The sequence below is a fragment of the Protopterus annectens genome, chromosome 1.part1 (genome assembly GCF_019279795.1).
Source record: "Protopterus annectens isolate FY-2018-M chromosome 1.part1, PAN1.0, whole genome shotgun sequence".
Lineage (NCBI taxonomy): Eukaryota > Metazoa > Chordata > Ceratodontiformes > Protopteridae > Protopterus > Protopterus annectens.
Window position 1 is genome coordinate 1,298,287,448 of NC_056726.1, and position 72,089 is coordinate 1,298,359,536.

The following is a 72,089-nucleotide window of genomic DNA, read 5'->3' on the forward strand; positions in this document are numbered from 1 at the left end:
GCTGTTAATGCCATTGCTTACCCTGTATCCATTCTTATCAACTGTTCAATGTCCAAAAATCTAGTCCCTGAGATCAGGACAATTTTTCACATTATTCCACTTCACAAAGGGGGTAATTCAAAAGAGTTAACCAACTATCGGCCTATAGCAATACTCCCACCACTGTCCAAAATACTGGAGAGGTGTATACACATGCAAATCATGCATTACCTCATCACCCACAATCTTCTCACAAACATTGAACATGACTTCAGGCTCTTTTACAGCACCACAACAGCCCTTATGTCATTCACTTATATTGTAAACAACAATAGAAATAATGGTAACTATGTCTCTGCTATCTTTCTTGACCTCTGTAAGGTGTTCGATATTGTTAACCACAACAAACTCAAATTCCTCTTAGAACTGAAATTTAGCAAACCACCATTACTTGGTTTCAACATTATTTAGCAAATAGACAACAAGCAGTACAGTGGAGGTATGAACTCTGTCTTTTATTACCAGTCACACTGTGTGTTTCCCAAGGCTCCATCCTTGGCCTTTTACTTTTTTCTGTCTTCATTAACAACCTCCATACTTCTAGTCTACATGATTCAGCCATCCAATATGCTGATGACTCAACACTAATCTGTTCCTCTCCTTCCCTCCAAGAGCTGCAATTAAAAACACAGGCCTCTTTTCTTCCTGTTGAAGAATGGCTTACCAGCTCTCAACTAATACTAAACCCCAATAAAACCAAAGTTATCATATTCCAGCTGACTAGTCATGCCACTCCCATATCCATGTTTACTATCATTTCTAACAATAAAACAAATAACTCTCCTGTCACTCACACCAAACTTCTAGGAGTTGAGATAGACTGTAATATAATATTTCCCTCACCATAAAGAAACTACATAAAAAATTAGGTGGACTATATAAAAATAAACAATTCCTCGCAAACAGCACCAGGGCTAAAATAGCACCTACACGTCTCATCTCTACACTTTTATATGCCTCCACTATCCTCACCAATGTTAGAAAATTGGATATAACTAAACTTGAAGCCTGCTATTACAAAATTGCAACGTTCGCCACCAATAGCCCACATCTAATACACTACTGCTCAGGCCTTAAACAACTCAACTGGCTTGAACTTCCCCATCTTCTCCTTTACAGTCAGCTTATACTAACCTATAAGATTCTTTGCTACCCCAAGAAAACCCCTGCATTATAAAACCTAATACATTCTTACTCCAGTACTAGGGTCCTACTCTTCAAAAATAAACCTCTCCTTCAAGTGACTAAAGCCAACAACTCTGCAGGATCCTCCCTCTATTCAAATTTTGTAGCAAAAAATGGAACACTTTGCCCACTAATATATAATCCACTACATCCTTAGCTCAGTTTAAAAAATCTCTAAAAACACACCTACAAGCCAACTGGATTTGTAACTGTGACTCCCCAGGCTAGTCTAGCTTCATCTTCTTCCTCCTCACCCAGGGTAAACACTCCTCCCTTATCTTCAGGCAGTAGACCTCTTTTTATCTTGCAAGTCTCAGTCCTCATACCTCTCTCTTCCTCTCAACAGTTTCTCCTTTTTCTAAGAATAGACACTCGGTGTATACTTTATATTATTATAATACTATATCATACTGGATGTTATTTTGATTGTACAGTCTAAGGTGTTCCATCTCTGTACCTGTATAGTGTACCATTTGTTATCCTACTTTCAGTTGTGTAAATTTTAAAGTTTTATTATTATAATTTGATTTGATGTAAAATGTACAGTATTATGCTTCTATATCTGGGAAATTGTACTTTATCTGCATTGTATGAAGAGCTTTTCTCCCTGGGCCTCCACTGAAAAAGGACTTGTGTCCAGTCTGACTTTCCTGGTAACCAAATGTAAAATAAAAAAATAATATAAAACATTTCATGATATAAATTGCATGTTATGTAGTAAATCATTTTCAGTTATTGATAAATGTAATAAAATACTAAAGTATACAATTACTTTTTTCTTTTTTTGGTTGTATGAAATGATGTAGGCATTTCAAAAAAAGGTAAAGAAAGGTTGGACAAAAGTACATTTAAGTTAATAGGATGCAACCTTGAGCTGTTGTGGTGGAGGGTTGGGTGTAAAGTGCATGGATTATAATAAATTTAGAGCTGAAATCTTTCTTTTTTTTTTTTTTATTGTTGCATATGTGAATGTCTGGTGGATTATTGAGTTTGGCTTAATCTTATACCAAGTTGTTTGTATAAGCAAACTTTTAATTAAATGATACCCCACAATGTAATGAATAATTTTCCTTTAGCAAATAAATGTTCAGTTTCAGCTGAGAAATACATTTTCCTCTTATGTTTCCATGGAAACAAGTTAGCCAAAGGTGAGGGCAATAAATCGAGAGGTCTGGACATTGTTTACTGACATAAATGTAAAATTAAAAGGGATAGTAGCTTAATAAAAAAAAGTTTGAAGTTATTGGAATTGAATAAAAGCAGGTTTTCTGGTAATTAAATACCTTAATGCATTTACTAGAAGAGTGTATGATTTAGTTTTATTTAACGATAGCCAGTCCACTTATTTTAAGGCTAAAACATAATGTTTTCTGTAAGCATACAAGATATTTTTCCCATCTGGGAGGGGAATAAAGGTAAGAAAAGAACAGACAGCAATTAGTATAAGTAAGAGCACAGGCTATAACATGCACTTCATCATGGATAACCTTAATCTTAGTTAGTTGATGCCTGTGCGTACATCTGTTGATATGGAACAAGTGTTCCTATCAGGAGGGTTAAACTTCATTATATGGAGATGCACATAGTTTTGTGTGTTTGTTTTAAGTTAATAGGGTATGGGGCTGTCCTGGGTTTCTGTGTTTGGTTTTGTGTTTGAAGGTTTTCATTAAAACAAAAAGTCTTGTAAAATATTGTAAAAAAGGGCACTACTTATACTAATTGGTAGAGGAGCTCCAGTTGTTATAGAAGAGGGAAAATAAAGACAGCAATTGTAGATTTGTGGCAGTAAAGGACTACTGGCAATTCAGGAGGATTACACTTGCATGTATTTATATTCTACCTAAAACTACTATTATGGAGCTTAAAAAATTGGGAGAAGTAATCAGCTTTCAGCAAGGAATATTATTTATAGATGGGGAATGGAACTTGATTTGCAACAGTGAGGATTTATCTGGGGGCTTAGAAGGGAAATATAACAAAAGAAGGTTGATTGCTAAAGAAATTCATGAAAATATTTGGTCTGGAAGATATGAATTCAGTAGTAGGAACTCTGTGAGAGTCTAGATATTATTCCAGAAGGTGTAATAACTGGTTTAGGCTAGATAGAAATTACATTTCACAGGAACATGTGCATTTAATTTAAAGCTTTGACATACCCAATAAGTATTTCAGATCGTGCACCATTAACAACCAAGATACAAATGCAGGATAATGAAGTAAAAATGATAAACTGGTAGTTTCCCTTCTACCTGTTAAAAAGGGAGGAATCTAAGGAATGAGTAGTGGAAATTATTCAAGAGTTATTAGGGAAGGCAGAAATTTCTTCAGATGTATAGCCAGTGAGTGGGATAAAATGAACGTGGAGTTAAAGATATATGGTTAGGAAGTAACAATAATTATTTAGAGGGGATGAAAAAGGCTAAAGTATTGCAGAATGAAGGGAATCTCACAGAATAAGAAGAAATGCACATGCAGAGTGCTAAAGAGAAAATAAGGGAGTATCTGGATAATATGCATGAGTTTAGAGAGATTGATGTTAAGCAACTATTTTTGATAATAACTGCAGAGCACAATGACTTAGGCAACAGAAAGTAGAAAGGGGTTTTGCCAAACCCAGGGGGCCTCTAACAAAAAAGAAAAAAGTGATAAAGATTTGAAAGGTTTTGATTAACAGTATTTTAAAAGGAGGGCAATCGCCAACATCCTGGAAGGAAGCTGTGATGGCTGAAATACTTAAAGATGGTAAAAATCCATCAGACCCAGCTTCATATAGGCCCATTTTACTTTTAAACAATCATTATAAAGTGTTTATGTCTATAATAGATAAAAAGAATGGCAAAGGTGTCACCAAAATTGATAGATATGAATCAATGTGTTTTTGTTGAGGGTAGACAAATACTTGACAACATTAATAGAACAATGATGATCCAGAGGGAAGCAGAATGTAAGAAACTGCTGCTGTTGCTGGAGGGACTTGATACAGAGAAAACACTTAACAGTAAGCTGAGATTTTATGGGTATGGACATAGAAGCATTTGCATTCTCTGATACTATAATAAGGTTAATTAGAAGGCAAAAATTAAAGTGGGAGGGTTCCTTTCTAATAAGTTGGGTCTGAACAGAGGAAACAGGCAGGGGTCTCCTCTTTCCCTTTGTTATTTGCATTATATTTAGAGCCATTGACAAAGAAAATAAGGGACTTGGGAACTCAAGGATATAATTGGTATGCTAATTAAGAAAACTGGCTTTAAAAGTTGGCTTTATTTGCAGACAATATTATTTTGTACCTGATGAAACCAGAAAAGGACATGTCGGTGTTGTGGAATATGCTGGGACAACTTCAAGTATTTTCAGGATATAAATATTAATGAAGACAAAACAAAGGCTATAGCTATAAACTATGTACCCACAAATGAATTGGTTCAACAATACCCATATTTGGAATAAAATTAATAACCCCAATCCCACCATATCCACCAATCTATGTAATTATACACAAATTACTAACTGTATCACCAGGCCCAATAAAACAAACCCCCCACATACCACACTAGATTGGATCCTAGCTTCCCATCCCAATAAAATCTTAAACTCTGGCATCACACCCGACCCTATAGTAGACCACTTGCCAACATTTATCTACCGAGCTACCTACTCTTCTCCTCACCTACTACAAGTCATAAACACACACATAACTTCACAAACTTTGATCCAACTACCTTCTCCAACTCCCTGAAACAAACAAATTGGAACTCACTAAAAACCCTTCCACTAGATAATGCCATAGAATTTTTCAACTCCTCCTTCTTAAACATCCCAACTCCCTAGCGCCACCAAGAACAAAAAGAGTAAAAACCAAATCCGCCCCTTGGCTAACCAAATATACCAAAAAATGTATGCTAGAAAGAGACAAATCCTGGAAAACATACCATCAAAACAAGCAGCCTGAAACTTTTCTTAAATATAAACAACTCCACAAGCTTGCTAAAAAACAAATCATCAGAGACAAAAAGTCCTACCATATTAAACTACAATCTTACCAATATAAAAGCTGAAAACAATTCTGGAACTCCATTAATTCTCTTCTCAACCCAGGTACCAAAAGCAACCCTTGCCCTGACACCAGCAAATCTGACCCTGAAATAGCCTCTCTATTCAACTCCTTCTTCACTAACTCCATAGCTGAACTGACCAAAACCTTCCCTAACAATAACCCCTACCCTCAATCTACCCTTTTGTCATCACCACCTGCAACACCCTCTGCATATATTCAACCTTAAACCCATCTCAACATCCTATATAAAAAATTACTCTCCAAATTAAAACCTTGCTCCCATGCCCCTGACAATATCCCATCCTCCTTCCTCAAAATAGCCGCAGATGGTATTGCACTTCCTATTAGCATCCTGATCAATAGATCCATGCTAGAATCTTATGTTCCCAAACTATGGTGCACTGCCTTCATTCTACCTCTCCATAAAGGAGGCAAAAACAAAAGCATCTCCAACTTCTGTCCCATAGCCATCCTCTCCCCAATTTCCAAACTACTAGAAAAATACATTCACGTTCAGCTCATGCCATTCTTAGCCAATAACCAACTAATCACTCCAACCCAACACGGCTTTCGTCCAGGCCATAGTACAACCACTGCACTTCTCTCCTTCCTAGAGACAATAAATCTTGCCCGGGACTCTGGAAAAATAGTTTCTACTGTTCTTCTAGATCTGTCCAAGGCATTCGATACCATCTCCCACACCCATCTCCTAAACCATCTCTCCGACCTTAATCTCTCCCAGAATACCTTATCCTGGTTCTCTAGCTACCTCTCCAATAGATCTCAAGCTGGAAAATGAGGGATAGGCACCTCAACCTTCATTTCCACCCCCACTGGGGTTCCCCAGGGATCCATACTCAGTTCAATGCTGTTTAACATCTTTATCAACAATTTCCACAAAGCCATACCCAATACCAAAATTGTACAATATGCAGATGATTCCATATTAATCTGCAGTGCCACCAGCCTCCCAGAGCTTCAGACACTGACCCAAGCTGCTTTCTCCACCACTAAAAATTGGATGATTCAGAATCACCTCTCACTAAATGCCAATAAATCCAAAATACTATTATTCTCTCCCTCAAAAGCTTCCCCTCTTGATAAAAACTCATTCCAAATCATTAGCCAAAACAACTCCACTATAGAGGTTGTTCCCTTTGCCAAACTACTTGGGGTCACTATTGATGAACACCTGAAATTCGACATTCACATACAGCAAAACATTAAGAAAACCCATATAAAACTTGGTATGCTATACAGGAACATCCAATTTCTCTCTCCTTCCACCAGACAAACGCTTGCCACTCCCTATCTACTCCCATCACTAATGTAAGGCGCTCCTCTATTAACTAACTTATCTGCCACACTCACTTCAAAAGTGGAAGTCTGTTATAATAAGATTTCTAGATTTGTCACCAAAGCCAAATACTCCTCCCATCACAGTATTGCCTTTAATTTGTTACACTGGCTTGAACTTTCAACCATCTAGACTATCTTCAGATTACCATAGCCCACAAACTAATCTTTCAACCCTCTAAGTGCCCTGCTCTATGCAACATCCTTCTCCCCTACACCACTCGGAGAACGGTCAGATCTACTCACCAAAACCTAATCTGTGTCCGAAAACCCAGTTGCCCTGCTGGTCAACTCATGCTATCCTTTTCCTTAGCAAAAAAAATGGAATTCTCTTCCTTCCTCTCTAAGGACCTGTGCAAACTTTGAAAACTTTAAATGTCAGTTACATTCCTACTTTTACTCTAACAGAAAATGCAACTGCATTCTCCCCACCTAGTCCTATAATTCTCTCTCCACCTATGATTACTAGACTCTCTAGCTATGATCTATAGGCTACTACACACATGTACATATTGTAAATATCAAATTTGTACCATGTACCTTAGAATTTACACCTGGTCTTTAACATGAAATATAACTGTAAATTGTTCATTAATAATATTGTGTCTGTATCTAAAGGTAACATGTATCTAAGAAATTACACTTGCTCTCTAGCACAAAACATAATTGTAAATTGTTCCTCTTTTCTATACTGTATCTGTATCTAAACTTTGTAACATGGAGCTTTTCTCCCTGGGCCTCCACTGAAAATGGGCTCCCTGAACCCAGTGGACATTCCCGGTCATCAAACTGGAAATAAATAAAATAAATAAATAATATTTATGGGGACATAATAAAATGAAGTATTTAGGAGTACAGGTTAAAAGAGATTCTGTTATGGCAGTTAAGGACATGTGGGAAGAGACTAAACAAAAGATAACATAAAAACTAAGAAACTGGAAGCTCTTGTTTATGGATATAGATAGCAAGATACAAGCAATGAAAATGTTTTAGTCCCTTTAGTTTTATATACAGGTCAGGCACATTTTTATCAACCAAAGAAGTTGTAGATAGTAATTAATAAAGAGTTGAAGGATTTTACCTGGGAGGGGGAGGAGAAGAGGGCAATGGTCAAGTGGGATAAGTTGATCCTTCCAATACAACAAGTTTGTTTAGGATTACCTGATTTGAAGGGAGTTACACAATTAAGGCTCACATACATAACTAAAGCAGAAAGCTATAATTCAAAGTGGAAAGGGATGATGATGAAGTCGGGGGGAATTCAAGAAATAAGGAGAGAGTGCTATTTTGGATGCAGATCCTTAAGCAAAATAGCAGCCATACATAATATTTATAATTGTAAAGTAGCAGAAAGTATTCTAAGAACTAAGGCAACACAACAATGGAGAAAGGAGATTCTGCCACTATGGATGACTGCAATTAGAGGTACAGGGAATAAGCAAGAGGGAAGTGAAATTTACTGGAGAAAACTGGTAAAGAACCAAAGTACTGGGAGAAAATAACTAGTGATGGAAGGGTAATAGAAATGGTAGAGGCCTAGAAGACATTTGGACTGCAGGCTAGAGACTGCCTTCCCTATCAGGGATTGATATCAGAATTTATAGGCAAAAAGAAAGGGATAGGGAATTCTAATTGAAAGACCTGCTCTGGTAGAGGTTTTAGTTGAATTTAGAGCAGACACTGTTGTTAAAAAAGGGATAATTAGTAGGGCATATAAAGTACTGCACAATAACCATAGGAATCAATAAGAGGAGGTTAGAAAAGACTGGGAAGAAAGATAGGATAACAATCCAAGAGAAAACAAATGGAGGACATATGCATGGCTTCCATATATGCAACAAAGCCTAGATGATTTAGGATTTTTTCTTGGAAGTGTTTGCACAGGTATTTTTATACCCTAAACAGACTCCAAAGAATTTTTCCTACGGTAGATGGCAAATAGTGGGGGTGTGATAGGGAGGGAAGAGGTAACTAGAAACATATGTTTTGGAGATGCAATGAATTGGCAGACTTTAAAAATTACATACAGGGTACTCTGTCAGAAATAACAGTTGAGCAAATAGGTGTAATTGAGAAAATTATTTTTTGAGTTGGGATATAGGATCATATGAGGTTACTAGGCTATTGGCTCTGAGGCCTTATAAGCTAGCCAAGAGTTTAGCCTATGTTTAGACAAGTCAGCACCCAAAGCCACTGGCCAGCAGGGACACAGGTGGAATCCCAGGGTGTATTTTCTGTTTCCCATCCAGATATCCAGGTTATGGTACTCTGCTTGATGTGGAGAGGCAGTCTATTCTACAGATGTGGAAGTCTCTGGGACACAATTCTGTCCCGCCAACAAGTCCTATTGATATCACAGACCAGGATGAGGTTGCGCATACCAATTGCTCGAGTGGAGGTTGACTTACGGATGTGCAGCAGTCCCATCAATGGAGGGTCTGAGATTGCTTTGTATTCCAGGCAGAGGTCAGCTCTGTGGAATCTGTATGAAACTGAGTAGAGGGACAGCGCTTTTAGCCTGTGTAGGGTAGATGTTGCATGCCCTGGATTCTCCTGGTGAGGAACCTCTTTGGTCTCTCCAGCTGCTGCATGTGCTTTACGAGCTACATGCTGAAGGGGGCATTGTACTCAATAATTGGCCTTATAAGGGAAGAATACAGGGATGCTATGACTTCTTTGTCCTTGGATGAGATACCCTTACTTATGAGTGGGCCATGTAGAAAGCTTTCTGTACAACGGAAACAGCATGGTGGTCAAAAGTCAGGTTGCTATCAACCTGGATGCCCAAATCCCTCATGACTGATTGTGTACTTAGGACATTGTTATTAATGTGATAATAGGTGGGAACGTCACCCTTCCCAAAGGGAATGATGATGCATTGTTTTGGCATTCAGCTTGATGTGATAGGCTGTAAATTGCCTAGACATAATTACTAGAAAATGGAAAACAAAGTCTAAACCAACTGTATCTGAAGTATTGAATATTGTAACAGAGATAAAAGAAGTGAAAGTGGGATGTCAAAATAAAAAATGTGGTGGGGTCTAACTGTAATAAGCTGATAATTTACAATGTAGTAATTGGCTTATTACACTTAAGTGATTTTTTTTTCTTTTTTCTATTTGCTCTTCACTTGAAGAGCTGAAGGGGGGGGGGGGCACTGGTTCATAGTACTTGCCCAGGCTGCTGTTGAACTAGCTGCTCTTCTTCCCCAGGAAATAACTTAGTTACTGCTGGAGAACTTCTCTCTTGGGTATCAAGCAACATCTCAGTTGAGACAATCATTTTAGCAGACCTGAATATTCTAATGTCATTACTCTGTGGTTTCATTCATTGTATTTGAACTGTCAAAAGGTACAACAACCACTCTAGTAGAGCATCTACCTTAGACGGGATTATTTCTAGTGACCCTGATAAAATCCCCTCAACAGATGACTTACCTGATACCTTAAGTGATCACCTACCCATCTTTCCAGTAAGATATTATAAGCCTAACCAGAAACAAAAACAGTACACCCTTGCTCATAACCTCATCTGAAAACCCATCCACTTGATGAAGCTGTAGCTCTGTTCATTTCAGTTCTCCTTAACATATTAAATGAACTAGCCTCAGTAAGAACCACAATAATTAAATTAAATCCAGCACTCTGGCTCTCAAAAAGTACTATATTGCTCATGAAAGGGAGAGACATAGCCTGAAAGAAATGGAAGCAAGTTAAACCCATAGCTGCCCATCAATACTATACATTTCTCAGAACTCCACTAAAAGTCAAATCAAAACTAATAAAAAGACTACTGCATTAATATACAGGCAGCAAGTTATCAACCCCAAAACTTTTTGGATTACAATGAATCAGCTGTTAAATCCTGGTACACCAACACGACCTACACCTGATTCATCTAACAAAACTGACAGCATAGCCAGCAAAGTCAATACCAACATCATCCAAACAGTAACCTCTCTTATTAAATCCTCAGCAAAGGCAGACACAGTACCAACATCATCCAAACAGTAACCTCTCTTATTAAACCCTCAGCAAAGGCAGACACAGGTATCAACGTCATCCAAACAGTAACCTCTCTTATTAAACCCTTAGCAAAGGCAGACACAGGTTCCTCTCCTCCTTGCTAGCCTCTAAACATTTGCACTCAAACAACACTCAATTTCTACAATTAAAAAACTATTACTAACTTTAAAACATATCTTAATTGCACCTGATACCATGCCATCTGAGTACTTAAAAATTGCTGCTGATGCCATAGCTTTTCCTTTCTCTATCCTAATCAACCATTCCATGACCAAAAGCTATGCCCAAGTTATAAGGAAAAGGTACTACATTCTTCCTCTCCATAAAGGTGGAAATGAACTCACACTCTCCAGGCCTATAGCTGTACCTTCTCCACTCTCTAAAATTCTGGAGAAATGTATCCAGTCTTAATCTGACTCAGCTTTCTGACTGATGACTGCCTCGCTTCCCTACACAACATGGTTTCCATCCTTTTCATAGTACACGTACACCTATCCTTAGTTTTATAACATCTGTTAAGTAATATTGAAATTCTGGGAACTTAGACTCAGCACTTTTGCTAGATTTTCCAAAGCTTCTAACATGGTATCTCACCAGAAATTGCTTCAGAAACTAACTTGCTTCATGAAAGTTCAATATCATGTTTCTCTAGCTACCTCTCAAATAGGCAACAGGCAGTAAAATGGCAAAATGACATCTCCTCTTTCCTTCATATTACAGTGAATGTCCCTCAGGAATCCATTTAGGTCTCCTGTTGTTCATTATATTCATTAATGATCTTCACTTAGCTTCTGAACAAGCAATTATCATAAAGTATGCATAAAACTCAACAATCATTTGTTCTACTAAAAGCATTGATATATTAAAACAACTCACTTAAGAGTCTTTCTCAGCCATAAAGACTTGGCTGTCAAATACATAGATGCTCCTTAACCCTTAAAAAGCAAAACTGATTCTGTTTACCCCAAAACATTCAACTGACTAGAAAAAATATTTTCAACATCACTTAATCCAACTATACCAATATAGAACTAAGACGTCAAACTAAGCTTGTAGGTGTCACTATTGGTGAAAGCTTAAAATTTGTTCACTACATAAAGCAAGCAGTAAAAATCACCCACCAAGAGCTTTGTGTGCCCTAAAGAGTCAAACAGTATATCTCACAGATACTGCCAAAGTACAGTTCAATCCCTTTTTATCCCTACACTACTTTATTCTGCTCCCATCTTGATTAACTTACAATCCACTCAATGTTCACCTAGGAAGGGTGCAATAATAAGGTGGTGAAATCTGCCAACAGTCATCATTGTAAGACCTATCACTGTCTGGCCTTAAAACAACTTCAATGGATTAGAGCTATGGTGTTACCTTGCACTTTTGCACTTTTCCAACTATTTTCTTCTTACAAACTCATGTATTGTCCAGAAAAATTTTCTAGCTTGAAAAATATTCTTCAACTTTATAAATCATGTACAGCTAAGATCCACTGACAAAATGTTATTAACTGTTACAAAAGTTACAGTTGATTACTGTTTGCACTCTTCTTTCCTGGCCAAAATTTGAAACTCCCTTCCTCTCACTTTAAGAAACACAGTAAACACCAACTTATTTAAAACACAGACAACAGAATATCTAAAAAATACCTGGCTCTGTATATCCACAATTCATGGATGATAAATGCTTTGCCCCTTATTTTCTCCTATTCTGTCCAAGCACTACATAAATTCATAGGTTCATAGATTAGTACTAGGCTAATTGTCCTTGTGGGCTATTTTAAGCCTAGCCAGTTACCCCATGTGAGAATCAAACCCTGCACCTTGTGTCTGCAAGGTAAACACTTTAACCATTATGCCAACGTCCCAACCCTGACCAGATCCTCAGTTATTGGTCCAAAATCTCCTCCTTGCCCCCTACCTCTCCTGTTCTTCCTTTTACCCATCCTAAAATATTATCTCTGACCTCTTAATATTAATCCTCAGTTTCTTCCTTTTCTCTTCTTCTACTAAATTGATTTCCAAACATGTCTGATAGCTGTTTACATGATACCGCTGTTAATTAATTAATGATGCTCTGTTTAAATTGTGTATATTTGTTGATTAGTTGTAGACCTCTGTTTACTATGTTCTTAATGTAATGCTGCAGTTTTTTTCTAGAGTATTTCTCACCATACCTCCTCTGAAAAGGGGTAGCTTTCAGCCCATTTGGCCTATCCCAGTAAACAAACGCAATAATGAAAGAAATGTTTCCCTGTGTGTATATATATATATATATATATATATATGAGACATCCTCTTACTTTAAAAGAAAGACTATATGCTACCAGAAGTGTATATACATTAATTCAAAATACTACAGTATGACTACTCATGCACTGTATAAATTACATAGACATATTTCATAGAAAAACAATTAGATTTTTCAAAACACATATATTTCAGTACAATGTTTACATTATGTGCAGTCACTTTGAATGGTTTCTGCATCACTTGTCCAAACCTAGAGTATTTATAAATCTTATTGTTGTTATAACTATCACTTTTTGACAGTAATTGTCACTTTTAGCAAGACGTGTTAGAACTGGTTGATATGTACCAGTGTTTTCCTTAGAAATGTTTAGTGTCATCAGGATTAGTATAAGACTCAAATGCAGAGTCAGGCACCTTAGTATTCATCATTTAAGCAGTCTTTCTCTAAAATGATAATACTATCTTCTCATACCTTAGAGAAAATAACACTACACACATCTGAGTCATTTACACAATTGTGGTATTGTCTAAGTTGAAGAGGTTAATGAGTTGGAGAGCATCTTGAATATAGGCCATGAGTACAGATTTGGCTATACAAGATTAGAATTATGAAATTGTAGCAATGGCTGATAATAGATAAAGGTGTAGACCTGTGGGTTGAAGGAAAGGGAAACATCAAGAGATATACTTAGCTATTTATATGGTTGGTTGATGAAATAATGCCAACCAAAGATCAGAAAAATTAACTGGAGGGTTGGCAGACAGTTTTTGTTGAGTACCTAAATGCATGGTTTGTGGGGTTTTTTTGGGCACTGCGGATAAGGTTCTGATTATGTAAATGATATATCAGATCAATTAGATGATTGAAGATTGAATTTGATTGCATTATTATTTTGAACCTCTTTGAGTAAAATGAGATCAGGGAGGTTACTGATGAGTAGAAAAAAAGAAGGTGGACAAGGATGGAACCTTGGAGTAATTTCAGAACAGGTGGAACCAAAGTTGACATAGGTTCATAGGTTCATAGGTAGGTACTAGGCTATTGGCCCTAGGGCCTATACAAGCCTAGCAAAAAGGTACCCTGGCTTTCACCAGCCAAGAAAATTATTTTCCTGTGCCACTGTCGAGCAGAGCCACATAAGTAATCCCCGGGGTGAATTTCCTATCTCCCATCCAATCATCAAGATTTTTCTTGAAGAGTGCTAATGAGGAGCTTTGTTTGCTATAGATAGGTAGTTTGTTACAGAGTATGTGAAGTCTCTGGGATAGGAATCTATCCCTCCAGCATATTCTGTTTATTGTGGTGACAAGGTTTAGGTCCCTAGAGCGTGTAGCTCGTAGGGATTGGGATTTCTTTAAGTGGAACATGTCTAAAAGCTCTGGGTTTGACATAGCTTTGTGTGTTAGACAGAGGTCACCTCTGAGTAGGCGATATGTGACAGAGTAAAGCTGCAGTTCTTTTAGACGGTCTGCGTAGGGCATCTGTTTGAGGCCGGTAATCCTCTTTGTGAGGTATTTCTGTGGCCTTTCCAGTTGTTGTAGATGTCTTGTGAGGTACATACAAAAAGGGGCATTGTACTCTATAATGGGTCTAATAAGTGATGAGTAGAGGGAAACAATTACCTCTTTTTTTCCTGGATGAGAAACCTTTTGTGATGAGGTGTGCCACGTAGAAGGATTTCCTGACTACTGTGGCAATGTGATTATCAAAGGAGAGACTACTGTCCACCTGTGTCCCAAGGTCTCTTATCACACTTTCAGTGTTAAGTAGACTACCTCCTATGTGGTAGTTCATGGGTACAGAGTTTTTACCAAAGGGGAAGACAATGCACTTTTTGGCATTGAGCTTGAGGCCATGGCTTTGACACCAGGCATCTGTCTCAGTGAGGCCCTTTTGTAGGATGCCCACATCTTTTGGAGTTTTGATTATGGCTCCTAGTTTGCAGTCATCTGCGAACTTCGTTGTATGTTGTATGTGTATGTATGAGTGGTTGTGTGTGCACATATATATATATATATATATATATATATATATATATATATATATATATATATATTACTGTCTCACTAATTTACCTTATGTAACTGCGATTGTAATGTTAATGAAAATGCACACAACACCCTGCTTGTTCACACTTTACTATTGGAATGGAACTGTTGTTAATTTAAATGGCCTGCTAGAACTAATGTATATAAAGGAAGTGAAAATGGTTGCTCATACTTATGAAACATATTTTTCTGAAGAAGTCTTGATAATAAATAAGACGAAAGCGCTAAAGTTCTACAAGAGTTGTTGGTGTGATTTACTATTTTTTTGAATGCTTTTATTGTCATGAAGTTCAGCTCTTAATATGTATATATATATATATATATATATATATATATATATATATATACATAGATGTATGTGTGTATGTATGTATGAGTGTATGTATTTATGTATCTATGTATATGTAATCATATGGGGGTATCTATATATGTTTGTATGTACATGTACATTTATATCGATACACTGTATTAAATGAAACTTGTTTAAAAAAAGGGGGAGGAAGGGGGAGGGAGGGGAAGGAAAAAAGGAAAGAAGGATTTAAATGAAAAAAACACTTTTTATCAACATTTTGGCATGTACATGTGTATATAATATTATTACTGCATTGTACAAGCAATAATCACACTGACATTGTAACACAATGCAAATTTTGTAAAAAATGTTGACCTCATATTGAATACGCATTTAGTTCGATTACTGCATGCACCTTCAGTTATAGCTGTATTTTTCTCTTACATGTAGTATGAAAAACAAAACTGTAAATATTTTTACCATTAGATGGTAGACAGCAAAGGCAATTAACCTCCTTACACACTGTTAGTAGAAATTGGCATCTAGTGAACTTATTACATAAAGTTTCTAATGAGATGCAATGTTGTCACAATATATATTTACTTCTAAGTGATCTTTAGTTAACATTTTTTCTTGCATATTGAAATAACAATATATCCATTGTAGAAGTGTATATAGTGAAAATAAGTTAATTTACAGAGTAAAGAATGTATCTGTTTTTTATCTCTCTCTCTCTCTCTCTCTATATATATATATATATATATATATATATATTCATAAGCCTAGATAGTCTGTACCTAATCTAATATCATTAATAGGGAAATTGTTTAAACAATACATGATTTTTAATGACAAATACATCATATAGACTACCCTTTAACATTATAAAAGAGTCATTTTACAGACAGATATCATTCTTCTTTGAAGTATACTATTAGATTTGTTTTTCTTTTCATTATTTTATAGTTATTACCTATGAGAAACACTCATCATTAATTTAAATCTTTATGGATAAGTTACATATAATGTACTAAACCTGTAGTATGTTATAACAATATGGTTTAAAACTTCAGCTATATAAAGTGATGAGCTTTTTATTTTAGTAATTATAGTATTCCTAGTTACAAGTAAAGATTGACAGTAGCTTGAGTACTGTTGCTATTGGAAAGGACGATAATTTGAGTGGTTATGCTACTCAAATTAGGGGTTTTCAACTCCAGAATGGGGAGGGTTAGTTATGTTATATTAAAGCTATGTTTTAATGATTTGATACAATCTTTTCTGATGTTCACAATAACATGTTGTAATATCTCACAGTATAATATTGAGTTATTACTAAGGTTTTCTAGCATTTATTATCAACAAGATGACAAATTATTGAATAACTATGTACACAACAAACATAAATACAAATGTTTCTTTTAAAAGGCATTTCAATTAATATCAATGGTCTAAATAATACCTTGTATTTTTACAAGAAACATACTTGGTATCTTCAGATATTGATAATTTACACTCCAAACATTTTTCAATTCTAGCTAGCTCAGAACATAATGAAAAAAAGAGGGGTAGCTATTTTATGGAGTAATTCCCTTCCTGTACCTAAAATATTGGAAGTATACAAAGACAATAAAGGGATGTTTTGTTCAGTCACAATAGAATTATATAAGACAATATATACTCTAATAAACATATATTGGATACCAGGTATAGGATCAAATACAGTAAAACAGCATTTAAACAAGATTGTAAGCTTAGCTAAAGGTAGCATTGTAATTGCAGGTGATTTTAATTGTATTTTGAATGATACAGATACTAACACTACAGTTACAAGGGAAACTTCCACCTCTGCAAAATTATTAAAAGACTTTGCAGATTTATTTTTATTAAAGGACATAAACATGTTTACAGAACCAGACTCACTCCCATATACCCATTATTCTTATAGACACAAAACAAATTCAAGAATTGACAGAGTTTTGATCTCAAATGAGTTATCAGATGATCTTGTAAAAGTAAAAGTCATCTCATGTTCCATATCTGATCACAACTCGATTACCTTTGAACTATTAAGTAAGAAAATACACAATATTACAATCAGAAGGATACCAGCTTACATAACAAAAATAAAAGTATTTAAGGAATTTCTATTATTAGAGATACAAGACTTTATTTCTCTAAATAATACTGGAGAAACTTCAGAAATATATATATATATATATGGGATGCTTTAAAAGCATACTTATATGGAAGAGTACTTACATGGTACAATAATAAAAGAAAATCCTGGGATAAAGATTTATTAGACATACAATGTAAACTGGACAAGTTAAAACTTAACACTGAGAGAAATAACGAAGGAAAAAATAAAGAAAAAGAAATAAATGGACTAAATAATAAATATTTGGAGATTTTAAACCACAAAACAATGATTAACATAGCGAAATTTAAATTTATAAACTTTTCAACTAATCCTAGATCTCTAAATATCTTAGCAAACAAAACCAAAAGACTTTAAAAATTCAATCATATCAAAAAGACTTATTCTCCAAAAAAGCGAAAACTAGTTTCAGAACTACAAAATATCTTATCTGAATTCAAAGATTTTATTTATAAAGTTAATCAGAAATCCCAAAATGTAAACCCTAAAGACTATGTTAAGTCTTTCATATCTAAATACATTAAACATAGATTATCACATGAACAATCGATTAATATAGATAAGCCAATATCTTTTAAAGATGTACAAAATCAAATAACAAAACTTAAATCAAACAAAGCACCTGGAAATTATGGTATTATACCAGAAATATATAAGATTCTTCCAAAATTGGCACTAAACTTATTACACAAAGTTTTTAATTTATCCCAAAATAACACAATTATTCCCCCATCATGGAAATATACTTTTATTACTCCAATAATTAAAACAAAGATCCCACCAAATGTTCTTCATATAGACTAATCTCTTTATTAAATGCTGACTACAAAATGTTCATGTCCATATATGCGGAAAGGATTAAGAATTTTTTATCATCCCTAGTTAATGAAGACCAAACTGGTTTTATAGTTAACAGAAATACTTATGATAACATTAAAAGAACAATTACCCTAATAAGCTTAGACATAAACTGTGCCTTTGATTCAGTTAATTGGGGTTACCTATTCATACTCTTAAAAGATGTGAATTTCTCGAATAATTTTACAAACCTTATATTCAATTTATATAAAGATAGTCAAGCTTATATTAAAATTGGTACTACCATTTCTGAGAAAATACCTTTTATAAAGGGAACTAAACAAGGATGTCCCTTGTCACCACTATTATTTACACTAGTTATGGAACCATGGGCCAACTTAATAGGAGATGATGAAAGAATTGAAGGTTTCAAGTTGAATTCTACTACTTCTTCTAAACTACAACTATTTGCTGATGACATTTTAATAACTTTGGAAGAAAATAATAAATCTATCCCAGCAGTATTTGACAATATTCAAAAAATAGCAGGTCTAACTTTTAACAATAATAAAACCAAGATTCTTCTTGGTAATATAGAAGGAATTACAATTCCTCAGAAATACAAAAAATACCCAGAACAATCAAATAACATATTTAGAAATAGTAATTACAAATAATATCAAAGATATTGCTCAAGTTAACTGTAGTAACTGTCTAACTAGAATAGAAGATTTAATAAATAAATGGAATAGACTATTATTTACTATGGAAGAAAGACTGTCAAGCATCAATATGATTATCCTCCCTAAAATACTTTACATAATTCAATTGTTGTCTTTATTTCCTTACAAAATTATAATAAAAAATTCAATACATTAATGATTAAATTATTTTTGCATCCTAATAAGCCTAGAATTGCTTTAAATTACCACATGTATGACTGGACAAAAGGAGGTATACGTTTTCCAAATTTGGAATTATATACAATGTCCTCGATTATTAAAACTATTTCCCTCTTAATTAACAACAACTATTTTTCTACATGGAAATTATACTTAACTTTATTATGTTGGGATTCTACTATCTCGCTAAACAATCAAAAAACATTAATAATAAAGAACTCTATCCTATGGATGATAAAAGATTTTTTTATAACACAATCAATTAAATCATATAAATCAAACTCTATGCTAACTCTTTTTAAGACATTTAGAAATTATATCTTTAAGTTTACAAATTATAAAGTTTGGTTCTTACTTCTTTATCCAATATCCTTCACTCAAGGCCTTATACTCTCAACAGATCTCACAAAAATGTTAATTTTCAAAGAGAGAGGTTTAATTTATTGGTCTCAACTAATGAGAAAGGACATAATTAAGTCTTTAGAAGACCAGAAAAATTAATTTAAAATAAAAAACATATATTGGTTAAATTTACAAGAATGTAGACAACATTTATTAAATGCTTTAGACTTAATGCCCCGAGATTTTATACAATATATACCAAAAATAATATCATTTCTAATTACAAGCACTCAAAATGCAAATATTGCTAATATTACATTATCACATATTTGTAAAATATTAAGAGATGAAACAAATCAGCATCCTCAAAAATATTGGGACTACTTTAATACAATTAATTCTCATCTTCCCAACAATCTAGATAAACTTAATATTTTAGAATCAGCTTATAAAACTACATCTTCTTTAAAGTGGAGAATTTATACTTGGAAATTTATGCATAGATCCTTCATTACACCACATATCATTAACAAATTCAACAAGAACATAAACATGTGTTGGAGATGTAAAAAGATATTGAAATCTGACTGGTCAGATATGTTCTAAGATTGCATACTATTAACAAAATATTGGGAAGATATAAATTGTTTCTTACAAGGCTTGTTTACAGATAACTTTATGTTAACTAAGTCTTTAATATTATTTAACACTCCAATGCATCAAAGTGTTAATAAAATTAAACATCCAATAATATGGACCGTACTGTCTGTAGCAAGGAAAATAATAACACTCAATTGGAAATCTGTTTCTCCTCCATCATTTCGAGATTTTATAATACTTCTCACTAAAGTCTGCAATCTAGAGCTATTGACTATCAAGTCAAGAACAAATAAAAACATAAACAAAATAAGTTTGTGGAAAAAATTATTTGATTTGCTAGAAAAATATTAACTGTGAAAAACATATTTATTAAAATCTGATATACATGTGAGCATCATTGTAAATAGTTATGTTCCTTTGTTAGTTATAAATTGTTTAACTTTTGTATTGAATATACTTGAGCATCTTTTGTATTTAGTTCTTTTATTAAAAATTCAATAAAGTTGTTTAAAAAAAAAAAAAAAGAAAAATCTTGATGAGTGGATGGGAAATAGGAAATACACCCCTGGGATCACTTCTAACTTTCTTGGGTGGCATAGGCCAGGGAACCTTGTTGGCTAGGCTTACGTAGGCCCTTGGACCGATAGCCTAGTACCTACCTATGAACCTATGAACCTATTAGAAAGCATATAGAGAGGAGGAAGAGGTAGAGTACTTGCCCAGTTTAATGGCTTATTTCAGATCTACAAAGGCAGACCCGGTTAGTAGACCTTTGTCCATACCAGTGGCCATAAGCAGTGCAGTTTTGAATTTAAATGATAGCTATTTCTAAGGAGATAAAAGAAAGGATATATTTGCGAAGATGTTTATATGCTAGTTTTGCTGTATTTTTGTTAAGTGAAGCAGAATGGGAGCAAAGGGGTGTCCAGTCAACAGTGCAGATGTAAAATGTATCAATGTTTTCCTTAAATTGTGGATAAGGGTAGTATTGTGAGAATGTTCCATTTCTGAAGGAGAGGACACTAAGACAGGTACTGTGGCAGGTTTCAGGAAGAATTATGTTTTCTATGATGTGGTTGAAAATGAAAGCTGTCAGATATATAATATTTGTGGAGGCCTTTTACATAAATTTTGGGTGAATGGTGTTGGAGATATGGTGACTGTTGATAAACTTCCAAAATGATTCAAGAGAAGGGTCTGAGATGAAAGAGGTGGATGGAATCAAGAATGTTGCTAGGGGCTGCTGTGGGAAGAAAAAAAGGAGGATATGAGACACAAGGTAAGTTTCTATATATGTATGTATCAAGAGCTGAGGGGGGAGATGAGAGGCAGGAGGAGGTAAAAAAGTCTTTAAGTGTATAATCAGTAATGGTGATAGAGTGAGACAGATTTGTTGGGGCCTTGTTTGAAACAATTGATATATTTTAATTCTTTCCAAATATGTTTTGGGTATAGAGAAAGCATTCTTTATTTGGTTTTAAAGTCAAGAGCTTCTTGCCTTAAATGTATTGCACATTTCATATTTGAAATATAGACTGTGGCTCTGATAGGTGGGATTGTTAGTAGCTTTCCAAAGATGCCACATTCTGTGACATACATTCATGAGCTGTTGGAGCTCATAACTGAGCCAGAAACAATGGTCACCAAAATACTGTCTAGCAGTGATTGAATTAAGGGTATTTTGTGTAATTAAGAGTAAGTTGTTAAACAGATTGATAGCATCATTGGGGTCAGACAGGGTGTAAAGGGATAACAAATATAACACCACACAAAGAGCAAAGCCACAGCACCAAATTGCTTCACCACAAACGAAAAAAAACAGGAATCCAAGCAGTCAAAGAATTTATTATCTCTAGCGCCTCGGCCACAGTTAGCCTTCAAGGAGTAACAGCTCACACATTTTACACAATATATATACACAGTTAAATACCAATTAAAGGACAATCAATCAATTAAACTACTTAAAATTTAAAGACATACATTAAATTACAGGATACTTTTCCAACAAAATTCTACATTCAAACCTTTGGGAATCAAAGTTCTATATTTCAAAATAAAAATAGCTTCGTTTTTAAAAGCATACTTTTAACTCTTTCTATCAAAATGATTCTTTGGAAAATGTTCCAAAATAGTCATTTTTAAGCCCACTGAACTACTATTATGACATTCCTTAAAATGTTGGGCCACCGGACTCTCTTTTTTGTTTATGCAAATATCCCTCAAGTGTTCCAACATTCCCACTTTAAACATTCTTTTCGTTTGCCCAATGTAAAATTTATTGCACACACACTTCATAGCATAAACAACCCCCTCTATTCTACAGTCATAAACACCATTAGGTATAAAACGAATGTCATTAATAAAAGAAAAAGAACTCACTGTGTAAGAACATACACATTTCCCACAAGGCTTCATACCTTTAACATAAATTTGTAATGGGAAAGTAACATCAGGTCTAACAAATTTAGTATGAACCAGCATGTCTTTGATGTTCCTACCCCTTTTATAAGAGAAAGTTAATTTTTTATTGCTTAAACCTATCAAATCCCCAAAATTTTTCAAAAATTCCCAAAGATATAAAATACATTGTCTAATATCCTCACTAAGTATATTATATGTAGAAACTATAAAAAAACATTTGTTTTATACCTAAAGGAACTCTGACCTCTTATAACTGGTATTAAAATCCTGTTTGTCCACCCATTCATCCAATTCATTTTGAAAAGTTCTAAACTGTTAAAGTTACTAACCCAAAAAGGAAGATGATTCAACATATATATATATATATATATATATATATATATATATATATATATATATATATATGAAATTTTTGATCTTGCCCTATTATAATTTGTGGAAAACCTTAGATTTTTATGACTTAAGGTTTTATTGCTATTATAAATATCTTGATTCAGTAAAGGCCTAATTTAATCCCCTTTTATGGTCCTAAATGCATTTATCAATTTCCCTGTATGATTCATAGGTTGGTACTAGGGCTATCGGCCCTAGGGCCTATGCAAGCCTAGCCATAACAATTCCCTGGCTATTTCTTTCCACAGTATTTGCTTCCCTGGACTCCTGTCTAGCAGGGCAACTAACGTGGTCCCCGGGGTGAATTTCCTATCTCCCATCCAATCATCAAGGTTCCTTTTGAAGAGGGCAAAAGAGGTGCTCTGCTTGACATGTATGGGCAGTCTATTCCAGAGTCTGGGGAGTCTCTGGGTCAGGAACCTATACCTCTAGCATGTTTTGTTCATTGTGATGACAAGGTTTAGATCCCCGGAACATATGTCTCTGAGGGATTGGGATTTCTTTAAGTGTGGCATTTCCAACAGCTCTGGGTTTGACATGGCCTTGTATGTTAAGCAGAGATCGCCTCTAAGTAGACGATATGCAACAGAGTATAGGTGGAGTTTTTTTAGACGGTCACCATAGGGCATCTGCTTTAGACCTGTGATTCTTTTAGTGAGGTATTTCTGTGGCCTTTCCAGTTGTTGCAGATATCTTGAGAGGTACATACCAAATGGGGCATTGTATTCTATAATGGGTCTAATGAGGGATGAGTACAGTGGGACAATGACCTCCTTTTTTCTGGATGAAAAGCCCTTAGTGATGAGGTGTGCCACATAGAAGGAGTTCCTGACTGTTGTGGCAATGTGGTTATCGAAGGTGAGACCACTGTCCACCTGTGTCCCTAAGTCTCTTACCATACTTTCGGTGTTTTGTGTACTGCCACCTATGTGGTAATTCACGGATACATGTTTTTTCCCATAATACATTTCTTGGCATTGAGCTTGAGCCCATGGCTCTAGCACCAAGCATCTGTTTCTGTAAGACCCATTTGTAGAATAGCCACATCATTTGGGGATTCAATAATGGCTCCCAGTTTGCAGTCATCTGCAAACTTTGTTAGCCAGAGTCCCTTAGTGTTGGTCTATAGTATCTATAAAGGAGTGAATAAAGGTTTGCTTATTGACAGTTTTCTTCATGATCTAGAGTAGACAAGGAGTTAATCCTTTTCATAAATTTTCTTTGAACTGATTCCAACCTTTTCAACTATCTGGCTGTATAAATGCAGGATGAGCTATTACACTCCAGTGTAGGTCTAATGAATAATCTGTACAAGTTAATCATACTACAAACATTTCGGTTGGAAACATTCTTTAACATAGCTCCTGTCTTAGAGCTTTATTAATAATTCTATTTAGATGTTTTATAAAGGGTAAACTATTAGTAATTGTTATACCTAGGTCTTTGTACTCAGAAACCCTTCTAATAGTGGACCACCAAGGTAAATATTTTTTCCTTTGGAGACATTTTGCCAAAATACATAATTTTGCATTTATTTGTACTAACAGAGATACCAGTATCAGATGCCCATTTTGTAACCTTACTCAGATATAAATTTCCATCCTAATAATCTATACTACTAACTATAATAAAACCAGTCTTGCAGTCACCCACATATTTATTCAATCAAAATGAATTCTATCTAGGAATAGATGAAAAAACAAGGTTATATGATAATTATCCCAGAAAAGAATCACGTAGAACTTTTCTGTGTACATCTAAAGTATTTAACCATCATCCATGGATGACAACTGATTGTGATCTACTGGCATGTCAACTCATTATTCAACGAATGATATATATACATTATATCCTAAATTATCCAATGATCTAAAGATTGAATCATAAGTAAGTGAATTGAATGTTTTGGTGAGATCTAGAAAAATAGCTCCACAAGAGAATCTGAAATCAGTGGTTAAGGTCACCTCAGCAAAAAATTCAATTTCAGCTAAGTTAGTTAGGGTAGATCATCCCCTTATGTATCCACGTTGATGTAAATAAGTAACTTCTATACTGTTGTTGTTTTGTAGTAACAAATCAATTATACAATTAAATGGTGATTAGTATTCAAAAGCATACACACTGAGTGGACATGTAATCAGCATGTCCATTGTAAATTGAGCATATCCCAGTAGAAAGAAGCTTGTTTGCTCAAGTCTAATGACTAGCTTTCCATTAGAACATGCTATCTTACTTTAGCAATGAAACCTTTTATGTGGGAAAGGACAAAAATATAAGGAATTTAAGAGAAATTCTGCAAAAGCTGAGACTTATCATTGGTAATGTAGCTAGGACAGGGCAAGAGGGGCAACTGCCTGGGGAACAATGTTTAGGAGGCATGACTGGCCAGCCGTCATCTTGATTGCTCTTTAGTAAGCCAGTATTGCATTTGTGGTCAAACCTGACCACTGTAGTGCTCCATGTGTGATCTCAACTGTAGCAAGTAGCAAACAGTTTGCTACACTTTAAAAGAAAACAAGATTTTTTTTTAAACTAAAAACCTGAGTGCTGTAGCATTCCCTGCAGGGAATACACGGTAGCAACTGCTTGCTATATTTGTAGCAAGCAGTTTGCTACCATTTAAAAGAAAATATATTTTTTAACTAAAAACCTGAGTACTACAGAGTTCCATGCAGGGTATACACTGTAGTAACTGCATGCTACATTTGTAGCAAGCAGTTTGCTACAGTTTAAAAGAAAATAAGATTTTTCTGACTAGAAAACAAAGCACTCTAATGCTCTGTATAGGGTATACACTGGAAAAACTGTTTGCTACATTTGTAGCAAATAGCTACAGTTTAAAAGAAGAATAAATTATTATTTTTTTGCTTAATTTTTTACTGAAGTGTGAGGAAGGAGGGGTGGGGGCATGGCACAGAAACATGATCTGCATCTGTCTACATGGTTTGTGTACCAGTAGAAGAAATGTATTTTTTTGCTCTTCATTGGGGTGGGGTGGGTGGCATGCTATGCTTCTACTTTCAGTTACTGATGATATGATCGATCAGTACAGCCAGCAGTAACCATACCTCTAAACCACCCAGACTTTTACTGAATGCCCCTGATTGTTCTCACATTATTTCCCTGCCCAAGGGTGCCTGCAGGCAGGTGCAAGGGGGTGCATTTGCACCCCCTGGAACTGGCTGGCCGGCAGATTATATTTTCTTTAAATTAAAAAAAAAAGTTTCTTTTTAACCTTTGCGTCCAGTCGCACCAACGCAACAGGTCAGTGGTGTAGCTAGCAGGGGGTGAGAGAGGCGGTCTGCCATTGGCGGCACTTTTGGGACTTTTAATAGTTTAATAACTAACTGTTTTTTAAGGTCGTCCTTTAAGAGCAGTCACATAGCATGCTGTACTTCTGATCCAATCACCCACATCACATCTATGCGTGCGTTGTGGATGTCCTGTCCACCATGGAATTTAAAATACAGTTTCCTTCACCTGTTCCAAGGAGTTTTGCTGCTTTGCATTATTCACCAAGTAAGGGGAGTTTTCTTAGTATGTGCCAACCAATCAAAGTAAGGGGAAGTTAGTTTTGCTTGCCATTCATTCAAGTAAGGTAGGCAGGTCTGTAATCATTCATATACAACTTTGAAGTAACTTAAAACAAAGATTTGACATAAATGATAAAATATGTATGTGGAAGAAAGGCTTTTTTTATTGCCAGGGTCTTGCAGCAGTTAACTTAAGTTATATTCTTGCAAAATTTTCTGGCTATATGCAAATGCACTTAATCTCTTGATATAGTCCAGTGTCATATTAGTCAATACTGATAATATAAGATTCCCAAAAATAATTTGTAATTTATATTTTGACATGATATCTGACTCTGATCAATATACTGTACTTAGTTTAAAGTCAATTTGAGCATTAATTTTTTTCCATAGATAGTCTGGCTAATTTTATATATATATATATATATATATATATATATATATATATATATATATATATATGTGTGTGTGTGTGTGTGGAGATTTGCATCTAAATGATTTTATGCTAATAAATGTGTTCATGCTAGGGTCATCTGGTTTCTTATCCAAGTATGACTTACACAGATAGTTCTCAGTCATATAGTATTGTGGTGACATCAATAGAAGACAAGAAAATGTTTAATTTTTACCAGTAATAGTTATTCCTCATTTTGGGTGGCCACGGTGGTGCAGTGGTTAGCATTGCCGCCTCACAGCAAGAGGTTCTCTGGTTCGATCTGTGGCTGGGGTGCCTTCTGTGTGGAGTCTGCATGTCCTCCCTGTGGTCTGGGTGCTCTGGTTTCCTCCCACATCCTAAAAGCATGCTGTAGGTGGATTGGACACTCTAAATTGGCCCTAGGTGTGAGTGCGTGCATGTGTGTGCCTTCTGTGGAAGGTTGGGCACCGGGCTGGCAACTCAACACTGTAAAACTCCACTGCCAATCATGAGCAGACAGGTGACCCGCTGTGGTGACCCCTAACCAGGAAAAGCCAGAAGAAGAAGAAGAATAGTTATTCCTCATTTTACTATAACACGTTTTCATCTAAGCATTTTCACTGTACTCTGCTGAAGTATTATCTAACCTCTAAGGCTGGTACTTTAAAAGCATTGATGGCAGCCTTAATTTTATTTTTATTTACTAACCTACTAAGCCCACTGACAATACAGACTTAAAAATAATTAATTGAGGCATAAATGATTAGTTGACTTGATCAGACTAAAAAGTACTTACAAAAAAGGACAGTGCATGCCAAGTCCACCAAGACATGTTCAGAATTACTTATCTGCATCTAACCACTACAACTTTTGTGTCATACTGCTATATGCCCAGCTTTTGTATTTTTGGAAAGTTAAAATTATTATATCCTTTACTGAGACATTAGCATGCAGCATACTTCTGGCAGAATCTTAGCTACACTTACTCTTGAAGGCATATGAAAGGGCTGAGAGAAGGTTATATGATGTAGTGATTGGTCACTTCATTCAGGCATGTCAGTCTTAAACTTTTAGCATGAATTGGAATTGAGAGGCTGTTTGCTCTGAAGCCTATTTAACAGCATATCACCTCTTTCCAGGAATGAGTCATATTATAGGATCATAGGAGGTTATTAGGCTAATGGCCCTTGGGCCCTTACAAGCCTAGCCAAGAGTTTATCTCCAAAAAGAAACCTCAGTCTGCACCTGTTGTCCCTGTCATTGAGGGACACAGGTGGAACCCCTGGGACAAATATGTGACTTCCCATCCACTAATCAAGGTTGAGCATGAAGAGGGTCAGTGAGGTATTCTGTTTGACGTGTATGGGAAGTCTATTCCAGAGTCAGAGCAGCCTCTGGGATACAAACCTATCTCACCAGCAGGTTTTGTTGATGTCACATATTAGATTCAGGCCTTTCGAGTGGGTAATGAGCAAGGAGTTAGACTTATGGATATTGAGCATCTCTAGTAGGGCAGGGTCTGCCTTGTAGGTGAGACACAGATCACCTCTATGCAATGTGATTGATACCAAGTAGACTGACAATGATTTGGGCCTGTCCGCATAGGACAGGTGTTGGAGGCCATGGATTCTCTTTGTGAGGTAATTCTGTGGGTTTTCCATTTGGTGCAGATGTTTAGAGAGGTACATACCAAATGAGGCATTATACTCAATTATTGGTCTAATGAGTGAGGATTACAGGAGGTAATAACCTCCTTTTTTCTGAAAGCAATCCCTTTACTTATGAGATGAAACAAGTAAAAGGCTTTTCTGACATCTGCCGCTACATGTTCATCAAATGTAAGATTGTTGTCAACCTGCGTACCCAGGTCTCTCATCACAGGTTGTGTGCTTAGGGGTTGCTGTTGATGTGGTAATCAGTAGGGGCCGTGTTTTGCTGAATGGTATGATGATACTTTTTTTGAGTTTAGCTTGAGGCCAAGACTTTGGCACCAGTCATTAGTTGCTGTGAGACCCTTTTGCAGTATGTCAATATCATTTGGGGAGTCAACGACAGAACCTAACTTACAGTCATCTGCAAACTTGGCCAGCCACAGGCCTTTTGTCTTTGCCTGGACCTCTGAGAAGTAGATGCCGAACAGTAGGGGCCCCAGGACAGATCCCTGGGAAACTCTACTAGAGACAGGTCTGCTATCAGAGGTGGAGGCACCAATTTTGACCTTGACGATCCTGTTGGTGAGCCAGTTGACCATCCACATGATGAGATAGGGATTTACGCTAAGTTGTGTTAGCTTTTCAAAGTGGGGGATTTTGTCAAGGGCCTTGGCCAAGTGAAGGTAAGCTGTATGTACTGACTTTCCCTCATCCAGGGCCTTGGTGACAGTCTCAAAGAGGTCAACCAGGTTCAACAGGAAAGATCTGCCCTTGATGAATCCGAACTGGGTGGGGTCAAGTGCTTGGAGACTGCCTATGTCCTTGTTTATGAGAGCCATAATAATGTGCTTCATGGCTTTACAGATCAGACTTGTAAAGCTAATTGGGTGATAGTTTCCAGGGTCAGTAGTGGCACCACCTTTGTGCAAGGGGATGACAATGTCAGTTCTCCACTCTGCTGGAATGAAGCCTGTACTTTGGTTGTGGTTGAATAGGGTACTCAATGGTGAAGCTATTTCTTGCTGGAGATGGTGCTGTATCAGGTCCCATGGAAGCTGTGTTCTTTGCCTTGGATAGGGCCTTTAACTCTTGATCTATGGAGATGTGAGGTGTGGGATAAGCATCGGGATGTCAAAAGGGTTGGCTAAGTTAACAAGATCAGTGTGAGTGATGCTGGTAAGTATTAATTTGGAACAAACCTGGGCTTTGCCATTGAGGTTCCTGATGTAACTCAAGAAGGCTTTGTGGTTACCCTTTGTTTTGGAGGCTAGTTTTGATTCATAATTGGCTTTGGAGGTTTTCACTAGTGATCTAATTTGCTTGTTGAGGCTAAAGAGGGAGTATTTCCAAGTTGGAATTTGTTCCTTTTTAACCTTGGACAACAGTTTCTTCCTTTTGTTTTAAAGGCTGTTGATAGAGGATGTCCACCAGCCAGTTTTCTGTTTCCTTGAGCAGGTTTTAGTTCTGTTGGGTATGGCTGAGTCCATGCAGTTATGCAGGTGCTTGTATACTGCACTGGTGTGCTGTTCAGCATAGTTGTCTGCATTCTCTGATGGAGGCGGTGGTGTGAAGCTACTGATACCCTCCCTTAGGAGGTTGTAGTCAGCTTTTGAGAAGTTTTTTAGGTTGATTATGACTGGGGAGCGGTTGGGTGGGATAGAAACTTCAAATGAGACAGACCAATGATATGACCAGGGAAGAACATACTATGAGAGTGGTGCAGCGGTCGCCCATGTTGGTAAGAACCAAGTCCAGAATGTTATCTCCCCTTGTGGAGATGAGACAAGTTGGTCTAGTACTTTAGAAATGATGAAGTCAAGGAATCGTTGGGCGAGTGCCAAGTGCATTAGTGCAGGAATAGTTAACCCAGTCTATGGTGGGGACTCCAAGGATTTTTACTGCTCTGCATTATTTATCAAGTAAGGGGAGTTTTCTTGGTGTGGCTGACCAATCAAGTAAGAGGAAGTTAGTACTGTGTTGTAATTTAATGGGGGTGGATGCTGCAGTCCTAAGAATGTCCTCCTTTGGATGAGATACCTAGTAACTATGAATCTGTTATCAGTTTGCCATCCATTCCTTATTGAAATATTACTAGCTTATCATTTTTTAATGTAACACAGGCAATTTATTCTTCAAGGGCAAAAGGGACTTTATTTGTAGATGAAACAATGAAACAAAGTTGTTTGCTAGCAGCAACTTCTTCATTAGTTACATATGTTTAATGTGGAATTATTTAGATGACTTTTACTTCTGCAGAGATTGTGTATATTTACTGATATTGGTGGATGTAATGACAGAAGTTTGAGTAGACTTTTATGATGGACAGGTTCTGAACTGGGGCATTTTTCTCATTATTGGTTCATACATTTTGTTTCATTGCTTACTGGAAAAATGTTCAAAACAATAAATTTAAAACACACTGTAATAAGTATGTTGTATTATACAAGGAATATAATTTAATACAGTCAGGAAGGTGAATAAAATATGTGTTCAAGGGGCCTATGATTTGAAAACAGTTCAAAGGTAAACTTTATCTGCCACTGGCCAGATGCATTTTCTTTGAATGTTGGTTTCAATGCTGTTTCAATGAATGTGAGTTTCAAGGGCAGAGAAGTTTTAATGCTAAGTCTGTTTTCATTTTGAGACTGTACTGCTTCATTTAGCAGGAGTCTATCAGTGTTTGTGCTATAAAATTTAAAATAAAAGTTTTAAATGAAATCCAAATCATCATTGTAGAAGTAAAGCAAAAAGCAGTATGCACACTAGTGTTTATGGTAAATGGGAGAAATAGCCAAGTAATGGGAACACAGGAATGGCAGCAGGGGGAAGGGCTGCATATGGGGGAAGCCCCATTTGACCATGATTTTGTGAAGGTGGAGGGGCGGCAAACTCAAAGACAGTCCTGGGTGGCACAAACTCTAGCTATGCCTCTGCAACAGGTGTTTGCGACCTGTTTTTGTCTTCTTCATCTGTGTAACCAATGGTTTATGTCTTCATCGCCTGCACAGAATTTGAATTCCAGAAGACATTTGGACTGCAGATGAATGTACAAGTGAGAGGTAGGTGTGTGTGTATCTAAGTGTTTAAGAGATATGTGTGTGTGTGCAAGTAAGGGAGAGGTAGGAGTATGTCTAAAGGAGAAGTTCATACCTCGCAATTTTCCAGATTTTTTGCCTCATATTTTCGGTTTGTTTCTCATAAAATTGTGTTTTTCCGGCAAATCATTGAGGACTCATGTCAGAAAATAATGGCAGACATTTGAGCTTTAGATTTCATATCCTTCAGAAAATGTATACTAATGCAAAATTTGTCGTTCTATCCACTTTCTAAGGAGGTAGGGGGTGTATGTGTGTGTCATACCTGTCAACTGTACAGATTTTCATAGAATGTCCATATTTTTGCCCTATATTTTTGATCTGTTCCTCATAAAAATTCTGTTTTTGACAAATCACTGGGATGAGCTAAGGATTATAGTTACTAAATAAATGACATGTATTTGAGTTTCAGACTTGATATCCTTCAGAAAATATATTCTAAAACAAATCCTGTTATTCTAGCAACTTTCTAAATGTGTCCCTAGTTTGGGACGTGTGTATGTGTGTGTGTGTGTGTGTGTGTGTGTGTGTGTGTGTGTGTGTGTGTGTGTGTGTATAAAAGGGAGGAAGCATACCCCTCAGCTGTCCAGGTTTTTGCAGAATGTCCAGATTTTTGACCCATATTCCTCCTAAAAAGGATTGAAGTTGCTAAATAATTTTAAACATCATATCCTTTAGAAAACTGCATTCCAACACAAATCCTGTTATTCTAGCAATTTTATAAGTTCATGAACGCAATATTTATAATCTGTCCCTGTTTATTTTAGGCTTTGTCCAGATTTCCTGCACTAAGAAGTTGAGGTGTGTGTGTGTGTGTGTGTGTGTGTGTGTGTGTGTGTGTGTGTGTGTGTGTGTGTGAGAGAGAGAGAGAGAGAGAGAGAGAGAGAGAAAAATGCTCTAGTTAGACCTAGCAGGTGGAATTTATTTTCAAGTACATTTTCAAGGAAGTGTGAGCTTCAAGGGAAACAAAGGTTACTGCTGCTCATGCTAAGTCTGCATAAAATGTGCAACTGTTTCGTTTAGCAAATTGTATCATTATTGTGGTATAGAATTTTAAAGCAGTGTTAGCACAGCAGGTAGCATTCCTGCATCTTGATGCAAAGGTCTGTAGGTTCTATTCCTACAGCATGTAAATTTGTATTGTAAGGGGGTATGGTACTGCAGCACTTAGTATGTCCTCCTTTGGATGAGATACCTAATAACTATGAACCTGTTTTTCAGCTTGCCACCCATTCCCTAATGCAATATAGCAGCTTGTCATTTCTTTTAATGCAACATAGGCAATTTATTCTTCAAGGGCAACAGGCACTGAATTTGTAAATGAAACACTGAAATATAAAGTTGTTTTCTAGCAACGACTTCTTCATTGGTTTCAGATCTCTTTAATGTGGAATTATTCAGATGACTTTTACTTCTGCAGAGGTTCTGCTTATTGATTGATATTGGTGGATTGTATGACAGAAGTTTGAGTGGCCCTTTAGGGTTGAAAGGTTTTGAATTGGGCAGGTTGTCATTATTGATTCATATGATTTGTTTAATTGCTTAAAGGAAAAAATGTTCAGAACTATAAATGTAAAACACACTCTAACAAGTGGTGCTGTATTATACAAGGGATATAATCCAATTATTATATAGTATAATTAATACAGTCAGGAAGGTGAATCAAAGAACTTTTGCATGGTTCTAAAAATGTGTGCAAGGAGCCTATGATTTGAAAATAGCCCAAAGGTAAACTTACCCTGCCACTGGCCAGATGCATTTTCTTTGAATGTGGGTTTCAATGCTGTTTCAGTAAATGTGGGTTTCAAAGGTAGAGAAGATTTAATGCTAAGTCTGTTTTCACTGTAAGACTACTGTTTTGTTTAGGTTGAGTAAATGTCTAGCAGTGTTTGTGCTATAAAATTTGAAATAAAAGTTGTAAATGAAATCCAAATATCTGTAATCATTGTAGAAGTAAAGCATAAAACAGTATGCACACTGAGAGATTTGAACAGTCTATGACAAATGGGGAGAAATATCTAAGTAATGGGACACTGGAATGGCTGTGTGGGTGGAGGAGGTGGGGCTGCATGGGTGGGGCTCTGGGTTTGCAGCCTCCCCTGCAAAAAATCCCTTGTCCCTGCCCCATGTAAAATTTTGAGTTTCTGGTAAATCACTGGTAATTTTTTGTCAGTCAATAATGTTAGGCATTAGAATTTAAAAAAAAAAAAACGTTTAGTGAGAGAGAAAGAGAGACAGACAAGTTGCTCTCTTCTCACTCATATTTTTACTTGCACTGCACTGATGTGCTGTGTAAACGTATTGATGTAGGTATGCTTGTGCAGTACATCATTATGCAAACCAGGAAGTGGAGTCCTGTTATACAATGACATTATTTAAGAAAGGTAAGACATTTCTTTATTGAATAATGTTATTGTACAATAGCAATAATCCACTCCTGGGTGTGGGTATCAGAGGATTTATTCACACCCAGTCATGGATTATTGTTTAATTAGTACATGTTAATATGTACAAGTACTAAATTGCCATATGTGGCACAGGAACAATCTGGCTCCTATTGCAAATCACTAAAGCTTCAACTTGTTAATGAGCTGCTCCCTGTGCCAAGGATACTGAGCTTGAATCTTTCCACCTTCAATTGTCTATTGGGTGACCTTGAGCATGTCACTTAACTAGGAAGTGTTTTGGGGCACATGTCATTTCTTACTAACTCTTCTATCCAACGTACTGCTACTATTTTGGCTTGACTCCTTAATGGTCTTCTGGTCTGCATGCTTAGTAACTATCTATGAACTTAATAGGGGAGTATAGGGTAGTGGTCTGTAAGTGATATTAGGAGGGTTTTGTGGGAGCTCCAGAAACTGGAAGTTTTTGTAAAAAAGATGTTGAAGAGTTAAGGTGTTTGCCTCACAGACACAAGGTACGGGGTTTGATTCTTACCTTATGGGAAACTGGCTATGCTTAAAAGAGCATGCTTACCTTCTGAATGTACATACCTACATATATATCTAGTGTTGCATTTTTATATATGAGTTTTCTTCTTGGACCTTCCCAGTTGGACTTTCATGATTAGTAAATGTAAATAAATTATTAAATCCATTAACAAAGATATTGTTCAAAACATGCAGATTTGTACTCAAAAATGCAGATTTTAGAATATTTCAGTTGGCTACCAGCCACAAGTACAGCTACTCTACTTCTTGGCACCCTGATTTTCAAAATACTTCAGCTTGGTTGCTATCCTCTCTCTTACTTGCCTTACTAGCCAGACCAAAATTTAATGATACTGTGGGAGAAACATCCTTTCCTGATCTAGGACCTATTCTGTGAAATCGCCTTCCAGATGATGTTAAAGACAATTTTACACGACCTGTCAACTTAAAAAAAAAAAAAAACAACTTTGAAAGAATTCCTACAAAACTAGTGAACTTAGGGTATTGGTTAATGAATTTTCCCATACAATACTGTAACACACTGTAAACACTATTAAACATTGTAACTATAGTATAATATGTAATTCTAATGCCTCATTTCAATTCTTTCTTTAATTATTTTATAAATGTGTTCATGCTCAGCATTTTATGCATATAACAATTTGAAATACTTTATTTTGACTTTTATGCATGTTTCTTATTTATTGCTTAGCTGTCTGTACCTGGACCAAGACTAAACATTTATTTCCTTTTTATTTGTTTACATTTTATTGATGGGCTTAATCCTACTAGGCCAATGGCTTCTTTTCAGGGGAGACCCAAGGTGGTATGCATGCTGAGTAGGGTAATTTGGCCAGGACACTGAGGAACTTCCCTCACTCTTTTCAAGTATTGGTCATGGAATTTTTTTACATCTACATGAGCTATAACCAGCAAAGGCAGATGGGGCCTTGTTTTAATGTCTCAGCCAAGGGGGTCAGTAGGACTGCTCACGTACCTTGTAAACAAATTGTAAAATGCATACATACCTAAAATAACTAACTAACTAACTAAATGAATGACTGAATAAAGAAAAAATACTGACTGAAGATAATTACACTAAAGAATGAAAAGGGGCTGGCATATTCTAACTTTGCGAATAGTCCATTTGTAAAACTTTAGAATGAGCTACTGATCATTTGCTTCCAGAATAAGCCAGTCACTAGAGAAATGAGACAAACTGTGTCCACACCCATAGCTACAGATGAAAGAAGGATTAACTAAACATAAGCTACCACACTTTACCATGTAGGGAAATTAGAATATTATACTTTTCAGGATCATTTGAATTTTCTAATTTGATTCTCCTCTTGAAACACTGTATGTAGTTTTAAAATACCAACTTAGAATCATGACTGATAACTAATGACCATCTAGAGTAGAGAATCACAACTGATAACTAATGACCCTCTAGAGTAGATCATTAAAATAATTAATGGCCTGCCAAGAATGTTTTACAAAAATGTACAGCCTGTTAGGCTAGAAGCAAAAAGACATGAATATGTTGGGGAAGGTATGAATGCTCATTTTAATTATTTTTTGCTGTGACCATGTGACTGTGGTGGTTATGAGCTGGCAGAACCCCAATACATGAACTAAAATGACTCCCTGTTGAAATGTTGGCACTCAAAATGCCAAGGGCTTAAAAGCCAAAAAAAAAAAGACACAAAACTCAGAGAAGATCAGCTCTTAAAAAATCATTCTTCTTCTTAAAACTTATTTTTTGCAGGGGGAGCAAGCCCCCCCTGCACCCCCACACCCTCCAAATTTCCAAGATTGCCATATGTTGGAGAAAAGGGAATATTCCAAGAAATGGCATCTTGGACTTAGGATATATCTGTCTGTTCTTTTGTCCATTCAGTTTCTACATTTCCGGATTCGGTCTAACCAGTGCCAGCATTTCAAATGATTACTGCTAAAACATCGCTAAAGCAAAAATAAGTACATATATTTGTTTTTTTTCCATTAAACCCCTACCACTTCATGCTGCTGTGTTTTGGTGGTATTTTAGTAGCAGATTTTCAGCCACAAACCTGGACCTAGACGAGGTTTTCTGCAGCACAGGTACTCCACTACCTAGATGAGTTTTCTGCAAAATGCAACAGTGTGTGCGGAAGGAGTTAAGTATACCATGCCTGTTGACAAACCAAACCCCTTCCTTTCTTGTCTTCGTTCCGATGTGACTACAACAGTACATCGTGTACTGCACATCCTCAGCTTTCCGACGCGCAAGTCACATCTCCTCTACAGTCACTTGACAGCAACAGAAAAACTTTCTCATATATCTCTACACTTTCAACAGCCACAAAGCACTAAAGATTTTATTTCCACATGTTTCAGCACTGCTGTGATTCACCACTGACACACTTAAAGAAGGTTGTGTTAGTCCTTTCACCTAATATACATCTCATACAACAACCGGCTTCTCGGGATTAATCACACTTTCATCACGATTCATACATAGCAAAGTCACACAAATGACTTACAAAACATTGCACTTTGTTCAATTCTCTCCAGACCTTCTTAAGCTTTAAAACTGGGGTTAGTGATCCAAGGTGAAGAGAGGGTTCTGGTCCGAAGGACCAATCTGTGAAAGGAAAAACTACAAAGACCAATTCACATTAGGTTCAAGCAAGGCACCCTTTATTACTTGCAGTAAGGAGACAAAGCATGTAGGCACAGGATTTGTCTGAATCATTAATGATTAGTATGTTATACTTATACAGTTCTCTTCCTGTCACACAGAAAATGTTACCATTCTATTGCTGACGTAGTTAGACACAGCTTTCTGTATGTTCTACAGAAAATGTTGCTAGACTTATTGCTGACCAAGTTAAATTATCTGCTGTTCTGCAAAACATTTTGAGAAAAACAACCTGGCCTTGGGCTTATTTCAGTCCATTTCAACCTTTCAATTCTTCTATTGTACTGTTCTAATTTTGTCTAGATTCAAGGTACATTTCTAGCTTTAGTATAAGTAATGCTGACTACAGTTTAAACTTTCAAGCATCTATTGTTTTCTTTATCAATAGCTTCTAGCAGCTGCATATTTTCTCATGGCATAAGCAGAAATGAATATCCCTTTGTTAAGTTTCATGATATTAGCAGAAATTAATTACTTCTTGTTATTTTCATGACATTAGCAGAAATAGAATGCTTCTTGTTAAGTTTCTAATAGCTGTGCAGATTCATGCAGTATGAACAGAATAAATGTATTAACCCTTTTAAAACTCAAATGCACTAAGCATGCATATTACTATTACATATTTTTCTAACATTTCCCCCCTTTTAATACTTTTATTCTACTTTCAAGATAAGCATAAACAGTTTTTTCTTCCCCTAACCTCTTCCTACTCAGGATTTGCAGTTAAGATAGTCATTCAGTTTAAACATATGAAAGCATTTTCAGTTTTTTAGCAATTCTTTAAGTTCAGCACCTTGGTATAAGGTTTCTGAAACTGACATGTCTATAAAGTCTTTAATCAGTCTTTTCATGCAGGGGATGCAGCAGCACACACATACCACCAGTAGGATCATTCCTACACAGACGGCAATCAGGATGTTCATCAGAATACTGCCCCACCCCCCAAACAATCTCTGGAAAAAGTCCGTTAATGGATTTGGTCCTGGTTTGGTCATGGCTAACACCTGCTGAATTACCTCAAGATGATTGTCTAACTCGTGTTTGTGGTCAGGAATATACAAACAGCACTCCTCCTGGATTAAAGCGCACGTACCTCCTCTCACCGCTAGGGTGAAGTCAAGAGCCATGCGGTTTTGAAGCACTACTGTTCTCATGGCAGTCAGTTCATCAGTCACCAATTCTAGGGCAGAAAAGGTTGCATTGCTCATTATTTAGAGAAGTTTAGACAATTTTCTTAGTTCCCAGATTGATTTTGTTACTCCATATGCTGGCAGTACACCTGCCCACGAGATGATGGTATCACCCAAGTCCATATGTGACAGTCCATTTTTCCCTAAGCCCACAGCATAATGGTTTTTCCAGCCTGCATTGATTTGCCCCACTGGATTGACAGGCTTCTTGATTTCTCGTCGAACATTCTGAATTTTCCCTTGAGGTAATACTGCTGTGTGTCGTATGGCCGGAACCAGGTACCCCAAATAACAACTGCCGGACCAATTCTCAGGTAACCACTTATATGCTTTCCTACCACATACAAAGTAACAGTCTTATACTTTGGTAGTAACTTTACTATGTCCTGGCTCTGGATGAAACATTTTTTTTGTCTATCATAGACAGTTGTCTATAAAGGTCAGCATTATGTTTTACTTCATCAGTTGTCCTATGCATCAGTTCAACAAATGAATCATAGCTCGTATTGCAATAGGATCCTGTGTTATCAGTTTTATTGTAGCATCTATAGGGAACAGTCACATTGCAATTGCTCCAACCCACCTGAACTGTATCATTTTTGTAAAAACACACATTCCCCTTCTGTCAAACAGACAAGTGCAATGCTACTTTATCTTGTGATGTGACATCGGATGTATCATAGACTAGGTTTTCCCAGGTCTTGTTGGCTCCTAGGGGGACTGAAGTTAACAATAACCCCCCATATGCTGTTGGCAAAGCTGTGCAAATCCAGCAATTCGAAACATTGAAGGTCTCAGCATACACATATTTGATTGCCTGGTAAGTGTTGAAGTTTAGGTGCCACTCTTGTTCAGTCCAGTTTGTGTGGCTGAGAAAAGGAATGGCCACAACAAAAAGATTATTGTCACTAGTACAGTCAACAGGATGGTTATGCAATACTTCTGAGGAAACGGTTGGTATGCATTCCTGTTTTCTCTGACTCTTCCGAATAGGTGCATTTGGATCTTACTGGATTCTGTCATCTTTATTTCAGACATGTGTTCTTACTCTCTGCCCTAATAGGACCTTCAGCACCGTCGGTTTCTTCACTGAGGTTGAGACGGATCAGTCCTATTGATCTGACCCCCCCTTTGTAGCCAGACTTTGTGCTGAGGGCCCCGATGGAGAGGTAAGATTTTTGTCCAGTTCAAAGTTCTTAACTAGTTTGCAGTGCGTCAGGTGGATTCACGAAGCTTGCTCTGCTATCTTGACTGCAGTGGGTGTCGAAAGAAGCACCTGGTAGGGACCTTCCCACCTTGGCAACGACCAATTCTTCTTCTTTATAACTTTTATGCACACCCAGTCTCCGGGTGTCACTGCCACTTCTGATGTCTCGGTTTTTCTATCTGAAACAGAATTTAACTGCAACAGATGTTTAAAATTCATTAATTTCCTCATATATTCAGCAAGTGTAAAATCAGCTTCCTGGTCTGATGACATGAGAAGGTTCCACTGGGGTGTATAGTAAGCCCTTCCAAATAACTTTTCAAAAGGAGTCAATCATTTTGCTGTAGGGACAATTCTCATGCTCAACAGTGCCAGGGGTAAACAGTATAACCAGTTCTTTCCTGTCTCAGATATCAATTTTCTCAATTTGTTTTTTAATATACCATTATGCCTTTCAACTAGCCCTGCAGATTGTGGATGGTATGCACAATGATTTTTTAAAGAAATACCAAAATGCTTACTTAACTGCTGTATGGTTTGATTTACAAAGCGTGTACCATTGTCACTGTAGATCCTTTCCGGAATGCCAAATCTAGGAATGATTTCCCTGACAAGTACTTTTGCCACCGTAGCTGCATCTGGATTTTTGGTTGTAAAGGCTTCCACCCACCTAGAAAACATATCTACAATGACAAAACAATACTTCTTATTTTCACATTTGTTCAATTCTATGAAATCCATACAGATAGTGTGAAACGGATATGGTGGTGTAGGGAAACTCCCTTGCTTGGGCTTTAATGCCCCCCGTGCATGATGTTTGTTGCAAATCTGACACGTCAAACAAAAATTTTTTAGAGTAGTTTGTAAATCCATACATTGTGAACACCTGGTTCACCAGCTGTACCATCCCCCCTGTTGAGACATGGTACTGCCCATGGCTCAACAAAGCTGCTTATCTAAACAAATTAGATGGTAGTATCGGTTTCCCTTCTCTAGAGATGTACAGCCCCTTTTCGAGAATTGCTCCTCGTTTTATCCATCATTGTTTTTCAGCTTGCGTAGTGAGTGTCTGCATTGTTTTTAACATTTCTAAGTCTAAAATCTCAGAGGGTTGTAATTCCTCATTTAAAAGAAATACTTTTGTAGCTGCTTGTTTTGCAGCTGTATCAGCTCTCGCATTACCTTTTGAAATCCTATCTTGTTGCTTGGTGTGAGCTGTGCATTTACAAATGGCTACTTTCTGAGGTAACTGAATAGATTCTAAAAGATCTAAAATAAACTGTGCATGGTTTATAGGTTTGCCAGTAGATGCTATCATTCCTTGTTTTTTCCACTGTTGCGCAAAAACATGTACAGTAGAAAAAGCGTACTGGCTGTCAGTAAAAATATTTACACATTTACCATTTGCTAAGGTACATGCCCGTGTCAGGGCGATCATTTCTGCTGCCTATGCAAATAAGTTGTGCGGTAAAGGTTTTGCTTCTATAATCTCAGTATCAGAAATTACTGCATATCCTACTAGGTTCTGTCCTGCAGGATCCCTTTTGCACGAGCCATCCACGTAGTATGTCACCTCGGCATCATCCAAGGGGGCATCCATGAGATCTTTTCTAGGTAGTGTGTTTTGCTCATTTACCTGTAGGCAGCGGTGTGGTGTGCCGTCTGCAGGGGCCGGGAGCAGAGTAGAAGGGTTTAAAGTCATGCATCATTCAATTGTCATATGAGGTTGGCTCAACAATATAGTCATACAGGAAAGATGCCTAGCAGAGGAAAGATATGCCACCTTTTCTTGTAGTAAAATAATCGCAACTGCATGAGGTACTCTCAAAGTGAGAGGGTGGAATAAGACTACTGAGGCTGAAGCCTGTACTGCCATTGCAGCTGCAACTACTGCTTGTACACAGTGGGATAAGGATCGTGCCACTGGGTCTAGTTGTGATGAATAGTAAGCAATGGGGCGTTGCTTATCCCCATGCTGCTGTGTTAGTACTGATGTCATGTTACCTTGCTTACAATCTACAGTTTTGAAAAAAATGTCTATGATAGTTTGGCAATCCCAGAACTAATGAGGACACTATTAACTGTTTCAGTGTGCGGAAAGCAGATTCCGCTTCTGGTGTCCATTGTAACAAATCCTGCGCTGCCATAGGCTTCTTATATATAAGGTCAGTCAGAGGTGCAGATTCCAAAGCATTGTTTTTAATCCAGCTCCGGCAAAAATTAGTTGCACCCAGGAAGGACATCATTTCCTTCTTGGTAGTGGGTTTTGATGCTTTCAAAATTGCTATTTTTCTGTCCTCATCTTATGTTATGCCTTCCTTGGATATTACATATCCCAGGTATTTAACTTGTTTTTTCCAAAGCTGCAGTTTGCTTTTATTTACCTTATGTCCTTCAACGGCTAAAAATCGTAGAAGTGCTATGGTATCTTCTCTACAATCCTGCTGGGTGGGGGCTGCCAGCAAGATGTCATCAACATAAAGTAAAATCTAACTGCCTCTTGGTGGGGTGAATCCTGCCAAGTTGCTTGCCATTTCTTGTGAGAATATTGTTGGACTTTCACAATATTCCTGTGGTAATCGCGCGTATATGTATACCTTTTCCCCTGAAATGTGAATGCAAACCAATACTGGCTATCAGGGTGTATCGGTATCGAAAATAACGCATTGCTGATGTCTACCACAGAAAAATACTTCTGTTGAGGTTTTAAATCATTCAACAGGGTGTGTGGGTCTGGCACCGTGGGTGCCCTTGGTATTACTGCATCATTTACAGCTTGTAAATCTTGGACCATATACCATTCTCAATTTGCTTTTTTGACTGGAAATAAGGGTGTGTTACATGGTGAAACGGGAGATTCTACTAGTATTCCTCCTTTAAGTAAGGCTGCTATAATAGGCTTTATCCCTGCCTCTGCATCTTTTCTTAAGGGATACTGTCTCTTTTGTGGTCTAAATGCTGACTTTGGCATGATAGTAACTAGTCCTGCTGTATGAATAAGTTCTACATCTGATTTTCCTGTTGACCAGAGAGTCTCTGGTATACTTTGTAAGGCATTTTCTTCCTCCTTTAACAGGAGTGTCAATCAGCTGTCGTCACCAGACTGTAAGTGCACAGCTGGGTTGGTCTGAGTTATCCAATTCAACTTCTGTATTTGTATTCCCTGTTCTGACAGTTCTAGTTCTGTCTGTTTCTCCCATCTTGTGACTTTTTAATCTAGGTCTGCCCATTCTATATTTCTGTTTTTGGTTAAACTAACATGTGGTAATTGATTAGATTTATAAAGTGCAAAGAACTCCTGGGGCAATGAACAGCTGGCTACACTGTTCCCTTCTGTGTCCCAGTACAGGTTACACAATATCAATCTATTTGCATGATTCTTAAACAATTCTTGCTCATATTCCTTATCAGGTCCTGGTGTATTACAATAATACAGGGTACAGTGCAACAGGTGCTGCTTATGAATGTCAAGGGAGGGAACTTGCTGATGGCTACATTCATTAACTCTTCGGTTACAGTCTCTGGACCAGTCATAACCAAGTCCTGGCTGTACCAATAAAACATTTCACCCTCCGATTGCACTGCAACATTTGTCGCTGTGCTTCCATACCCTGCATGGTTGGGACTACTGCTATACCAAATAGCTGCATGAGGTCTCTGCCCAAGAGGTTTACTGGGCATTTTGCAGAAACAACAATTTTGCTTTTTTGTGTCAATCCTGAAACTGGATCAGTTATTGCAATATCACGGGAGAGAGGCTCCCGATACAGCTGTCCATTAGCTGCTTTGACCAGTATGTAATCAGGTGTCTCTGTGTTCTCTGGCAGTTTGGAGGGATGTATCAGGGTTCATGATGCCCTTGGGTCACACAGGAATTTGACTTCCCTCCCTTCTACCAAGAGTGTAACTTCTGGTTTTGTGTCTGCTAAATAGAGCTCCAAGCTCAATAAAGCTAGGTCTAATATTTCATTTTCTTCATTGTCACTAACTTCCTGCACTTCCTCTACTCCCTCTATCACATTCTCATTTGTCCCTTCTTTGCTAGCCCCTTCTAGTGATTCCTGACTACCATATAGTCAGTCCTCACCCTCCTTGTCTTCCGTTGTTGCCTTCTTATTTTTCTTGCAATCCTTTGCCAAGTGTCCCTTTTTACCGCATTTAAAACATTCTCCCCTTTTCTTTCGCCCTTCAAATTCCTCTGATCGTTGATCAGATTGTTTGTTTCCCTGTGCATTTTTCTTGCCCTTTTTCCTGGACTGTACTATGTAAACTTCTGCTCCATCTTCTACAGAAAATACTTTAGCTTTCTTTTTCTTTTTGCTATTAAAATGCCTTTCGGCATGCCTAGCATATTCAGGCAATGATTGTAACCTGCTTGTACAATGATCTACCATGTGTTTTGTAATAAAACTGCTTACAGGTGCAATACTGCCCTTTAAAAAAGCATTCTTCAACTGCTGTTCATATGGGGAATCTTATGTTTGATCTTCGGGAACCTGCATTCCACAGTGGTTATTAAAACACTCTAATAATCTGGCATAATATCGGTCAATAGTTTCACCTTCTTGTTGGATGCATTGATTAATGCAAGTCCAGTCTGCCCTAGGTTTCCATTTTTCAGAGATGCGGTCTGTAAAACCTTTTACTCTGGTGTCTAATTCTGCGCTGCTATGTGGGAGAGGTCTTTGTGCAGCGTCACGGGGATTCCAGTTCCCACTAATCATATACCAATCTGGCCCTACAATTTGTCTAACTACCTTTTCTACCTCTTCTCTGTTTAAGTTATAACTCAGCCTCATTCCTTGTAAATCTTCAGAGAATTTTCTAAAATTAACCTTTGGATGGGGGATTCCCTCAGTGGCTTTCCGGATATCTTCCGGAGTCCAAGGTCTATATACTAAAATAGTTGGGTCCTGTTTGTCCTGACCTGCCTGAGGGTTGGGTACTTCTATAAGTGGACATATTTCTTCTTCTTCACTTATAGATCGTGAATTTTTAACCATTTGCCATAACTCGATGCCTTCATCTGAGTTACCTGCCTTTGTTCGGGACCTGGTCCCGATGGGATCTCTAATTTTAAATGGTTTTACTTTCATAATGTCTCTATCTTCAGTGACCACAGGATATCATGGGGGTGGACTAACCTGTTCACTTGCTTCATATTCTGGTAAGGGAGGCAGAGGTGCTGATGCTATTACTAAGTTATTGTCCTCCTTATCTAAAAACATTGCTTTTGAATTTTTGTTCTTTTGTTCCCTACGGTTTACTTCCTCAATCCACCTGTGTGCCTGAGGAATTCCTAATTTACGTTGCTTTTTTACCCGACCTTTGGAATCGGTTTTGAGCTGTTTGACAAGTTTGATAAGTGAGGATTTTTCTAATTTTCCATCAAATTCATACTTTTTGACCCATTTTGAATAATATTTAATATTGTCGGCGCACTGCGACTGCATGTATTTTGCGTCTTTTATTAACGGCAGATTTTGGGGTCTTTTTGTGCAATTATTACCCATTTTGTTCTACCCTTTTATCGTTATGTAACTTTTCTTAATTTTTTAACGTGGTACCGCGGATTTTGTTATAGTCTCTTCAGAATGACTGCCTACTTATTCTGTTTCTCCTGATCTATGACAAGACAGTAATCTTTTTTGTCCCTGACTTGTAAGAAAAATACAGTCTAACAAAAACAATACATATCTAGTCCCTGATCTAAAACAGAAAACAGAAAAAAGTAGATTCACCTTACCTGAGCCCACATGATTGATCACCAATTCAGGGAGACTCGTCCTTCAGTTGCAGATCAGAAAGTGGCTGGCCTCTTTTGAACGACAATTCAGTTGGAGGGCTTTTCAGATAAGAAGAACCGATTTGGTTTCTTCCCCATACGGTTTCAACCACCTGGCCTGTCTGATCCGAGGTGAAGAGAGGGTTCTGGTCCAAAGGACCAATCTGTAAAAGGAAAAAACTTCAAAGACCAATTCACGTTAGGTTCAAGCAAGGCACCCTTTATTACTTGCAGCAAAGAGACAAAGCATGTAGGCACAGGATTTGTCTGAATCATTAATGATTAGTATGTTATACTTATACAGTTCTCTTCCTGTCACACAGAAAATGTTACCATTCTATTGCTGACGTAGTTAGACACAGCTTTCTGTATGTTCTACAGAAAATGTTGCTAGACTTATTGCTGACCAAGTTAAATTATCTGCTGTTCTGCAAAACATTTTGAGAAAAACAACCTGGCCTTGGGCTTATTTCAGTCCATTTCAACCTTTCAGTTCTTCTATTGTACTGTTCTAATTTTGTCTAGATTCAAGGTACATTTCTAGCTTTAGTACAAGTAATGCTGACTACGGTTTAAACTTTCAAGCATCTATTGTTTTCTTTATCAATAGCTTCTAGCAGTTGCATATTTTCTCATGGCATAAGCAGAAATTAATATCCCTTTGTTAAGTTTCATGATATTAGCAGACATGAATTACTTCTTGTTATTTTCATGACATTAGCAGAAACAGAACGCTTCTTGTTAAGCTTCTAATAGCTGTGCAGATTCATGCAGTGTGAACATAATAAATGTATTAACCCTTTTAAATCTCAAATGCACTAAGCATGCATATTACTATTGCATATTTTTCTAACAGTGACCTAAACTATGATACTACACATGACTGTTGGCAAACTCAAACTGTGCGAATGTATTATTTGCAGCACGATACTGACTGGAAGTTTTTTACCAATTCACTCAGCACATTAGTGTGAGTCACAGTACAGCTTATAATAAAATACAAGTAAACAGAATTAAAAAAAGAAGTTATGTTTCTCTTCTTGCCACCATACCTCTATAAAACTGTTACTTTGAGACCGACCCACTTACTTCCTTCTACACAGCAGCGCAAAGTGGTAGGGGTTTAATGGAAAAGTACCATATATTTTACTGTATCAGATTGTACAATTACAACTTAACAGCTTAAACATAACCTGAAAGAATGTACAAACTGCAGTATAAGAGCAAAACGCTATCCAGTGAAAGTAGCACTACCCAAACAAAAAGGTCTATAATGAACATCCATCTGTCTTGGAAAATATGGAAGAGAATGACAGTTTTAAGCATTGTTTAACAAATAATAAACACTTTTCACAGTTATCCAATCAAGTGCCTATAAAATCTTGAAGACCCACCTCCACACATAATGATAAGTATGACATCACTTCCCCAATCTAGCCATCATTTCATTTTATAAACTCAATCCAGACCTTGTCCACCCAGTTATCCAAAAATAATCCCACATCTAAAAATACAAATGTGAACTCTCCAAGTAAATGTACCACAACGCCAAATAATATACCCCCTTCAACATCTCACCTGTCCCAACAACTAAAATCAAAAAACTCCTTTTAAACCCGAAACCTACTACTTTATCTGTAGATGGTCTACCTGCTACCTTTCTAAAAATGGCAGCTGACTCACTGGCTTATCCAGTTTCAATCCTCATCAACCAATCCATCCAGGAAGCCAACATCCCCCAAATTTGGAAAATATCGTACATCATAGCCCTGCATAAAGGTGGCCACTCCTATGACTACTCCAACTACTGCCCAATAGCTATACTTTCACCATTATCCAAGCTTCTTGAAAATATATATTAATTTTCAAGTCATGCAACATCTGAACACATATAATCTTCTCTCCCCCACCCAACACAGCTTTCGTACAAATCCCAGTACAACTACTGCCCTTCTCTCTTTCACAAATCAAATTAATCAACACAGGAACAATAACAGTTTTGTATCTGCTACTTTCCTAGACCTGTCCAATGCATTTGACATGGTGTCACACCCAAAACTAATGGATGCCCTCACATCCCTATCCTTTGCTACCCCTACCATATCCTGGTTAAATAGTTACCTCTGTGATAGACAGCAGTCTGTCCAATGGCAAGAAGTACTATCTCCTCTACTTCCCAATTCCATAGGAGTACCACAAGGCTCAATACTGGGTACACGTCTACCACACAACAAGCCTCTCTTGTACAGTACACTGATGACTCAACAGTCATCTGTGCAGCCCCAACAGCAACTGGCACAAGAATCCTTCTCTGCTGTTAAAAATTGGATCACTGGTATCCAGCTCATCCTTACCCCCAACAAGACTAAATTACTTTTATTCATGCCAAACAAATCCAAATCCACTCCCCTAACCTTCTCCATCTCATCCAAAAATGGCACTCTAATCACTCCTTCCACCCACATTAAACTCTTTGGGGTAGAAATAGATAAAAATCTTTACTTTGATGTTCGCAAAGCACAAACTATCCAAACGGTCCATAAAAAATGGGGACTCTTTATCGGCACAAGAACTTTCTCACTGATAAATAAAGAATCACCTCAGCCCAAACTCACCTTCTGTCTACACTCACATACGCAGCTCCAACACTAACCCACATTAGAAAAAAATATCTTGACAAAATTAAATCCTGCTACAACAATACTGCAAAATTTGCCAATAACTCTACATTCAGAACCCATCACTGCCAAGTATTAAGATACCTTAAATGGCTTGAATTACCTCAATTACTCACCTACCAACAGCTAACTACTGCATTCAATATCGTTACCAGCCCTGAAAAAACACCTGCCCTACAACAACTACTCACCCACTACTCTAATACTTACCCCGTCCGCTCTACCAATAAAACTCTTCTGTGTACCACAAGGGCTACTAACACTGCAGGAAAATCTCTACTCTCATACCATAGCTAAGGCCTGGAACAACCTCCCCACCCTATTACCTCTACCACAAATGTTATTCAATTCAAAAAACTAGTTAAATCACACCTACTGGAAACTTGGATCTGCCCATGTATAACTTAATTCACTTTCTCCTGTAGCTGGACTTCTTCAACCAAAACTGAACCTATTCACACTGTAGGCATTGATGTATTTTACACCTTATCTACTATGTCAACTGTCTTAGTCTAATAACCACCTTAGCATACCTTGACATGCCCTATCATGTAATTTCTTTGACTAGTCCTCTCAAAGTGAGGAATTATTAATCATCTTAACTGTGGTACTCTAACCTGTAAATGAGAATCTTTTATGAAATTTGAGTGCTTTCATGTAATATTTGTAACTTGTTATTGTAATTTGTTACTTGTTTATATTTCAGAGCTTTTCTCCCTAGGCCTCCACTGAAAATGGACCCAGTCCAGCTGGATTTTCCTGGTTAACAAATGTAAAATAAATAAATAAAATCATGTGCAAAGTGGCAAAATCTAAGTGGCCTATCTGTTCAGAAAATGCATTTCCTCAGTGGTTGCTTATTTTGGGTGTTTTTCTGTCATTTAAGTTTGCATTCTCACTTTTCTTTTTAAGGAAGATCCCACCCCAGAAAATGCCCTCCATAGCCATAACATACTCTGCTCTCATTGATTACTCTGCAGGAAGTTCTGCTTCCTTGGTGACATGCTAAAATCATGTTGGGGTCAACAGAATCCATTACCTAGTCAGCAAGAGGGAGGAAGGCTTTTGGAAATAGTATTTTCAGATTGTGGCAGCTTTACTTGTATTTAGTGTTTTCATTTTAAGGTTAGTTAGATGTTGTTGGTTTATCAGGTTTTCAAACTCCCATGCATTCTGGATTCCTATTTTGTGTAAACAAATGTGAAGGCTGCTTTCATTTCACTGTCACACAAGTGTATCACGTGCAGCACAAAGTCCACGAGTCTTAATTGTCTGTGATTTCACCTAACGTCACTGAATATTACCTTTCAACTGTCCTTGATTTTTTTCAGAATGCCCCTGATTTTGTATCGCATTTTTACCCCCTCCATCCCTAGTAAAACTTTAAATTTTCTAGTAAATCAGCAAAGATTACAATCGACCACTAATGCTAGACATCAGAGTTTCATAGTTTATATGTTTTTCTACAGAAAATACATGCTGATGCAAAACCTGTTCCATTAATAAATGGGCATGCTGGACTCAGCCTGTGAGCAGCATTAAGGTGCTTTTAGTTACTTACAAAAAAACAGAGGAAAGAGGCACAACCTATTAGTGCAGAAGGAGCAGGAAATATCCAGCTTTGTATCATCAAAGTAACAAGTGTGATGATACGAATATAGGTTGTACTGTCCTTGTAAGTCAGTGGAGAGCCAAAGTTTGCAAGCAGGAAATAACATTAAAATAAAACAACAGAATACACAGCAAGTTGGATTTGCAGAGCAGGAAGCAATCTTGTCATCCCAGAAGAAATAGAAAAGTGCAAAAAGTAATTGCGCATGATCTTTCAGCATCATCTCCACATCACTCTTCATCTGTCCTAGCAGAAGTTAAAAAAAATCTCAGTTTTGGGATCTCCAGGCAATCCCAGACATGCTGAGTGATATAATTGCCCAACTGAGTTTGAGTCTACCATGTTGTCTCTTCTCCATGAGCTGGTACACCCCCTTTCTAAGGCATCCATGGGCATCATCACAGGATGCTTAACCTGCCACGGACAATTCCTTTCAATACTCAGGGGCAGTGGGTATTTTCTGAGATATCCCCAGATAGCTGAACTCCTTACACTCTTATGGGCAGTAAAACCAGCTACTTTGTGAAGGAACCTTATTTCAGAACCTTGTATTTGGAGTCTCTCTTCCTTTTGGTAACTACCCAAAGCTCAATGCAAAGGTGAGGATTGCACACAACTGAACAATAAATAGAGAGATCATCATATGCCTTATTTTTCACTTCACTACCACTGTCCAGTACAACACCAGCAGTACTGCTTTTGCTGCACCCATCTATTTTCAGTGTTGTAATCTGCTCTACCTTCACTTACAACAAGATCCCAATACTTAATCTCCCCTCCTGAGGTAGTTGCTGTCTCCACCCCTGCAGAGAGCAGGCCTCTCTTTTTTGACATGCAGTGATAACCTTGATTTACTAATGCAGACTTATATCCCAGCCAGTTTACACATAACATCAGATCAGCCCCATACATGCTGGACATCTCAATCAGTAGTGCTAATCAGGACATCATCAGCAAGCAACAAAATGCATACTCTCCATCCACGAAAATCATAAACAGGAGGGAGACAAGTCATACCCTTGAAAGCCCTTCTTCCTCCTTGAATGTATTCAACTTCATACCAAAAATGTAGACACACCCCTCATTCTTAAAGTAGAGGGATATGTTAGCATGCAGCAGAAGCCCTGGAATCTGTTGTAGAACCTCCTAGAAGACATTCTGGTGTACACAGTCGTATACCTTGACCAAGCCTACAGTACTGGCAAATTCTTATGATCTCTCAATATCTGTGCAAACACAGATTTGACCCATTGTTCCCTGGCTAGGGCAGAATCTGCATTAAGCCTCCTGAATCAGTGGTTCAGCTACTGGACACATTCTCCTAAATAAATGTTAAAAATTAAATAAATAACTAGATGTAAATAAATACAGCAAGTGGCAGCATGCAGAATAGTCATTTTTCCTGACTCTGACCTTGAAACTAATAAAGATCTTTCCATGTTTCTGTTGTAAATACACTTGCAGTACAGCTTATAGAACAAAGTAAACTGCTCATGGCCTTCATTTCTGAATCATGTGATTCACTCCTCTGAAATTCTCAGTTAGTAATACTGTTTGCTCCAAACAAGCCACATAACTGACTAGCAGTCTAGCACTCATTGAAAAAAAAATAGCAGGCAGTATTTAGTGTGACTTAATATAGCATTTAACAGAGAGGCCAATTAATGCTTTAATCTGTTTTGTTGAACAGATATTTATATAAATCATATGGCAGGCATATCACAATCCTTTTATGGGATGAAAGGATAAGCTGAAGTGTAAGAAGGAGATGCAGAATATTGAAAAACTAAGAAAATGGGCAGACTAGTTGGGCCATGAGGCCCCCTTCTCTTATCAGAATCCATTGATGTGCTTCTGGTTACCAAATAATGCATTTCAGCCTCTCCTTGTAGATGAGAAGAAATGTCAGTCATTATCCACTGAGTTATTTTAAATGTCGTTATGTATCACACATCACATAAGTTTACAGTATAGCAGGAGAAATTGAAGTGGCAGATCAGACATACTGTTGATTCTACACCACAGAAAGTGCTGCTGACCTGATCATCTTCCATTATTGTAAACAAAAATAACAAGAAATTAATGTCTAAAATTTTAAGAAAGAGTGAGCACTGACCTTTGTCATTTACAAGCAGAAATATAGAACGTGGAAGTGGATAAGGGGAAATTTTTGCAAAAGCCCATATTGTGCAGTAATTTCTCAAACTGTGATGATGCATGTATACAATAAGCTTATTTTACTTTATTTATTCTGGCCCATGTACTGAGTTATTGTACGTTTGCCTTATTATTCTTTCTCACGTTCCTACATCCTTACAGGATGTGTCCGGAAATTAGCTCACAGTCAGTATTTCTGTCCTGTTGAAACATAATTATAATAATTAAAAACACATGTCTATGCCTGGTATTTTCTGCCATAAACTGTGACTAAATTATTTCACTTGAGAGTTTAAGTCAAAATGCCAAACTTAAAAAAAGGAAACCACTTGTATGATTTCTCTTAAAAAAAAATCACAACATGAAACATGCACCCTGACGGGGTTGTGGGGTAGGAAAGAGAATTTTAAGTAGTGTAGGTAACTGTTGTTGCTAATACAATATATGGACATGGTGGTTATTTTTGTTAGTGTATTGGTAAAATGAGGAAATCAAAACATAATCACTAGAAAAAAGTTGCCTTGCTATGTACCTGCGGAGTCATTGATTCTGAGAAAATATCCTGAACTCAGCTGAGATGAACAATGTTTAGAGACATCAGTCATGAAAACCTGGTTCTGTTTTAGAAGGATGGTATTACACATACTTTGGCAGAAGACCACTGGGGATTTACTGTTAAAGTTCTGTAGAAATTAACTAACAAAGCTGATGTAAATGGATTCTCCAGAATTTCAGGAAAACAGATTTCATAATGACAGATTACTGACTCAAAAGTGAGAATTAGTTGTAAAGCTAAAGCATAAAGCATACCAAATGTAATAGATGACCAATCCGATGTAAAAAATGTGTGGGGAAATTCTTAAATAAAGGCCACTGAAAATGTAAGGCAAAAATGTACAAGGTATGTTCTGACTTTGCAATCATTTTTCTTTTAATTGTCAGGCGTTAAAATCTACTTGAAATTATATAGGTATAATTTGAGTCATATTGATATAACTGGTATAGACAAAATAAAGCAATGAAAAAAACATATAAGTGGTATTAGATGGAAGTGAATAGAATGTCAAACAGTGGAACATGATCCTAAAACGTCATACATCACAGACACAATACAGTAAGGGTGAGACTAGCAGTGCCTATCTTTAGAACTTTCAGAGAACATTACAAATTACAAGTGTATGAAAATGTGAATGTTCCAAAGATTATTGCAATAGCTGTTAACAGGCTGACATCAGAATTATTTCTTCTCACTTTAGCAATAGAAACTAAACAATGAAAAGATGGTATTTTTTCCCTTCGCTTTATACAATATAATAACCAGAACATAGACCGACCTCTTCATAATTGTCATCTTACTGAGTAACAAGAACAATAATAATAATAATAATAATAATAATAATAATAATAATAATAATAATGAGGTATTTGAATATGGAAGTACAAGGAAACATCTAAAATATTAAATATAGTGTGAATGCTAATGAGATTAGTTTTCAAAGGTGGTTAATCAACCATTGAGCAATAACTGAGAATGCAAAGGTGCTTTACTTGAGAACAACAAAATAGAAAACGGAACTGGAAACAAAGTGATTCAAATCAAGTACGGACTTCCGAATAAAGTAAAAAGTCTGATTTAATTGTTTTAAGCGCTTTCGGAAGGTCCCGTGCCCTTCCTTCCTCAGAAATAACAGAAGGAAGGAAGGGCACTGGACCTTCCGAAAGCGCTTAAAACAATTAAATCAGACTTTTTACTTTATTCGGAAGTCCGTACTTGATTTGAATCACTTTGTTTCCAGTTCCGTTTTCTATTTTGTTGTTCTCTAGTTTGTCTTAGTCTTTTCGGGTTTAAAGGTGCTTTACTTGCTTGGTTTTCTTTTCCTTTCAGCTTTTCTTGTTAGGGGTCACCACAGCCGAACAACGGTCTGCAGAATGATTGGTAGTGGAATTTTACAGTGCTGAGTTGCCAGCCAAGCACCCAACCTTCCACAGAAGGCACACATATGCAGACCTAGGGCCAATTTAGAGTGTCCGGTCCACTTGCAGCATGTCTTTGGGATGTGAGAAGAAACCCACTTAACTGCAAGGAAGACATGCAGACTCCACACAGAAAGTACCCCAGACAAGAATTGAACCGGTGAACCTCTTGCTGTGAGGCAGCAACACTAATCGCTCCACCACCACTGCCACCCTTTTACTTGCTTGTTTTCGGTCCGTATTTTTGGATATACTACGAGAAGGTCAACAGAGGATTCCAGTTTGGTTATTATTCTGATTACACTACCATTAAAGTATATGTACATCAAATGGCAGGTAAGAGTACAGTAACCCATCCAGGTTTACAAAGGACTACAATGATAACTTTGCATAGAGAGTCGAAGTGTATTGGTAACTTTAATTGATACCTTTGTTTTACAATTAATTTTTACAGTTAATTTTATTTCCCATGTTAATGTTGTGAGTGCTTTTGAAAAAAAGGAGATCGTAGTGTGTTATTCTATTTTTTTAAATTTCACTGTGATGTCATGGTAGGTATTGGTGCTGATTATATACAAATATAAAGCATTATTGGTAATAAAAAATAATGTTTTTTCTTTAGAAGAGTAGTTTCTTATATCATCATGGTTTCACTACCACATCATTGCATGTTAATTTTCAATGTGAGATGCTCCACCTGCAAGAGCTAGTTTGACAGCTTGTCTTTCTAGAAAGTAAGAAACTCCTCATCAATTTCCTTGCTGCATTTTACATGAACATTCAGTACCCTCTAAGGATCCATATAACCTCATTGAAATGACTCTTTACCGAATACCATTCCATCAAACAGATTTACTCGGGTCATGAAATAAACAGAGAACAAATGAGACATATTTTGCATGGTATATAAGTATAATTAACCATGAAAACCAGTCCACGATAACCAAGAAGAAAAGGAATGCACCAGTGGAAAAGAAAACTTTGTTTGGTACAACACTGGCACATTCCTTCTTTCCTTGATTAGTGTAGACTACTTTTAGAGGTTTGCTTTCGGGCCTGGTTCCAAAAGAAGCTTTTTTTTTTTTAATTGGTTTGATAAGTACAATTTACAAAAAGCTGGAGTGTAACTACATGATTCAGAAGGAAAAGGTGAGGATGTACAAAGGAATAACAAGAAAATGTAGATATCTTATTGTTACAAATGAAGAAAAAGGTAAGAAACAAGGGAGTAATGGAAAAAAAAGAACTTCAGATGGAAGTAGAAAATAGTTTAGTTTTGAAAGGGAGTTTGCTGTAAAAAGTATGCAAAACAAATTCTACCTGTCAGACTGCATCTAGTATCATTCAGAAAATTCAGGAATGTACTTTGTGCATTTCTGAAGGTTCTTTTTATGACAGCTGGAAATGTAATTGACTCTAGGGGACTGAGTGACTAAAGAGATCCAAAGCCAAACTAATATCGTTGTGTGAGGGCCTGATGAAATTTAAAAGTACTCATCCACTGACCAAGTCACTAATGCTATTATATTTGCCACTGACATCTACGCCTATCTAAATCAATGTACAGATAACTCCATTCCCATTAGGCAAAGTACAGAGTGAAATTTAAAAGTATATCCCTGTAGTGGAACTCCCCAATAAATAAACACTGCAGTAAAAGGAAAAAATATGTGCTTTGAATAAAAGATACATCATATCCCACCACAAAATGGTGTTTAGGCAGGCCAGCGAAGAACTCAAACATACCAATAAGAAGGCTAAGGCAGTATATGAGCTGAAAGTACCCACCTACTCAAAGGATAACCATAAGGTCTTATTTAACATAAGAAGTTAGAGAAAATATTTATAATGTTACTGAGCACCATGTGTAGTTTTCACTTCAAACCTTCAGGATGACTTAAACAAGGTAACCAAATGTTATGTTATTCACCTGAATAATGGCAAATATTATACAGCAATGCCAAGCAATGTCTAATTTTGTCACCCACATACTGTATATGCCAAAGCTGTGTTCCTAGACTATACTGCTTGCTTTTTAACCACTGTTAAATTGCACTGATATCTACCCATGTATATATTTATCTGATATCATTATTGCTTAGTGTTTGCAACGTTTCTTCCAGGGCATTAGCTGAAAATGGGCAACAATCCAGTTGGACTTTCTCAGTAAACAAATGTAAAAAAAAATAATAATAATAAAATAAATTATTCAAAGAGTCCCACTTATCTATCCAAAACTGGTGCCCTACAGTTTTCCCTTATTATTTGATTCTGGACCATAAAACTCAGATGTCATGTGTTATGTTCAACTTGTGCCCAAAGGGTTATGTGGCAGGAGAACAGAATCACTAAATTATAAACGGAAAGTGGAGACACTACAGTGAATGATAACTTATTAATGCTGGAATGTATGTTTTGAATATTTTATAAAATACATTCTTAGAAATAACAACTATCCTATGGACTCATTTTGAAATGTTAAGTGCTTTAACACAAATATGGATTTTTTTGCACATTTTTTTCTGAATATTTATCTGCATTTTGCAGTTCAGTTATTTCAAAAACAATACAAGATATACATCCAAATATATATTCTGTATTTCATAAAATGTAGTACACTGCAAACCTTGATGTTTAAAATAAAACCATTTAAAGCACCATGGGATTGAAATGGCTGATGTGACCAATGATCCTTATAAGCTTCAACTAAATTTTGGGAAAGTTTTTTGTAGACAGTAATTTATCCAAAGAAACCCAATGTACACAGGTATGATTTTCTGTTGGTAGAATATATTCTTGGGGTTCTTCAGCATACTGCTAAATTACCTGGCTTTACCTTACAGAGAATTTCATATACTGGTGCAGAAAGTACATTCATGTAAGTGCTGCACTCATTTGTACTGTTATTTAAATACAGGTTAATACTGACTAATGATCCCTGATCTGCCTTAAAGGCCAGCATGGAAAACAGATACTAAGATATTTATCTGACAACAATTTGTCCCAACCCATTTATCTAATAAAGTTTTAAAATTCAAGCAAAAGTTTCAGCCTAATAATGCTTGGGTGTTTATTTCACAATGGTGAAATAATCTCTGCAAAGATTTTCATCCTCTTAGAATGTTTAAACATTTAACTCAGCATTAAAAATAGGTATAAGAAACATTGTTTAAATGTTTGTGTGTGTGTGTGTGTGTGTGTGTGTGTGTGTGTGTGTGTGTGTGTGTGTGTGTGGGTGTGTGTGTGTTTGTGTGCGTGTGTGTGTTTTCTGGATCATGTGTAACATAAGCCTTAGCATTATGCAGAGTTCCATTATATATAACTTCATATCTCAGTTATAATTACCTTCTATAATGTCTGTAACATATACTGTATAAATTATTGCACATATAATCTCATTTGACAGTCCATATATTTCATGATATAACACATTTGATATGCCTTTTTTGGACTTGTTGTAACATATGTGGGTCTGATTGAGAATAGCCACAAAAGCTGGAATTATCATCGATATGAAGTTACTAGGCTATTGGCCCTGATGCCCTTACAAGCCTAGCCAAGAATTTAGCGCATGTTCCAACAAGTTAGCAGCCTATGCCACTGTCCAGCAGGCACATAGATGGAATCTCAGGGGTATATTTTCTGTTCCCCTTCCAGTTATCCAGGTTGCACTTAAAAAAGGTTTAATGAGGTACTCTGCTTTACTTGGAGAGGAAGTCTGTTCCTCAAAAGGCGTTTGAATGGTACAGTGGTCACCTCTCAGGTTATTTATTTAGCATCTGTTTTTCAACTTTAATCTTATTCTGGGAGGTGTTTACTCTGTTGGGAGCTGTTATCTTCATTTTTATTCTGCACAGGGCTTTTAGCCTATCTGTGTAGGGTAGATGTTTGAGGCCCAGAATTCTTCAGGTGAGGAATCTCTGTGGTCTCTCCAGCTGCTGCATGTGCTTTGTGAGGTACATGCCAAAAGGGACATTGTATTCAATAACCGATCTTATAAGGAAAGAATACAGGGATGTTATGACCACCTTGTCCCTGGATGAGATACCCTTACTAATGAGGTGGGCCATGTAGAAAGCTTTCCATACAATGGAGGCAAAATAGTGATCAAAAGTCAGTTTTCTTTCAACCTGGGTTCCCAAGTCCCTCTCGACTGATTGCATGCTTAGTGCCTTATTATCAGTGTGATAATTCATGGGGATGTCATTCTCCCCAAAAGGAATGATGATGCATTTTTTGTTATTCAGTTTAAGGCTACGTTTCTGGCACCAGTCATTTGTTTGGGTGAGACCCTCTTGGAGGATGTTTACATCACTAGGGGAATTATGACAGCACCCACCTTGCAGTCATCTGCAAACTTGGTCAGCCATAGCCCACTAGATTTGGCCTGCACCTCTAAGAAATATATCCCAAGCAGCAGAGGCCCCAAGACCGGTCCCTGGGATATACCACAGGCCTACTACTTGAGGTGGCTTCCTCTATTTTGACTAGGTGGGTTCTATCAGTGAGCCAGTTTGCTACCCATCTAGTAACATATGGATTGATGACTGATGACTAGTTGAGGGAGTTTATCTATTATACCTCAGTGGGGAATGTCAAGGTAGGTGGTGTGCACCATCCTCCCCTCGTTTATGGCCTTGGTGACTGTCTCAAAGAAGTCGACCAAATTTAATAGGCATGACCTCTCCTTGACAAAACCAAACTGTGTGGGATAAAGTGTCTGGACGTTGCCAATGTCGTTGTTAATGAGGTCCATTATAATCCGCTCCATGGCCTTGCAGAGCAGCCTAGTTTTGCTGATAGGGGTATAATTTCATGGATCAGTGGACACTCCACCTTTGTGCAAAGGGATGACAGTAGCTGTCCTCAGGCTTTGGTTGAATAGGGTGCCTAATGGTGCTGCAAGTTCCTGCCTGAGTTCATGTAGGATGCAGCCTGGGATGTTATCGGGTCCCATGGAGGCTGTATTCTTGCCTTTGAGAGGGCAGACTTGTTCCCTAGAGATAAGGGGAGGGAGGCAGGTACTGGGGATATCCTGTTTTACTGATGTGGGGACAGAGGTGTGAAGTTTTCACTGAACCTGTCTGCCAGCAGTTTGGCTATGTCTACAAGGTTTGTGTATGTGGTGTCCTTGACCACCAGTTCTGAGCAGATATATATATATTCTAGTAATGGTAAAATCAAGCTAATATACAGACCCGTAAGTACCTGTGGATGTCTATATGTAACAGTCCTGAACAATAAGCATAATTATTGAAGGTATTTGCATTTAGCTTTCAGTGCATCTTACACTGCAGGTTGCCATTAATCTACATGAAATAAAAAATATGAGACGTATTTAATAATATCATGTTTGACATGTAAGTGTATATTAGATTATCTCACTGTGATCTTCTCTATGAAAATCTGCTTTGTGGCCTCTAATAACACTTCCACTTTCAGAGATTGCTCCAAATCTGTTATTTGCTATTTATTGATTTGGCAGTATCCCTGAACATCCCTTGAGAAGTGTAAAGTCCCTCTTAGCAATACCCCTCCAGCAACTGTTAAGCCTGTGTCTCTCTACTAATTATGTCCCAGGGGTAGTATAAAAGGGTTATGGAGGCCATGGATAGGGGTATATAGTAAACACTGCTTACATGAAGCTTGTCAAGGCCTTTGATACTATCACCTATGCTGGCATTGTTGACAAACTCTTTCAACTCATCATTAACCTCTATAAAATTCACTGGCTATCTAAGTAGCTCTCAGACAGAGCCCATATTGTTAATTTTGGGGTATTTGCTCTAGACATAAAAGTTTCACAAGTAGTTTCTCATGGGATTCTGTCTTGAGTCCCGTCCTCTTTGGTATAGAGTTCACTAACATTAAAGCCAGTGTCAAGGGAATATGGCTACTAGCCAAGTCTGATGATCTTTGCAAACTAGGAGTAGTTATGAAATCCCATTCTGATACTCAAATTCTCCAGCAAGTACTGAACCAGATAAATGCTTGATGTATTAGCTATGGGCACACTCTCAACACCCAGCATCATGCTTACAATATATATATATATATATATATATATATATATATATATATATATCAAATTTCTCTTAAACTTTTAAACTTAGAGGTGTAGCACCCCATCATCTCAGCTCTTCAAGTGAAGAGTAAAAAAAATTATTCCTGCTGGAATGTCAATTAGCTTCCTGCAAACAGTAAGTAACCCACGCTACTGCCCTCCAGCTCTTCAACTGAAGAGCAAAAAAAAAAGGTCATGTCCCTGCACCCTGCCTCCTTCCTCACATTTTAATTAAAAAAAAATCTTTTCAACAAATGTACCAAACAGTTGCTGCAGTTTATATCCTGCACGGAGCAGTACAGCACCGTTTTACATTAAAAAAATGTTTCTTTTTTTTCTTTAAACTGCAGAAAACAGGTTGTTACAATGTATTGAGCAGCCACTACAGTTTATAGCCTGCCTGAAGTGCTACAGTGATCAGCTTTAAGATTAAAAACAAGATAATTTTTTACTTTAAGCTTTAGCAAACTGCTTGCTACAATGCAGCAAGCAGTTGCTACAGTTTAGACCACACACACAGTACTACAGCACTCAGGTTAGAACGGTATTGCATTAAAGAGTGATAAGGATTGACTAATTGTACCCCTCCCCCAACAATTAGCATCCAGGCCAGTTGCCTGTTTTACCCCACCCTAACTACTCTCTCTGCTGCTTAGCATTGACATAATCATCATAGTCTTGGCTATGTATGTTAATAACAGAATCTCTTTTGACCACTACATCTCTGTGGTAGTTACAGAATACTTCTGCCTTGTACAATTTATCCTCCATGGTGTATCCTCAAGGTCGTGCAAAGTTGTAATCCTACTTTATTCATTCCTTAATAGGCCCATCATTGAATATAATGCACCCTTCATCATGTGCCTTACTAAGCACCTAAACCAGTTTGACAGACCTCAATGTTTCCTCACCAAAAAAAATCAGGTCTCAGTACACTTAGCTGCTCTGGTAGACTAAAAGCCCTGTCCATCTGTTTAGTGTCTTATAGTCTCCTGAGGGGTGATCTCTGCTTAGCCTTCTGTGCTGTGAATAACCCAGCACTTTTTGAACTCTTTCACCTAAAGAGAACCAGTGGTAAAGCAAACAATTGCTCTATAGACCTAAACCTATCCTGCGGCATCAATGCCACCAAATGGCATGACAGATACCTATCCCAGACTATATCCCCTGTCAAGAATAGGCTATCTACTAAGCAGAGTACCTCCCTAGCAACCTTTAACAGTCTGGGTGACTGGATGGGAGATCATAATTTGTCACCAGGAATATGTGGGGAAAGATTACTTACAGGGGGCACTGCTAGTTTCCCACAGGTACTGGGTGATGTGACTGAGCTCCTTGATAGTCTCCTTTGATCATTAGCCTAATAAGAAACCATGATATTTTATCCATTCTCATCACCTTTCATATTCTTAGTGTTATTGTGCATGATTTTAAGAGATCATAGAAAGCGTTTTTTTTCTAAAAGGCTTTTATATGGTGCAGGCTTGAAACAAATATTGCACTACAGTTACCTGAGGGAAAATACAGTAATATAGCATGCATTTGGAACTGGAAGATCTTTTATCATAATAGTTCATGATGGGAGAGACTGCTAGGGTTATTATTTGGGTTGACAGATCTTCAATTTGGTAGATAAATAGTTTTTTTTTTTATTTTATCTTCTCTAGTGTTGTTCTAGCAGCCTTTCCAGTACCCCACATCCATAATGGAGCTACTGTCACTCCAGTCAATCTTCAGATATTTACAGATTTTTTTTCTGGGGCAAGTATGGATCTTAAGGATGCCCTAGGTGGGATCCTCTGCCTAACAATCAGCTGGGAGGTTTTCTATTTGACCTACTCCAATTGTTTCCCAACCCATATCCTAGACCATCCACAGTGGTTATGCAATATACTGACTGTGCCAATGTGCTGTCCACTTCTGCATGGAGCTAATGCCAGCAAGCTGCACCACCCCTGAGTGAAACATAACACAACTGGCTTCCTAGCCTCCACCAGGAAGCTCAGCTTGCTTTGTGTGCCTGCCCATGGATCGCCCTCCTCCCAGGATGGTCATGCCCATGCTTGCTACTCAGTCACCTCAGCTGCCTATCAACCTCAGGTTGGATGGGCGTGGGTCAGGGTTTTATTGTGCTATGCCATCAGAGTGGCTGAACTTGGTAGATATATGTTACAAGAATTCAGCACTGTAATCATGCAGCAGAACATGTATAGCTGTTAATTACGTTATTTTTATTTTTTTATGCTTTGTTGCATTGAGTTGTAAATTATTTTCAGGGAGGCCCGAAGTGGTCCTCAATATGATTTAGGGAAAATTGTCCAGGGCACCTGGGAAATGTCCTTAGTTTTTTCATTGGGAGAGCTGTTGAGCTTTTCTGGGAGAAGATGACCAAGGTAAGAGATAATAGGTCAGATGACATAACTATGCAGCAGACATAAACTGATACTTGTGACTGATGGCAAAGTCAAAGAATATAGTGGTAATTATGATGCAGAGACTGCAGTAATGGTAAATATGTCACATGAAATGATCAATGAGAAAGAACCAACATATGGTTCTCTTTCAGCATGGTCGCATGGGTATTTTCTGTAGTAGGACACTACTAATTTGTCCAAATTGGAGGTAACAAATGCAGTTTTTAGACCAGAGTGTAATCCAGGAACAGCAAATGTAGAAGAAGATTGGACTGTGATTTTACTTTATACCTTGCTTATTTTACTGGACTGTGATTTTACTTTATACCTTGCTTATTTCACTGGACTGTGATTTTATTTATACCTTGCTTATTTCACTGGACTGTGATTTTACTTTACACCTTGCTTATTTCACTGGACTGTGATTTTACTTTACACCTTGCTTATTTCACTGGACTATGATTTTAATTTATACCTTGCTTATTTCACTGGACTGTGATTTTACTTTACACCTTGCTTATTTCACTGGACTGTGATTTTACTTTATACCTTGCTTATTTCACTGGACTGTGAATTTACTTTACACCTTGCTTATTTCACTGGACTGTGATTTTACTTTACACCTTGCTTATTTCACTGGACTGTGATTTTACTTTATACCTTGTTTATTTCACTGGACTGTGATTTTATTTATACCTTGCTTATTTCACTGGACTGTGATTTTACTTTATACCTTGTTTATTTCACTGGACTGTGATTTTACTTTATACCTTGTTTATTTCACTGGACTGTGATTTTATTTATACCTTGCTTATTTCACTGGACTGTGATTTTACTTTACACCTTGCTTATTTCACTGGACTGTGATTTTACTTTACACCTTGCTTATTTCACTGGACTGTGATTTTACTTTACACCTTGCTTATTTCACTGGACTGTGATTTTACTTTATACCTTGCTTATTTCACTGGACTGTGATTTTACTTTATACCTTGTTTATTTCACTGGACTGTGATTTTACTTTATACCTTGTTTATTTCACTGGACTGTGATTTTATTTATACCTTGCTTATTTCACTGGACTGTGATTTTACTTTACACCTTGCTTATTTTACTGGACTGTGATTTTACTTTACACCTTGCTTATTTCACTGGACTGTGATTTTATTTATACCTTGCTTATTTCACTGGACTGTAATTTTACTTTACACCTTGCTTATTTCACTGGACTGTGATTTTACTTTATACCTTGCTTATTTCACTGGACTGTGATTTTACTTTATACCTTGCTTATTTCATTGTAATCCAGGAACAGAGCATGAGAAGGATGTAGAAGAAGCCAAATGTGTGGTAACAGCCAGGAAGATCTACAAGGCAGAAGTTGTTAGGAGAGAGAGGAGGCTTGTACAGCATGTCACAGACAGAAAAAAAAACAATAGTGAGGATATTTATGAAGAACGACCATGACTAAGACAGGTATGTGATTTGGTAAAAAAGTATTGAACCATTAGGCTTTAAAGCCTTTAATATATGCTCAATGATACATTTGTGCACTGAACATTTTTGCAATGTAACTTCTGAATTGTTTGCTTTGCAGCAGAAGTTTTTTACAATTAATAAATATTTACAAAATTGTTTTCAATGAGCAAGCATATATTTTCAGCAGTGACAGCTCTGATAAAAAGAGACGATGTACAGTTGAGAATGGATATTGTAATAGAAAATAACATTTATGATTACTTTGCAGAAATATGCAAAAAAATTCATACAGTTAACACTTTTGATTATTCTTTTTGGATGGAGGCATGCGAATTATGGGCTACATTACTGGAAATAAATAATAGTGCAAAACATATTTTGTTGTATAGTTAATGTCATTTGGGAAAGAGGTCCATTATGATATAGCAGGCAGCTGAAAATGTATAATTTCTGTGAGGCTGTTAATCATTTGATTAGTGAATGTACCAAAAGAGATGTACATATTGTGATTAAATAGAACATATAGCTAGAAACAGAAAGTGTTATTGTATGTAGTGTGAAAAGGAAGGTCATTGTGGTATGACTGTGTAAAGAATGTTAGGAAATGCAAATAATGCAACAAGAGGAATAAGAAATAGTAACACAAATGAGAGAGAATGGCCGAAACAAGGTAGACTTCTAACAAGCACTGAGAAGGAAAACTGATTTCCTGCACTAGCGAAGATGTTAATGAAAAAGAAAGTAATACTAAGGTGGCTTCCATAGGTGGGATGATATGAGACAGAATTAGGAGAAAAAACGTTTAAAAGAGAAGAAACCAAAAGGATGAGGTTAATGTTTGCATTCTGCCTGTATATGTGAATAGTTTATCAAGTATAAGAAGGTGATTGTTTTAACATGGTGTAGAAATTTTCATATGTGTTGGATATTACATTTTTAACTCTGGAACAAAGAGAATAATTTTTGAGTCAGTGGGGAGGTAGAATTGTGTGCAATATGGGCAGAGACAACTGTTCTGGGATAACCATCTAGATAAGTACATCAGATAAAAGGGTTTTGAAACAACAATGATACAGATCCAAGAAAAATTGCACTGGTAAACTTTAATATCAGGGCAGCAGTACTGGGGAAAATTCCCTTTTTGCATATACATCTAGTAAAGAAAAAGGGCAGATTTGTTTTTCAGAATTAACCAAACATATGAAAGGAAATAACTAAGCAATCATTGTTGTTGACTTTGATAGTAATAGTAGCAGCAGAAAAAAGAAATTAGGGGAGATTGAAGAAATTATGAGGGCATTTCAAATGACAGCATTCTAAGAGAAAATAATCACCATGGGAAGGAAATTTATGAAATGGAAATTGATGTTATGCAATTTTTAGAATCATTGAAAGAAGTGGATTGTGGTAGTAAACTGGTGGGGTTCATGAATCCATAGCAAGTAGGTCAACATCTGAAGATAAGGAAAATATCATTAAAGTAGGAAAAGGAATCATAAGGTTAGCAGGAATGTGCGGACAATTAGAAGTGTTAGACATGGAAAGAAGAAATTATACAAAGATCATAGAAGGATGGGAGAATTTTATAAAGACTGAACATCATGGTGTTTGGCATATAAGAAAAATATGACAGTCTACATAGGGCACTGGTGTAGGCAAGAATTATATAGGGAGAAATGCAGGGAATATGACAAAGCCTTACAAAATTGAGTTATGGGGAGTTGTACTAAAGAAAATTACATTTTTGAATTTAATTGATTAAAATACATGTTAAAAAGATAAAAGCATTTGACAAAAGGAAATAAGAAGGCTTTAAATCCATACTTAAGGCAGCAGGTTAGATATAATGAGTATGATTAGAAATGGAAAAGGAAAGTGGAAAAGTGATTAAGCTACAAAAGGACATTTTGGAGTGTAGTAAATAAATGAAGAAGAAGAAGGAATAGAAAGAGAACTTCAGTGGAATTTAAGGAAGATTAGTAGTGAAGCCAGGAACATTTCACAAAGTAAAATAAATATGCCAGAACTAGAGAAAGCAATAATGAAGGGGAAGGTAGAAGCAGCACCAGCTGAGTATGGAATAGATTATTGGTGTTATAAAAAGTGATTATTGCTGAAAGGCAGGATCACATGAAAGTGTCAAATGAATTACTGCTGACTGGTATAAAGAAGGAAGAATTTTTGTACAGGGGTTATAAAATGATTTTGCATCTTTATGCCATCTGTTCCCTCCAGGTCAATTGGCAGATTTATTCCCATTTATCAAGGATGATTGTTGACTGGGAGGGTCGGTAATTTAGACACCATCAGTGCAGTTCAATGTTTGTTTTCTTTTTTCCCCATTCCATATCTATGTACACTTGGCTAGGTGCCAGGGAGAGGGCAAGCAATGGCTGTCTGTGAATGATGTCATATGACTTCTACAAGGGTGTGCTTTCCAAATGGCTGTGGACCCCTCCACAGAATGAGTAGTGATCTACTGGTTAACACAGGAGAGACTGCATAACCCAATGTGCCTCAATGAGTATGTGCAAACTCCACCCACCCCACAGAAATAGCATATTTTCAGTTGCCCAACATAATGGACCTCTTACCCCATTGACACTGAACATTCAACAACATATTATTTGCACTGTTATTAATTTCCCTTAACATAACCTATAATTCCCATGACCCAGTCCAGAAATTGCACATAACATCCTATGTTGCCTCTACTTCCTTACCTTGTTCTTCCAGTGTCAGGGATTCTAATCAAACTTCATTTGCATGTGTCAGAGTAAGGGCTTCCTCACTTACCATTATGGAGCCAGGTGTACAAGGATATAAAACTGATATGGGAAAAATATGATAAAAAAGCTGAAGAACTGGAGACCTGTGGTATTGTGTAATGTAGACTACAAAATAATGGTGAAGTTTGCTTTACAGGAAAACTTTGAAAAGGTGATAAAGGGAGTAGTGGGAGAATGAGCATATGTTATAAAGGATAGAGACATTAGAGCTATGTTAATATTAGTGAAAGAAGGGGTAGAGGAGCCAAAGAGTGAGAACATAGAAGGTAGAATTAATTATGTGCAATGTAATAAAGACATATGATGATGTTAATCATGAAGACCTTTGGAAAATTATGCATTTACAGGAATGTTGAAGAACTATGGGCAGCTAGCATAACATTTAGAGAAAAGCTAGGGTTACCCATAATGATAAATTATGCAAACAATATAGTCATGCTGGTTAAAGCAGAATTTGGGTGGGAGTGTCAGTGATGGAAATGGTGTAAGTATTATGAGGAGAAGGTTTACACAGGTTCATAGGTTGGTACTAGGCTATCAGCCCTAGGGCCTATACAAGCCTTGCCATAAAAATTCCCTGGCTATTTCTTCCCACAATATTTACTTCCCTGGACTCCTGTCTAGCAGGGTGACTGACGTGATCACCAGGGTGAATTTCCTATCTCCCATCCAATCATCAAGGTTCCTTTTGAAGAAGGCCAACAAGGAGCTTTGCTTGACATGTATGGGCAGTCTATTCCAGAGTCTGGGGAGTCTCTGGGTCAGGAACCTATCCCTCCAGCATGTTTTGTTCATTGTGATGACAAGGTTTAGATCCTTGGAGCATGTGTCTCTGAGGGATTGGGATTTCTTTAAGTGTAGTATGTCCAATAGCTCTGGGTTTGACATGGCCTTGCATGTTAAGCAGAGATCGCCTCTGAGTAGACGATATATGACAGAGTATAGGTAGAGTTTTTTTAGATGGTCAGCATAGGGCATCTGCTTTAGACCTGTGATTCTTTTAGTGAGGTATTTCTGTGGCCTTTCCAGCTGTTGCAGATGTCTTGAGAGGTACATACCAAACAGGGCATTGTATTCTATAATGAGTGATGAGTACAGTGGGACAATGACCTCCTTTTTTCTGGATGAAAAGCCTTTAGTGATGCCACATAGAAGGATTTCCGGACTGTTGTGGCGATGTGGTTATCGAAGGTGAGACCACTGTCCACCTGTGCCCTAAGTCTCTTATCACACTTTTGGTGTTTAGTGTACTGCCATTTATGTGGTAATTCACAGGTACATGTTTTTCCCAAAGGGAATAACTATACATTTCTTGGCACTGAGCTTAAGCCCATGGCTCTGGCACCAAGCATCTGTTTCTGTAAGACCGTTTTGTAGAATATCCACATCATATTGGGATACAATAATGGCTCTCAGTTTGCAGTCATCTGCAAACTTTGTTAGCCAGAGTCCCTTAGTGTTTACCTGTACTTCAGAGAAGTAGATGCCAAACAAGAGTGGTTCCAGGACTGAACCCTGAGGTTCTTCACCTGTCACTTCTCTGGAGCTGGATTTGGAGTCGGCTACTTTTACACTGTGGGTTCTGTCAGTAAGCCAGTTGGCAAGCCATCGAGTGATGTAGGGATTAATGCCCAGCTTAGTAAGTTTATCTATGATTCCAGAGTGGGGGATGGTGTTGAAGGCCTTGGTGTGGTCCAGATAGGCTGTGTGGACCACCTTACCCTCATCCACAACTCTAGAGACTGATTTAAAGATGTCAATCAGGTTCAGGAGACAAGATCAGCCCTTCACGAACCCAAACTGGGTAGGGTCCAGTGTTTGATGGTTGCCATTGTCTTTATTTATAAGTTCCATGATAATACGTTCCATGGCCTTGCAGATCAGGCTCGACAGACTGATGAGGTGGTAGTTCCCGGGATCCAAGGTGGATCCCCCCCTTGTGGAGTGAGATAACTGTAGCTGTGCGCCACTTAGTGGGCACAAAGCCTGAGGTGAGGCTATGATTAAACATGACACTTAGGTGAGATGCCAGTTTGTTTTGTAGTTCATGTAGTACACAGCCCAGGATGTCGTCTGGTCCCATGGTGTTTTTATATTCATAAAAGATGCACACACCTCCAGACTGGTAGCCCAACATAATGCATCTGAGATACTTCAGGTGCAGCTAATATTGGGTAAGACAGCGATTCTGGTCATAGCCTGCTACAGGTCCCCAACCATGTGCCAAGACTCACGCTCCACGTTCCTAAGCACCCAGGAGAATATTAGGGTCCAACCTAACACTCTCATACTGGGTGACTTCAACTACCTCTCCAGTAACTGGGAAAAATAATTATGTACCAATACACTTGCCCAATGATTTCTGGAATTCATTAATTCCAATGCTCTGGACCAGCTCATTCTCACCCCTACTAGAGGTAACACCATCCTTGACCTGGTCATTACTAACATGGGTATCCATTGCTCTACACCAATAGTCAAGACCATGAAAAAAACTTCTCCATAGCTAACTTTGGGCTCCTAAAAACAGAGGTGGCTAACTTCACAGCACCCATGCAAATGGAGAATAGTTGCATGACCGCTGAATCATACATCAGTGCACTGTATGGACACATACACAAATGCATGGATCTCACCATACCCAATAGAACCAAGGCACTCTCCTCAAAAAAAGAAAACCAATCTGGTGATACCCTGCCATAAGCAAAATCTACAACAGAAGAAGGAAACTGATGCGGAATAAGGTGAAGTCCCAAGACTGGAAAAACTCCCTTATCAGCCTCAACAAAAGGTTGAGATCCCTCATCCGATCGTCTAAAGCTAGCTAGCTATGAAAACAGAATTGCAGCAGATAGTAAAGACAACCACAAGGCCTTCTATAGTTATGTAAAGAATCTCCATGGCAATACCCAGTTTTGCTCTGAGCTAGTGCACAATGGTACCTCCTATACTGAGCCAATAGATATTACCAATATACTGGCTGACAGATTCAGAGCTAGTTTTATCCATCCCCCCCAAGGACTAATCACAATACCAGTAGATTGCCAGGCACCCAGTATTACTGCTGCACAGGTTAAAACAGCACTGTCCAAAGCCAAGAATACAGCTTCTATAGGACCTGAAAATATCCCTGGCTGTGTTCTACATGAACTACAGAGTGAACTGGCACCTCACCTGTATGCCCTGTTCAATCACAGCCTCACCTCAGGCTTTGTCCCACCCGAATGGCGCACTGCTACAGTCATCCCTCTCCACAAAGGAGGAGCGACTACAGACCCCAGGAATTATCGCCCCATTAGCCTGACGAGTATGATATGCAAAGCTATGGAGCACATCATCATGGACCTAATAAACTAGGATATAGGGAATCTCCAAACTCTGGAACCTGCACAGTTTGGTTTTCTGAAGGGTAGATCATGCCTGCTCAACTGGGTCGACTTCTTTGAGTCAGTCACCAGAGCTGTGGATGAAGGCAAGGTAGTTCATACAGCCTATCTTGATCTGGCCGTGGCCTTTGATACCATTCCCCACTCAGGAATCATAGAAAAACTCACTAAGCTAGGCATTAACCCCTACATCGCTAGGTGGGTTGCAAACTGGCTCACAGATAGAACCCACAGTGTGAAAGTAGCTGACTCCAAGTCAGACTGCTGGCCAGTCACGAATGGTGTCCCACAGGGTTTGATCCTGTGTCCTCTCCTGTTTGGTATCTACTTCTCTGAAATCCAGGCCATCACGCAGGGACCCTGGCTGACAAGGTTTACAGACGATTGCAAGTTGGGAGCTATTATTAACTCCCCAGGTAATGCTGACATCCTACAGAAAGGCCTCAATGAGACAAATGATGTCAGAACCATGGCTTTAAGCTCAATGCCAAAAAATGTGTCGTCATCCCCCTTGGAAAAAACCCGGTTCCCTTGAATTACCACATTGATGGTAGTCCACTGAACACAGAAGGCGTTATAAGAGATCTAGGAACACAGGTTGACAGCAACCTCTCTTTTGACCACCACATTGCCACTGTGGTGAGAAAGTCCTTCCATGTGGCACATCTCATTACTAAGGGTTTTGCATCCTGGAAGAAAGAGGTCATTGTCTCCCTCTACTCTTCCCTCATTAGGCCAATCATCGAGTACAATGTCCCATTTGGTATGTACCTCACTAGACACCTGCAATAACTGGAGAGACCACAAAAGTACCTCACAAAGAGGATCCTATGCCTTAAACACTTGTCCTATATGGACAGACTCAAAAAACTCCAACTATTCCCTGTCTCATATCACCTACTTAGAGGCAATCTCTTCTTGACTTACAAAGCCATGTCTGACCCAGCTCTGTTAGAAATTCTACATCTAAAGAAATCCCAATCCCTCCACAACACATGCTCCAGAGACCTCAACCTCATTACCACAATCAACAGAACATGCTGGAGGGACAGGTTCATAACCCAGAGACTACCCATGCTATGGAATAGAATTCCCTTACATGTGAAGCAGAGCATCTCACTGGCCCTCTTCAAGACAAAGCTTGATGAGTGGATGGGAAATAGAAAATTCACCCTGGGGATCACTCCAGTGGCTCTACTCAACAGAGGCACTAGGAACAAAGGTCGGGTGGCACGATGCCAGGGCAATCCTATGAGCTAGGCTTGTAAAAGCTCCAGGGCCATTAGCTTAGTACATACCTATGAACATATGAACCTATTTATACAGATGATCAAAATATAGCTCCTATGCTTTGGAATGTGATAAAATAGAAGAATTCTGGAAGATAAGTAGATAATTATGGGATGATAAAAAAATTACTAAACTGAATATGAAAATAATACTGTATGGATATTGCAAGAAATTAGACAAACAGAAGATTAATAGAATAAATAAGCAATTGTCTGTATTTGGTGTATATGATTATGATAGGCCACGGTGGTGCAGAGGTTAACGTTGTCATCTCACAGCAAGAGGCTCTCAGGTTCGATACTCAGCTGGAGCACCTTCTGTGTGGAGTCTGCATATCCTCCCCGTGGATGAGTGACATTTAAAGACATGCAGGTAGGTGCATGCATGAATGGGTGTGCCTTCTTTGAAGGTTGGGCATCGGGCTGGCACCTGGGCCCCATAAAAATCCACTGTCAATCATTAGTGGACCGGAGTTCCGCTGTGGCGACCCCTATCCGGGAAAAGCCGAAAGACATTAGATTAGCAAGATGTTATAAAGTTCTGTACAATACAAAATGGGCAATATGAAATTAATAAAGAATTTTGGTTGTGGATTAAAGGGTTTGTGAATGAAGAAGCAAATATAAAATTACTAAGAGTGCAAGCAATGCTATTAATTTGTGCAAGTATATAAAACCATTTGCTTTATATTTTCTTGCAATTGGCTTTGTCTTTTCTGCTAAGACTCAAAGCCTGCAAAAACTACAAGCACTGTTGGTGACTCCCTGCTGGTGCGGAAAGTAATCTCTTTTTGTCTGTGAATTGCTTAAACTAATACAGCTGCCTTCTGTTTTACTTATTCCATTTTATGTTTTGTTTTGAGAAATCTGTTTGGCCTGGTGTTTTGTTCT